The sequence below is a fragment of the Sciurus vulgaris genome (genome assembly GCF_902686455.1).
Source record: "Sciurus vulgaris genome assembly, contig: HiC_scaffold_174_arrow_ctg1, whole genome shotgun sequence".
NCBI lineage: Eukaryota > Metazoa > Chordata > Mammalia > Rodentia > Sciuridae > Sciurus > Sciurus vulgaris.
The window spans coordinates 87,060-159,148 of record NW_027632879.1 but is presented as its reverse complement, the minus strand read 5'-3'; positions in this window follow the sequence as shown (position 1 = coordinate 159,148).

Here is a 72,089-nt window from a genome sequence, read left to right as displayed (position 1 = left end):
CTCCTGTCCTGGAGATTGGCTACCCAGGATTCCACCAGGCAGTTTGCATGGTGGAATCCTGTGGCATCCTGGCCAAGGTGCCAGGGTGCCACCTTTGGGTTTGACTTATGCACAAGCATCGGTTCAAAGAACAGAGGGAAACACCAGCTTGCCCATGAAGGGTGATGATCCGGTCTTTAAGTCTTACGTAAGGAAGGAAGGTGGTCGGAAGCCTCCTTCCAGCTTTAAGAAGGAAGCAGCATCCTGCAGGGCAGATCCTTGCTCTGCGCTTCAAAATCAGGTCTGAAAGAACTGGTTCCCACTCTCACTCCCTATATTTTGGAGGAAGCATGAGCTCTTTGGAATGTGTGGTCTCTTTAACCCTCTGTTCCCTATGCACTGCCAGCAGTTGCCCAATTCCTCTTCCCGGAAGCTTCTAGGTTAAATAACTATGTCCTAATTAGTCCAGAACTTGGGAGGATTCTTTCCACCTAGGATAGGGGACTTGTATTTTCTGTACTTGTTCCCTACACCTAATTAGATCCTACTTGGCTCCATTCAATTCAAAGAGTTATTTCAAAATAATGGCAGGCATCTGCCCTGGACCCAGCTTAGTGCTTGGCTGGAGGGACAAGCAGGGCCCAGGCTCAGCCCCAGGGTGCTCTCTGTGCAGGGAAGCAGTGCCTGAACCAACTTGCAAAACCCACATTTTGGGGCCATTGCTTCTGGCTTTTTACTAACCCAGGATGGATTTCCCTGAAGTTGTTCTATATTTATAGCAATTCCTCTTTGAAAGATCGATTGGGTTTAAAATTCAGTCCCAAACTGGTCAGAGCTTGTGCTCCGATTCTCTGAATCTGTAAGTCTTCTGTCCTCCCCTGCAAATGTATGGATGTTCGGGTCATCGTCATGTCTGGTTCCTGTCCGGTCTGCATGTCCACACAGGCTCCAGCGGCCTGGGCTGTGTAAGTGGCCACCTTATCAAGGCCCGTGGCCATCTGGGTTCCCAGACTCCAAGCCGGCAGCCCAGAGTTTGCCGAGATAGGACTGAACCTCCGGTGCCAGAGCCGCGGGCGCTCTTGATGCAGAGTGCTACTTTAGTCAATCACGTTTACATCAAGTGTGACCCACGAGGCAGTGACAGGGAAGCTAATGGTTGTCATGAGCCACCAGCCCTTGCTGAGCCATCAGGCCAGAACTGGGGGTCGGGGCATTCAGAGAAGCCCTAGGTAAGTGTGCCTCATATTCCAATGTCAGTTGGTTTCACCAATAAATACTCCAGTGTGTCGTAAGCCTTGGGTCGCTTTTCGGAGTGCTGAAATAGCAGTAGACAGTTTTATTCAGTTTCACAGTTGCTTTTTTTTTTTTTTAACTGAGGTGAAATAAACATAACGAAGTTTATCCTTTTAACAGTTTGTAAGGGTAGTTCAGTGGCATTGAGACTGTCCCACTCATATATGTGTGCCAACATCACCTCTATTTTCTCAAACTGAAACTCTGTCCTATTAAACAATAATTCCTTTCTCCTTCCTCACAGCCCTGATCACCATTGTTCAATTTTCTGTCTCTATGAATATGAATACACACACACACACACACACACACACTCAAAATACATATACCCCATACCAGTGAAATAATACAGAACTTGTCACTTTGTGTTTGACTTCCTTTCACATAGCATGTCTTCAAGGTTCATTTATAAAGCACATTTCAGAATTTTATTCCTTTTAAGGGCTGAATAATATTCTACTGTGTGGATATGGCACATTTTGTTTAACCATCCATCCATGAATGGACTACAGCTGCATTTTTAAATTTTTTTCTTAGTTGTTGATGGACCTTTATTTATTTATTTATTTATTTATTTATTTTTAGGTGCTGGGGATTGAACCCAGGTCCTTGTGCTTGAGAGGCAAGCACTCTACCAACTGAGCTATATTCACAGTCCAGGACCTTTATTTTATTCATTTATTTATATGTGGTGCTGAGAATTGAACCCAGTGCCTCACACATGCCAGGCAAGCACTCTACCACTGAGCCCCAGCCCCAGCCCTACAGCTGCATTTTGAAGAGGGAATTTTGTCACCTCTTAACTCCCCATCTGTACTACCCTACTTCATTAATGACTATCTCCCATATTAGATCATGTGCTCCCTGGAGGAAGCAATAGAGTTTTTTCAGTTGACTGTGCTATCCCCAGGACTCATAGTAGGTACACAATAGATACCCAAATATTTCAGGTAGAGACCAAGAGGACTTCCTCAGAGCTGTTTTAAGCAGGAAGAGTTAAGGCCAGATGTATATCAGGGGAAAAAAGGTTGCCACTATTTGCTGACCACTTACTATGTTGCCCATGCCAACTTCTTTACAGCCTTATCTCATTTAATCCTTAGAAGAAACTCTCGTTTAACACTGTACAATGGGCCAGGTGCTGTGACTCCTGGGAATTCAAGAGGCTGAGACAGGAGGATTCCAAGTTCAAAGCCAGCCTCAGTAACTTAGTGAGGCCCTAAGTAACTTAGCAAGACCCTGTGTCTAAATAAAAAAATATAAAAAAGGGCTGGGGATGTGGTTCAGTCCTTAAGTGCCCCTGGGTTCGATATCCCGTACCACCCCAGCCCCCCAAAAGAATGTACAATGAAATCATATTTGAGGAACAGGATTAGGAGTTATCATCTAGAGCCAATACAAAAGACACTCATTGTATAATCAAAATACCGTTTTTGGGGGGTGTGGTACTGGAGATTGAATCCAGGGTCTCCCACATGCTAGGCAAGCACTCTACCACTGACTGAGATATACCTCCGCTCGCCCCCAAAAATCTGATTTAAGCACTCTCTCCAATGAGCTGCCTTCCTCGCATGCTCACCCAGGGACGTGTGGGTTTTGGGTGGGATGAAAGGGACTTAAAAACCACCTCCTCAAGTGCTCCATCTACGTTTGACCTGAAGTAAGTGCAGGGCGATGCGGTTTCAGGATGAGGAAGCGCGGCCTTGACATGGACAGGTGGAGGGGCAGAATTGGGGTCAGGGACCCAGAGGATGCCCTGAGTCCTTGCAGGCACCAAGAGGGAGGTCCAGACAGAGGCGGGCTGGGAGCAAGATCCTGAAGCCGGGATGGGGGCTACTGAGGACTTTGGGGTCAGCGGAGGCTGGGTCGGAGCTCACTCCACACTGGCCCGGCCCAACGCTTCCCGCCCGGTTACTCACCTACTCCGAGGGCTCCAGCTTTCCCTACTAAGCACGGTCCTCTCGGCGCTCCCTGTGTTGCTAGGTTACCCGCCAATCTCAGAAGGCGGGGCTCGGTGTCTGACTGACTTTTCGTTTTACCATTCAATTCCTTGTTCCTCTCTGTCAGCTCCACCTCCTGGGTTCTGACCAATCAGGATCGTCGTCTCTCTGAGGTTCCACCAATGGAAAGACCCGGGACTTCCTCGAGTTCGGGCTGAGCGAGTAAAGCGGAGAGAATGGGCGGGGAGGGAGGTGGAGCTTCTCCGTTCCGCCCCTCTCAGGGAGGCGGGCGGCGAGTCCCGCACTCGCAACTGGCGAGAACTGCGGAAGGACGTGAGACTTGCCCAATCAGAGCTCACCGGGCAGCCCGGGTGACCAATAGGCCGCGGCGGAAGGGAAACGGGGCGGGCCGGCGGGGTTGAGGGGACGGTAGGCGGTGGATCGGAGAGCTGGCGCAGCTGCTGTGGTGGCAGCGGCTCAAGTGGCGGTGGCTGTGGCGGCTGCAAGAGCTCCGGGCTCGGGGCTTTGGCGGCGGCGGACTCGACTGCGCGGTGCAGACGCCGGTGCGCAGTCCGGGTTCCTGGGGCGGCGCGTGTAAGAATCCAGGGGGTGCGAGGGCGCCCCGAGGGAGAGGGCAAGGGTCGGGGGTCAGAGGGTGCCGGAGTAGGGGTCGCGGCTAGGCACCGGGTGTGGGTGGTGGATGACGGGGTGGACTCAGGGGTCTCGGGGAAGTCGCCGCCGTGCTGCTTCCCTCCATCCCGGGCTGGCGCTTTGCACCCCTGTCGCCCCCGGCTTCCTAGGGCGACCCCCGCGTGGGGACCCCCGTGAGAGCCAGGAGCACCTCGCGCTGGCGCGGGCGCTCCTGCCTCTTCCCTTCTCAGCCCTCTTACCTCCCCACAGTCCTCAGGTGACCCCGCGGGAGACTCGTGCCCGGGGCAAGCTGCCCCAGCGGACGGCCGGTGTTGGCCAGCTCAGTGTCCCCGGGACCTTTCCCCAGGGGTGACCTTCCGGGTCCTCTGAGGAGGGAAAGTCAGAGCCTGCGGAAGGAGCAGTGGGCTAGGACTCCGGAGTCCTGAGTTCCAGCCAGTGCACTGTGTGACCTTGGGCCATTCCCTTCCCCTTTCTGGGCCTCATTTTTCTCTCTGCAAAATGATGGGTTTTGAATTCCAGTTGGGCAACTGGTTCTGGGAGTAAGCGGCAATGTTTGAGCAGAGAGGATCCCTGAATTCAAACTGCCTGAATTGAAATCTGGCTGCTGCGACTTTTCTTGCTGATTACTTAGGAGGGGCAAGTTAACCCACCTAAGACTCAGTTTCCTCATCTGTAAAGTGGGGGTGTTAGCTGAGATAGAATTTGTCAACAGCGGTACTCTCCACATTTTGAGCCACATAGTCCTTTTTATGGGTGCGTGCATGGGTGCTTAGTGGCACCCTGGCCTCTGCTTACTAGCAAGCACTCCCAATTTATGCCAACTCAAATGTCTCCAGACCTTGTTAGTGTTCCCTGGGCCCAGATCACCCCAGCTGAGAGGCACTGTGCTAAGCAACTACATGCATGTTTTAAACAGCTAAAACATAAACACCACTAGCTGTCATGATACTAATGACAAAGTTCAGAAACCTCTTCTTGAGAGGGTTAATAGTCTCCTGTCTTCAAAGTAAATCCTGGAGAGATAATTCTCAAAGCTGAGTAATGTCTACAAGGAAGTCCCTTTATATAGTCTCTACTTTTGTTTGAGAATATGCATGGTAAAAAGTTAAACCAGAGGGACTGGGGTTGTGGCTCAGTGGTAGAGTGTTTGCCTAGCACGTGTGAGGCACTGAGTTTGATCCTCAGCACCACATAAAAATAAATTAAAGGTATTGTGTTCATCTATGACATATGTAACACAATACATATATATATATATATATATATATATATATAGTTAAACCAGAGACTGAAGATGTAGCTCAGTGGTAGAACATGTGCTTAGCCCTGCACCAGAAAGAAAAAAAAATAAATGTTGAACCAAGCCAAAATGAAGCGTGATTCTTAAGACAGCCTAATATTAGGTTGGGTCTCATTCAGGATTTCCTCTTCTGCCTCCCTTGAGTGAGATTTAAAAGCACACAACCCACAGATCTGGGGAAACTTTTAAAAATCTTGTCACAGGAAGTCTTCCGGGCAGGGAGCTACAGGCTGAGCGGTCTACTTATGCTACCCTGTTTTAGAAGGATGTGCTGTTCCCCTCTGATGCACAGGGATCTTCTTGGAGTTATTTGGATGATTCATTAAAGAAAATTGCCCAGTTGCCTTTCGGTGGGCCCTTTGGAGGCCAAGTGGTTTGAACTCAGAGGCCACAGTCTGCTGCTGTTTTCAAGTTCAAAGGTCTTTAGAAGGATCTGCTGAGTCTTGGCATTTCTTTTGGCCCTCCTAAGCGGAAATGGGGATGTATAAATAGAAACTCTAACAGGCTAGTTCTGAGTGTTTTAAATCGGGAGTTGGGGATGAGCACTTCCGCTGAGTGATATGGACCTCATTTAGAAAAATATTACTCCTCCCTTTTCTTTCCTCCTCTAACACCTAACTCTTAGGAGCACAGTGTCTGTCTGAGAATGAGGTGTGCTGTTTACCACCATACTCGAGATGGTCTTGGGAGTGTGTGTGCATGCCTCAGAGGCTGCTGAATAAAGCCAAGGTGGAAGTTGTTAATTAAGAAGAAAAAAAAAAAAAAGGAAAAAAGATAAAGGCAACTGTAGATGACTCGCTGTGCTAACTTTTCACTCATCATTGTAGCCTCCTGGGAATACAGGCCTCAGGTCAGGCTGTGTGGCTCAAAGCTTGGCTTTCTAGCTGTGTGTTCTTAGACACGTTACTTAACCCCTCTGTGCCCTTCTGCAACTGGCATAATAATTGTACCTATTCTTGAGGTGATGATGAGGTTTCAGTCGGCTTTTACTTATAAATTGCTGGTAGACTCCCTAGTACACAGAATATACTCTATAAGTATTAAGTACTAATTATTTTAATGCTTTTTTTTTTCTTCAAAATCTTTACAAAACTCACACCCAGCCAAGTGTGAAGCAGGGTGGAGGTGGAACGGATCAGCCTTAATCTCACTCTCCAGATGTAATTCCCCTAACTTCTGTTTTTATTCTCGCGGCTGCTCTTCCCCACATTGTAAAGCGATTATACTTTCTCTACTAATTTTAAAATGAGATAATAGTTCATGTACCGAACGCACCTCGCCATTTACAAGAGTTACACGAGGCGGAGTTTTGCGCGCAGTCCCAGGGTCGTGCCGCCGTCCCAGAACGTGTTCGTCAGCTCTGGCTGTGTTTTAATCATCGTCTCTTCTTATCCTGCACACCCAGGAGATGCCTCTGATGGAGGAGTGTCTGAGAAGCACCTTCGGGCCAGTGGCTTTGAAAGAGCGACAGTGTAAAGCCCTGGACGCTGCCTCCTGAAGACCACCGGCGAGGAGATCATGGCCGTGAGTCTAGAGGATGACGTGCCCTCATCCTGACCTTGGACGAGGACGGTGCTGCTCCGCCAGCTCCAACTGACCGCCTGGGCCAAGAGGAGCTGCCCAGCAAACGTAAGACCGGGCTCCGGGCGGCGGGGACCCTGGCTCCTGGGTGTCAGGGTGACGGGTGATGTGAGCTTTGGTCTGCCAGGATGGGAGGTGCCCTGTCACCTGGCCCCAGGGCTGAGGCTTCCGAGGCCACACTCCCACCTTTGTCTGTGGCTGGGGGTCTGTGTGCCTCCTGGGCTGGTGGGCTTCAGCCGCCCCTGCCTGACACCTGAGCGCATGGCTTTTTGTCCCTGGGTGCTTGGCGGGGACCTTGGGCAAACCTGCTCCTTGGCCAGGTTCCCTGCCCCACTCCTTGTTAAAAAAAGAAGCAGATCTCGACACCAGCCTCCGTCTGTCCCAATCTGGAACTGTTGGCAGGAGAGTGGCCCTGACTGCTTCTCTCGGCTCCGTCTCAGTCCCCACGTTGCCAGGGCCGGGTGTGGGGGACGAACGTCGGTCACCATCCATTGATCTGAGGGTTTGGGGTTTTGCTTTGTCTTCCTCTGAACCAAAGCCTAGCGCAAAGTGAACCCCAGAGAGGTGGCGAGCTTTAAATTTTTAAAATTTTAAGTGAGTGTCTGGCAGAACGAGAGGCCTTAAAATCCTTTCTGGTCCTAGTCCCGAAGGCATCTGTTTTGTCTGCGCAGGCTGTGGGCTCCAGGGAGGCTCAAAATAACCAGCCTTTCCTGGAGGTCCTCAGACGTCAGGGCCTCCTGAGCCAGCAGAGACCGTCTGCCCTTGTTCCCACTTGCGACCAGGGTGGCACGACCTGGCTGTCCCATCTCCTTTGTCCAGAGAAGATGCAGCTGGGTGACGGGAGCTCAGCCACCACCCCTGGCAGGGAAGGAGAGCAGAGTCCTGGCCACGTGGGTGTGCAGAGTCCTGGCCCTGGGAACAGGCCTCTCTTTGCTGCAGTAAGGTCACCCCCATCTGGGGTGGCGTGGCTGGCCTCTCCAGGAGGGTCAGAACAGACCCCAGATTCCGTCAGCACCACCTGGTCCAAGAAAGCAGTGGCTCCGATTTCTGGCTTTTGGCTGTTTTCTCCCTAAGATCCACTCGCTAGGCGCAGTGTCAGCGCTGTTCTAGGAGCTGGAAGCCAGGGCTCAGGGATGTTAAGTAACTTTGCCGAGGCCCCGGAGCTGGCGAGTGGTTGAGCAGAGATGTGAACTTAGGACCGTCTGACTTGGGTTTCTTCCCTTCTCCCCCATTCCTCCTCCTCCTCCTGCTTCTTCCAATCCTTTTCTTCTTTTTTTCTTCATAAGCTTTTAATAAACGTGAGTGCAAATCTTTAGCCTTTTAAAAATCTGTACATATGTTTTTCCACCCTGGGGGTCACACCCAGGTGTAGTGGATGCTGGGCTCTTAGCATTCATAAATGTCATCTCATCAGATGATCTCAGGTGGTCATGCCGTCGTCTCTGTGTGCCCTGGAGGAGGGGACGAGGTAACTTGTGCAGGCACGCCCGGTTGGAAGCAGCCATGCCTCCTGGTCGTGGCACCGACTTGGCCTCAGTGGGGACACCATCTGGCCAGGGAGGCCGTCCCTGCACCAGGGAGTGGACTGGAAGGTGGGGGCATGCGGGGGCTGGGGCCTGCCAGTCGCCAGGCTTAGATTCTAAATGGAAGCTCGGCTGCCACTCATTAATCCCTGCAAAGCAGGGGAACTCATGGTGGGGCGTCCAGCTAATAAAAAGAGTGAAGTCAGAGAGAAAATACAAGGCATGAAAAATCACCTCAATAAGGAGATAGATTCTGAAAAGGAACCAAGGAGAAATCCTCAAAATGAAGGAATCAATAAGCCAAATTAAAATTTCAATGGAAAGCATCACCAATAGTATACACCACTTGGAAAATATATTTTCAGTCCTCAAACACAAAGCATGTAATCTTGAAAATAAAGTTACCAGGGGAGAAATGATGTGAAGAAACCATGAATGGAATATTCAGAAATATGGAATGACATTAAAAGGCCAAATTTAAGATTTATGGGGATAAATGAAGGCTCTGAAAAACAAACTTTTCGATGAAATAATATTGGAAAATTTTCCAAACCTTAAGAATGAAATAGACATTTAAGTACAGGACACATAAAGGACTACAAATATACAAAATTATAACAGACCACTCTAAGACATATTATTACTAAAATACCTAACATACAGAATAAGGATAGAAATTTAAAAGCTACAAAATGAAAATGACTGGTCAAATTTAGAGGAAAGTCAATCTGAATCTCAGCTGATTTCCCAACCCAGACCCTAAAATCTAGAGGGTCTTGGAATAACATATAACAAGTTCTGAAAGAAAATGAATGCCAACCAACAACACTATACCCAGCAAAATTAAGCTTCAGAATTGAAGATGAGATTTAAAACCTTCTACAATAGGGCTGAGGTTGTGACTCAGTGCTAGAACACTTGCCTAGCATGCATGAGGCACTGGGTTTAATCCCCAGCACAACATAAAGAAACTAAACAAAATAAAGGTATTGTGTCGATCTACAACTAAAAATATTTTTTAATTAATTAATTTATTTTGATTCATTGTACACAAATGGAGTACAACTTTTTTCCCTGGTTGTACATGAAGTAGAGTTGCACCATTTATGTAATCATACATATACATAGGGTAATGATGTTTGTATCATTCTGTTATTTTTCCTTCCCCCATCAGCTCCTCACCCCTCCTTTTCCTCTTTACAATCCATCCTTCCTCCATTCTTGCCTCCCTTCTACCTCCTGTTATGTATCATCATCCACTTATCAGAGAGATCATTCAGCCTTTGGATTTTTGGGATTGGCTTATCTCACTTAGCATGATATTCTCCAACTGCATCCATTTACCTGCAAATATCATAATTTTATTCTTATTTATGACTGAGTAATATTCCATAGTATGTATATACCACAGTTTCTTTATCCATTCATCAATTGAAGGGTATCTAGGTTGGTTCCACAATCTAGCTATTGTGTATTGAGTGCTATGAACATTGATGTGGCTACATCACTGTACTATGCTGATTAGTTCAGTTGGTAGAGTGCTTGCCTTGCAAGCACAAGGCACTGGGTTCAAACCCCTGCATCACAAAAAAATAAAAATAAAAATATTTTTTAAAAAACCTTACACAATAAATAAAAGCTAAAAGAATTCACAAACAGAAAGCTTTAACTATAAAACATACTCAATAAAACATTTCATGAAGAAGAAATGAAAAATAAAAATGAAAACCAGCAGAGAGAGGCACTACACTAGAAGAATAATCAATCAGGGGAATCAAGTTCAACTTAAATACTAGAAATAAATCAAAATGACAGGAAATAAAAATAATCTTTCAATAATAACATTGAAAGTAAATGGTCTAAACTCTTCAATCAAAAGACATAGGTTGGTTAGATGCCCTTCAATTGATGATGGATAAAGAAACTGTGGTATATATACACAATGGAATATTACACAGCCATAAATAAGAATAAAATTATGACATTTGCTGGTAAATGGATACATGAGTTGGAGAATATCATGTTAAGTGAAATAAGCCAAGTCCCCAAAACCAAAGGCTGAATATCCCTCTGATAAGTGGATAATGATACATAATAAGGTGGGATGACAGGGGGTTGAGCAAGAGAAGAATGGAGGAGCTTTGGATTGTTCAGAGGGAAATGGAGTGGGAGGGGGTGGGGAAAGGGAAGATAGTGGACTGAGACAGACATTATTACCCTATGTGCATGTATAATGACATGAATGGTGTGAATCTACATTGTGTACAACCATAGAAATGAAAAGTTGTACTCCATTTGTGCACAATGAATCAAAATGCAGTCTGTAAAAATTTTTAAATTTTTTTAGAAAAGAGAAAGGAGAATGTAGGAGAGAACAGGGAGAAAGGGAACTGAAATAGAGTAAGTTGAATTCCATGACTTTTGTCAAAATGAACAAAACAACTATGTATAACTATAATGATCCAGTTATAAAAATTCTAATCCTAATGTGAAAAAACCTAGGTCCAAAATTTGTTCTCTCAGTAATTTGTTGGGTGATTTGGAAAATCTAATGTTCTCATTTGAAAAAGAATATTTAAGCTTAGAAACTTGCATGAATAAGCTTGAAAATTTTTGAATCTGCCTTTTTTTAAATTTTGAATCTACCTAGTCAGTGGAGGAGATAGACACACAAATTGGAAGGTTCTGTAGAAAGACAGTTCTCAGCAGGATTCTGCAGAGATTGGAGAAGCCTTAAAATTAACTAAATTTTCAATTCTTAGTAAACAGTTTCTTGTCATCCATTTTCTGAAGTTTGTTTTTACTCTGACAATAAACAAATCTATTTTAGAAAAATAAAATAAAAGACATAGGTTGGGCTTGTGTTATGGCTCAATGGTAGAGCACTTGCCTACCATGTGTGAGGCACTGGCTCTAATTCTCAGCACCACATATAAATAATAAAATAAAATTAAAATTAAATAAAATATAAAATAAAATAAGCCCATCAACAACTAAAAATTTCTTTTTTAAAAAAGACATAGGTTGGCAGATTGGATTTTTTTTTTTTAAAGACTCAATAATGTGCTGTCTCCAAGAGACTCTCCTCACAAGGTCCTCAGACTAAAAGTAAAAGGAAGGGGAAAAAGTATAAAATTCACATAGATCTCCAAGAAGGGGTTACTATTCTCATATAAGATAAAGTGGACTTCAAGTCAAAATCAATGAGAAGAGACAAATATTTATGCACCAAACAATGGAGTATTTATGTACATCAAACAACCCCTTCTCAATATTAAGAATCAAATAGACTACAACACAAAAATATTGGGTGACTTTAATACACCTCTCTCATCACTAGATAGATCATCAAACCAAAAACTAAGTGAAGATGCTACAGAACGAAAAATACAATCAATAATTTGAGCTTAACAGACATAGATAAAATATTTCATCCGTCAATGACAATATACTTTCTTCTCAATAGCACATGGAACATTTTATAAAGTAAACCATATTTTAGGCCATAAAGCAACAGTTAACAAATGCAAAAACAATAAATACCTTGCATTCATAAAGCAATTAAATTAGAAATCAACAAGATAAGAAATAGAAACCACTCTTAACACCTGGAGATTAAATAGTACACTTTTGAATGATGAATGGATAGCAGAAGAAATCAGAAATGAAAACAATATTTAGAGGTAAGTGAGAATAGTAATATAACATATCAAAATCTCTGGTACACTATGAAGTTGGTTCTAAGAGGAAAGTTCATAGCTTTGAGCTCATGCCTTAAAAGAATAGAAACATATCAAATAAGCAATCTAACATTATATCTCAAGTCCCTAGAAAAAGAAGAAACCAACATCAAAATCAGTAGAAGACAGGATATAATTAAAATCAGAGCCAAAATCAAAGAAATTAAGATAAAAAAAAAACAAAAGATCAACAAAACAAAAAGCTGATTTTTTGAAAGAACAAACAAAATTGACAAACCCTTAGCCAAACTAACCAAGGAGGGGGAAAAAAACACAAGTTATTAAAATCCATGATGAAAAAGGAAATATCACCACAGACACTACTAAAATCCAGAGAATTATCAGAAACTTTTTTGAAAATTTATACTCCAATAAACTAGGAAATCTTGAAGATATCAACAAATTCCTAGAGACATACGTCCTACCCAAACTGAACCAGGAGAATACAGAAAACTTAAACAGATCAATTTCAAGCAATGAAATTGAAGAAGGCATCAAAAGCCTATGGTGGAGGTGCAGGGGGAAACCCAGGTACAAGATGAATTCTCAGCCAAATTCTACCAGACCTTTAAAGAAGAACTCATATCAATCCTCCTCAAATTATTCCATGAAATAGAAAAGAAGGGAACCCTTCCAAACTCATTCTACAAAGTCAGTATCATCCTGAAACCAAAACCAGACAAAGACACACGGAGGAAAGAAAACTTAAGACCTTGATGAGCACAGATGCAAAAATTCTCAATGAAATACTGGCAAGTCACATACACTAAGAAAATACAGTAAAAAGGTAGTGCACCAACACTGAGCTAGGGAGTTCACAAAAACAAGACATGTCACTCTGCCTTAAAGCTTTATAGTAACTGGTATTCGTGGAATCCTTGCATTATGAACTAAGAGTGGAACAGAAGAGGGAGTAATTATTCCTGCCAGGAAGAGACTGGGGAAACATTAAGCCACCATTGACACTTGAATGTAAGCTCTGTGAGGGAGGGGATTTTTAATGTTTTATGCTCACTACAGTATCTTAAAACTTGGAATACTGAACCTGAAAGGTCATGAGATTAAGTAAATATTTTAATTAAGATTTCCATATTTTGGGAATGGAAAGAAGAGCAATCATGGCCAAAAAATCCTGCATAAGATGTTATCTAATCTTATTTGGTCATCAAACAGTTTAAAATTTTTGTTAATTGTATATATTTATAAAATGCATACATATGTATAAATAGATGAATCTTTACAAACCGAATACGTTCTTGGAATTATTGCAGGATTTTCATACAGAGAGAGGACACTGGGGCATTCAGCAGGACGCAGCATTAATTAGTTCCAACACTTTTTTTTTTTTGCAGTGCTGGGGATCAAACCCAGGGCCTTGTGCTTGCAAGGCAAGCACTCTACTGACTAAGCTATCTCCCCAGCCCCTCCCTGCCCAGGGGATTTGAATCCAAAGGCTGAGCCCTGAGCACAGCAGGGCATACCTTATATGTCATGTTAGACCCCCCATGGCCCCAATTACATGCTATCTCTTTTGTCTTCCTATATGGTAACATACATTCTGGTTAGGTATTCTGTACTACAGAATTACAGCAGAGTTGTGACAGTGTTATGTATAACAGAGTTGCGGCAGTTATGGAAGAGTTATGACAGAGTTGTGACAGAGTTGTGTGTGTGGGCACAGAATGTGCCATGTCACCTTCTTTTTGTTCTGGGAGCACATAGCTACTAAGTGCCTCACATAATTTTCTCTTTGTTCTAGGAGAGCTCTTTCCAAAGCCAAACCAAGAAACAGAACTATACCCCACATGCCCTCATGCTCCTGTCTAGTCACTATTCCATTTTCCCATCAAGTGAAACCACTATCCTGGCTTCTAATAGCATATATTAGTTTCACCTGCTTTTGTATTTGTTCTTACAATCAATATTATTTATTTATTTATTATTTTTAGTTGGTGCATTATAGTGATACATAATGGTGGGATTTGTAACATATTTGTGTGTGCACATAGCACAACACTGCTTTTGTGTTTTATATAAATGAAATCATACCTTAGTATTAACTCGTGTCTGGTTCCTTTTGCTCAGAATTACGTGTGAGTCACTTACATTTTTAAATATAATTGTAGATCATTCATGCCCATTGCCGTATAGCATTCCACTGGTGGAGTATATCATGATATGCTTATCTATATTACTGTTGAGCATTTGATTAATTTCCAGTTTGGAGCTATTACAAATTGTTATTGTGAACATTCAGATACAAATTATTTAGTGAACAAATATAAGCACATGTGTTGGGTGTGTATTTATGAGTGGGATATTTATATTTTATATTTATATAATATTTTATATTTATATAATAATACTGCCAAGTAGTTTTGCAAGGTACTCATACCCATTTGCATTCCTATGACCAATATTTAACAGTTTGTTTCTCATCCTTGTTGACAGTATTTTCTGATTTTTTTAAGTCTTTTTGATAAGTGTGTAGTGTTCTCTCATTATGATTTTTCATGTGCATGTTTTCTGATGGAGTTCAAGTATTTTTTCACTTCTTTATTGGCACTTGGGTATTCCTTTTGTGTGGCATCTATTGAAATCTTTTGCCGATTTTTCTGTTCTGCTTTTTCTTGATAAAATTTAGTTTTTTAAAAATACATTTGGATATGAATCCTTTGTGAACATGTGTATTGAGAATATTTTCTCTTAATCTTTAATTGCTTCTTTGCTCTTATGAGTATTGTAATGAATAGAAAAATTTAGAACACTCCAATTAATCAAAATTTGGAAAACGCTTAAAAATTATAATGAATTGACACAACACCAGCTGTATGTAGTTCATGAGACATGTTTTGTGCTTAGTTTAAAGAAGACAGCAAAATTTGCAGTCGTACAGAGTAATTAATTGTGACTAAAATTATCACATTTTTATTTTTGTGTTAAGATGTATACACAAACATTAAATAGTGTGACAAACATATATTGAAATGACAACTCAAGATACCCAACATAAACTACCAGCAGATATTTTGTATGTGAGATGACTGCTAATACACACTCCTTAAATACTAAAGCAGAGTCACAAATTCATGTATCTATTACTCTGTAATGACATTCTTCCTATGGCACACTATTTCCTAAGGCAGACTACTAAGTCACTCAAGAACAACTATATATATTTGTTTAAAATGCTGTATAAGCATACATGGTTTAACAGGAAACTATTGCCTCTTTTTGTGGAAACTATCTGACATTTTACAGAACCTTAGTATTTTTCAGACTTCTAGCTTAAGCAAAGCACAAAATTATGGAAATGCATGGTAGTAGAACAAGTAGAACAGTAAGTAGTTGAATAGTAGTTCCATGTGGCCAGAAAGTAGGCTGTAGGGGAGGGAATAACCAAGTGGGGGCAGTGAGGAAAGGTAGGAGATGAGGCCACAGAACTAGAGAAGGGCAAGATTCTTATAGTTCTTTACTGCTAAACTGTCAGTAAAATTGAGACTAAGATAATTATCAATGTAGAATGTATTTTTAATAGATATTTAGAAATTAAAAATATTTTTCTAACCCATACAACTAAATTAGTTATATGAATAAAACAAAGGAAATATCCTTTTAGCATGAACATTTTCAGTACTGGTCAGTAATGAGAGTAGACAGTGTTTATGTTTTTGTGGACCTCAGTTCAAAAATCTCTGAGAAGAAAAAAAAATATTCTGGGTTACTGCATATTTTCAAATGGTAAATAATTAAAATTCCACAAATGTTGAGCCATTTTTATAGTGGCTGAAATTACCCTTAAGATTGGATTCATTTCCTTAAAATCATTTATTTCTTTAAAATTTTCCTGGAAATCTGTAGCAATTATTTAATATTTTGTATAGGTTATTTATTTATTAATTTATTTATATGTGGTGCTGAGGATCAAACCCAGGGCCTCACACATGCCAGGCAAGTGCTCTACCACTGAGCCTCAACCACAGCCCCACAATTATTCAATATTATTTTAAGAAATAATATTTGTTTTTGAAAGAAAATGAACTTGTGCCAGAACAGAACATATTTGAAGCAGAAAATAATGTCTTTTAATAAGCAACTATTGTCACCTCTATGCCAAGAATTGATGGCTGGGTTTTTCTGTAACAAATGTAATAATTAATTGATTAAAATTAATCAATTATAAGAGAAACTGGACTTAGGTAAAGGAAAAAAATCAAGATTTGATTAGTCATCAAATGTATGCCAGTATATTAAAAAGGAGAGAAAAAAGAATGCACTTCTGTGTCTTGGACTTGCTTGCCTAGTATTTGTAAAGTTGTTCCACACATATGTACAAGATGTTGGGAGATGCCACTGAATCCTATATACCACAATCACTTCAGAGATGCGCCTCACACTATTCAACCTTAAGAAAAATGAAAGGCTTACTGACATTTTTCTCCACAGTTCCTCAAATCCAGGTATAAACTTGTAGTAAAGTTCTGTAATAGGCCGAACTAAAAAGAATCAATAAAATAAAGATGCTAGGAGTTTTAAAAAATCATTAAATGGGGCTGGGATAGTAGCTCAGTGGTAGAGCGCTTGCCTACCATGTGTGAGGACCTGGGTTTGATTCTCAGCACCATATGTAAATAATAAAATAAAGGTCTATATCACCTAAAAATATTTTTTAAAAAATCATTAAATGGGGAAAGGTAAAATGGCTATTACTTTAATATATTTCAAAGCAAAAGAACATAAACCCATTCTGTAATTGAAAATATTTTTTACTTTGCATGTGGTCCAAATCAAAATTAAACATTATTTCATAGCAGCATTCCAGGGTGTTTAGATACCATGGAAAAAAGATACATAAGTATATTTTTAAACTAATACCAGGATCAAAGACTCATGTTTTATCCCTTAAAAAAGTTTAGACTTTTATTTTATATCTTGTTGGGTTTAACAGTGTGCCAATATCTACATTTGCATTGATGAACCATTTTCCTTTTATTTTACCTTTTTTGTCTCATTTATGTCTTCTTTATGCTAAATAGCTATTTCTATGAAGAATGTCATTGGGATTTTAATTAATTGCATTAAATCTGTATAGCATGTTTTGTAGTATGACCATTTTGACAATATTAATTATGCCTATCCAAGAGCATGGGTGATCTTTCCATCTTCTAAGGTCTTCTTTAATTTCTTTCTTTAGTATTCTGTAATTTTTATTGTAGAGGTCTTTCCTCTCTTGTTAGATTTCCAAGTATTTTATTATTTTTTTGAGGGTATTGTGAATGAAATAGTTTTCTAATTTCTTTTTCAGTGGATTCATCACAGTTGTATATGAATGCATTTGATTTATGGGTGTTTATTTTATATTCTGCTACTTTGCTGAATTCATTTATTAGTTCTAGAAGTTTTCTGGTGGAACTTTGGATTTTCTAAGTACAGAATCATGTCATCAGCAAACAGTGATAGTTTGAGTTACTCTTTTCCTATTCATATCCTTTTAATTTCTTTCTTCTGTTTTCTTAGTTGCTCTGGCTAGAGTTTCAAAGGTGATATTGAATAGAAGTGTGAAAGTGCATCCTTGTTCCAGTTTTTAGAGGGAATGCTTTCAATTTTTCTCCATTTAGAATGATGTTGGCCTTGGATTTAGTGGCTATTTCCTCTCTTCTTTGAACAGTTATTACTAACATTTATTCAACACTGACCTGAGGGAATGAGGGAGGTAAAGATAAAACAGATGAAGGCAAGAGGATTTCTGATTAAGAATTTATATTTCAGAGAAATTTCAGATGATGCTCTGACTTCTGGCCTAGGGCCATACTTTAAGAAATATTGATCTGAAATGTTTAGAACAAGGCCTGGCACATAATATACTCAATGTAAATGTTGACTATTCATGCCCTCAGTCTTAATCGTTGACTATTTAGTCTGTACCAGACATTGGGCCTAGGCACTGGTAAGATAAAAGTAAGCATAAAATTGAATTCCTCCTCTTAAGAAGATCACAGTTCACTAGAAAGAGTTTCTTCTTAAAAGAAAACACATAGCAGCATTACATGGACTTAGAAAGCAGTGTGAAGTACAAAGAGAATCCTAACTACCTTGATGAATTTATTTTACTAAGTGACTACCTGTATGACTCACTCAAACTATTTTAGGTAGATCAAATCCAATATGTGTAATCAGAAAAATGAGAGATTACACTCTATGTATGACCTATCAAAATGCGTAAATGCATTCTACTATCATGTACAATTAGAACAAATAAAATAAAAAATTAAAAAAGATGACTTATACTCAAATAATAATATTTACATTTTAAGTGGTTAATATAACTTTTCTTAGGTGATTTCTCCCTAGTAGGAAATAAATTTTTAAAGTAAAATCAAGTTTGAGTAGAGATCTTGAAGGTGTTATCCTATTGAAGAAGATGACCAATTTTGTAGTTAGGAAATTTGGTATGATGTTTGCATTGTTTTCTTTGTACTTTATATTATGCTTGAGTTCTTTAAAATAAGCATGCATATATACTTTTAGATTATTATCTAAGAGAGACTCTCATATGTAGAGCTACTTAACCTATCTCCTTACACCCATTTTGAATCCCCCATCATTCCAATTCCATTTTCCCACTACATTCTTTTGGAAATGAGTCTGATCATTTCATTCTTTTGCCTAAAAATATTCAGGGCTTTGAAAATAAAAGTAGATTTCTTCACATGACCTGTAAGGATTGAATGATCATTATCTGCATTCCTCCGAAGCATAACTCTCATTCCCATGTTCAAATAATATGAAGATCTAGAACATACAGTTTCACCTCTGCACATATTCTTTCACCTGGAAGATTCTTTCCCAGAAATTGGAGAGAATTTTAGCTACAGTTTGCCAAGCTAACACCAATTTATCCTACATTTACTCTACATTTCTCTGCTTAAGTATTTACTTCTCCCGGAGGCTTTCGGGTCAGAATCCCCCCTTGCACATCTTAGAATGTCCTCCTGTTTAGCGTGCTCCTTGCTTCTTCAAAGCCTTTCGCAAATTTGTAGTGCTGTAGCTATCTGTGCTATTTTTAGCTTAATGTTGGTCTCCCCTACTAGTCTGCATGTTTTTTGAGATCGGGGTCTATGTGTACTTTTTCATGTACGTATTGAACTGAACTATTAAAATAACGCAAGAGTTTTCACCACGTGGTTGTAAAAGTCAACTTTATGTAATAATCAACATAACCACAAGGTGTCACTAAAGTTTTAGTCCTTTGCAATGAAATTATAGCCCTGAAATTTTCTGCTTTGAGTTCTAGGTTTTTTTTTTTTTTTAATAATAGGTTTGATAACTATTTCTATATCTATATATCCTATTACTCAAGGAGGATATCTTTAAAGTAGTGTATAAGTGCAGAAGCAAGGTTTAACAGACATCCAGTTCCCCTCGCTCAGGCCAGGCCCATGCAGGACAAGCAGGCAGCTTTCTGACAACTCTGGGGCGGGGCAAGGGCGGAGGGATTCCTGCCACTGCTAGGGCTCCCAGCTGTCAAACCAACACCACCTGCCCTCACCAGAGCAAGAACAGACAGAAGGTTAGCTCACACCTTTCACTGCTTCAGGGAGCATAGAGTGTTCTATCCCAGGCCCAGCGAGGAAGATCCTGGTGACGCCATCCCCGCTTTTTCACTGCACACCTGCAGGACCAGTCTTGTGCTGGGGCACTGCCTATCACCTGTCATTGCTTCCCCCTTCAGAGTCTTGGGGGTGGCCGTCCCCCCCTCCCGGGCTCCCCCGCTCCGGACCGCTGCTCTACTCCACCCTTGGTGGCACCTGTGGGGCTCATATTGGGGCCCACACCACGGCCTGCTTTGCCAGAGAAGAGGGCCCCAGAGGAGGCACGGGCAGTATGTCCATGTATCAGAGGTGCAGGTACCGCCAGCTAAGCACCTGCACGGTGCCCCAAGAACCACCCTCTACCACCCAGCCAGAGGCTGCTCGGCCCTCCCTCTGCCCCCCACCTCCACTGGACTGTAGTCCACCTATGAAGCCATCCTGTCTGCCTCTGGGGAGGGGCGGGTGCGCTGTACCAGCCCAAAGGGTGGGATCCCTGCCATTGTCTTAGCTGCTGACCCTTAAACTCAACATCTACAGCCCTTCGCAGATGACCAGGAAACCTCACTGGGTCAGATGGTGGATCACCAGGATCTGGATCCGAAGCCCCAGGATCCAGATAGTGTCCCCAGGACCCATGCAAGTACCAGGCACACAGTTCCTGCGCCTATCCCTCCTACATCTGGTGTGAGCACACAGACTTTGCACATGTGCACGTCCCTTCCTGGCACTTCCCCGCCTCGTGCCTTGTGTTGGCGGTTTTCTGCATGCGCCCATTGTGTTCTCTACTCATACCTTCCAAAGCTGCGTCCTGGCAACAGGTCTGACACTGCCATTTCTTCCGAAGCTGGATTGGCCGCAGAAGGATCCTTTGCACTCACCTCTGGAATTTCTGAACCCCGCCTTCCCTAACCACTGCCATGGTATTTTCCAGGGCAAGATTTATCCCTCACCCTTTCCCCCAAGGGACATGCCAGAAGCATCCCGCATGAAGCCTGGTCACAGCGCCCTGCGACTTCCCTACTGGTTGATACTCTGGGCTGCCCAGCCCTGCGGGACCACTGAAAGTTTATCCTGCTGCCATCCCTCAACTGCACATAGGTGGTTGAGAAATAGTGCCTCTTAGGTGCTTGTCTCTGGTCCTGCAGACCCTTCCATCCTTTCTGGGAGACTTGGACATTACCTCCATCCTCTGCATGCCTGGTTTCCTGAAGAAGATGATGCTGTCAGCTGCACCTTTTACACTTCCCTGCAGTCCAGATCATCAAATCAGCAAACAGACACCTTGTATGGCACAGGAGCAGGAAGTCACCTCTTGCCAGCTTGTATCACCATGGCCTGCCCAAGAACTCTGCCCAGGGAAGACTGCTCAGTGCCTCTGGAGATAGTGGCCAAGGAGTACCTGAGCAAGTAGAAGACCCTGCTGATAGAGGACATCAGAGAGAGAGCCCCCATGTCTCTGGAGGAGCACAATCTGCCTTTAGGCCCCTGGTGGCCCACAGCTGCCTGCCTTCCTTTGTGCCCAGGCCTGGGGCTCTGCAGGGAAACCTCTGCATCCAGAGATTCCAACACAGAGCTGAGATCTCCCAGGCCACTTATATGAGCTCCTGACCCAAGAGAAATGTCATCAGCAGCTCCAGCTCCACTGGAGGTCTCCCAGCCCTGAAGAGGGGAGCTCCAGGGTCATCTGACTATGAGCTGCCTCTGGGATGCTCTTCATCCCCAGGGATTCCCAAGAAGAAGACCCAGTGTGAGAAGGTGGCAGAAAGCAGGGTGGAAGTCATTACCGAGGAAGAAGGACATCCATGGGGGATACCTGTAGGCCATGGAAACGAAACTTTCCTCTGCTGCCACAAGGCCAAGGGCAACCTCTGAGGCTGCCACCACCTCGAGATCTGGCCTGTTCAGTCACCACTGAGGACCCAGACTGGGAGAAGAGAAAGCTCTGCAGCACATCAACAACATTCTGATGGGTGAGACCCAGGCCACCTGGGGCAAGCCCATGTGTGGGTCCCCTCTGAATGGGAAGGGTCCTAGCCTCTGACATCAGTGGGCTTCAGCCAGACCTTGCTCCACCACCCCAGCACTGCCACTGTGGTGGCCTCCACCCCAATGTGGGTGGGCTGTGGTTTCTCCTCCCAGAGACACCCTCCCACCTCCAACCTTAGTGTTCCCTTCTCCCCCAACCTGCCAATTGCTGCTTTGGTCCTTCCTCCCAGGCCCTCTCCCAGCACATTGGCAGGCTTGGCTCCACAGCTAGTGGCTCCCTTTGGGGCCACCCTCATGAACACCATTATGCCTTCCAGCCCCTCCATCTGGGGCCTCCATCTAGCTCGGGTAGGAGATCCCTACTCTCTCACCAGGGCCCAACGCCCAATAGCTGTAGACAGCTGTAGATAGCTCCAGCTGGCCAGATCGAAGGGTGTGGCAACAGGCTCCACTGGGGAAGCATCCTGTCATCCCTGGAGCCACCATCCCATCAATCCCTAGGGTTCCTGATGGGAAGAAGCCTGGAGGCCCCAGCTTTGCCAGCTGCCATCAGTTTGGACACCTGGGACACCAGGTTCAGGTGAAGCATCATTTCTGCCCTTGAGAGCAGGCCTCACAACCTTGGGCAGCCCAAACCACTCAGCCCTTGTGACTGACAAACATAGAAACCCCACCATGGGTTCCCATGCCAGCACCCAGACATGTTTTGCTGGCAGCCAGGCTGCAAGATCCACTGGTGCATTGACTACATCTGCCTCTGCCTCTGTAGCTGTCCCCCAGAGGCCAGGGCCTGTGGCCAATGTTTATCCCAAGAACAGGCAGGCCCAGGCAACATGGGACCACCAAGGTTTATCCCCCTCCAGGCTGGCAGTGTCAGTGACCTCAATGGCAACTGGGAGGACAGACTTGTCCCCAGGTCTGACATCTTCTGTGGTGGTAGTGAGCACCTGCTCAAAAGTAGATGGACCCCCCAAAACTGCTGAGCACATGGGACAAGCTTGGGACAGAACACCAATAGTGCCCCTAGCCAGAGCACCACTATAGCACCCAAGAAACACAAAACAGAGCATACAGGGGCAAGGAAACATTGGTGGTCTTACCCTGAGTGCCATCCCCCAAAGCCTGCCCATCCAGGAACACCTAAGCTCACCTCAGGGAAACAGCACCACCCCCAGAAAGACTACCTCTAGTTGCTTGTCTGTCCCTGTGACATCAGTGGAATCTAGGAGATCAGACTTGCTCCTGGATCTCTTATCTGTCTTTGGGGATATGTGCATCTCCCCGCAAAGAGGAGGGACCCCAAGCTATAGGCAGCAACATGGGGCAAGCTTGGGACAGAACACCTCCATTGCCCCTAAGCAGAGCACCGCCATGGAGACCAAGGGATACAAAGTAAAGCGCAAACCAGGGCAAGAAACCACTGGTGTTCCTACAGTTACTGCCATCCCCCAAAGCCTGCCTAAGCAGAAACTCTTAAGCTCTCCTAAGGAAAACAGCAGCATAGCCAGAAAGTCCATCTCTATTTGCAATTCTGTCCCTGTGCCATCAGTGGGATCTGGGAGCCCAGACTTGCTCCTGGATCTCATATCTACTTTGGGGCCATGTTCATCTCCTCTCAAAGAAGAGGGAGGAACAAGAAGTGTGAGACAGCACTAAGGATACAACTTGGGCTTCAATACCTGCCACCCCACTAAAAGACCATCCCTGTAGTGACCACCTTACATGGGACAAGGAACAACTCTGTTCTTGGAGACATGGGGGCAACTCCGTTAAGTGCCCAAAGGCTCCCCCTTTCAGAAGGCCCCAAGTCCACTCAGGGAACCAATACCACCATGAGCAAGGCTGTATATATTTACACCTGTCTCCTGGCCTCTCACCCTGGCAGCTCCACCTCTCATGGGTGCACGGTGAAGAGGAACCTGGCCTTTAGGGTCCGATCCTCATCTTGCCAGGGCTCTCTTGGAACCAGGAGCACTGGGGAAGCCATCAGATCCTCCCTCCTCTAGGTCAGGACCCACTTATGTGAGGTCCAGGAGGAAAATTCTGCCCTAAGGCAACATTCACCTTCTCCCTTGCAGGACCTGTTGTGAGCCCTGTTTAGATGTATACCACGTGTCTTGCCCTGCCCTCTGTGATCCTGGGACAAATAGGAGGCTCAGAGGTACAGCATCCCATTCTCACCCACTTCCTGGACAGCTTTGCCCTCAAAGCTGGCTAAGAGGAGCCTGGGGTCTTATTTAGGCTCACTGGTTGGGGTCCTCACCACAACAGACACAGGCCCTCAGCCTGGCTCTCTCTGGTTTTCTTGTGGTTGGGAGCTCTTTGGAGCTCTTTGGAGCTCATTGGACTTTGGCCATTTGCTTGATCAGGGAAAGTGAAACTTGTCAGATTTGGGGTACCAAAGAGTAAAAAGAAGTGGAAGGTACACAGAGGAAGCAGGCTTTTGGGGAGATCTCTGCTATCCTTATTGATTGTGGTCAATGTTGAGCCCACACTATCAGGAAGCTTCTTGGCTAGAATTTCTGCTGACTACTCTCTACCTGTAGCTCTGAAGCTGTGAGCAAGAAAAAGATGACCGCCTGCTAGAATATGGCATAGATTAGGTACACACTAGACCAATAGGCACAGATCAATGAATGGCTGTTTTATAGCTCAAAATTTGGGTCAAAGTTCAGGAAAGTGTGATGGAATGCCATGTTTCAACTTTTCCCACTTTTATATAATCAAGACACTTCTCATGGTGGAAAGACATTGGGCATCAAAAGAGAGGCCTCTGCTGGATGACCAGCAGAGATGTCAAAGGGGAAAACAGAATGATACTAACTGCTTTAAACCCTGATGCTCCCCAGACCCAGACCCCAACAGTCCTCTGCTCTCCTCAGTTGGGCCTCAGCTGGCCCTGTCTCCACCCCACAGGGCCACTGGGCATCCTGGCACCTCCACTATAGAATGGTGAGTCTGGCAGTTCTGCCCTTTGAACACTTGTCAGGGCACTTAATTTAGCCAGGTCACCCACTCTAGTGGGGCAGGGCCATCTCCCTAAGACAACAGCCCATGGAAGCAACTCCATGTTCAGCCACTGGCTCTATCTCAACCTATATCCCCTCTCCTCTTCTGGTCTGCTAAACACAAAGAATCTTAACTTTCTTGACCATGACAACCGTGAGAAATGATGGAACACTTTTTGAGCAACTTTGTCTCATGCTGTCCCACTTATATCTTGAAAAGTTCTGACCAGAGTCATCTCCTCTTTAATAAATTCAGTGGGGGCTCTAATCCTTCAGTAGGCTGAGAACCCAAACACTCCCCAGTCTAGCAGAGGCTTCCCTAAATACACAAGACTGTTCCTGTTACAGGAACAGCAGGAAAGCCCCAGGAGCAGGCTGTCCTGCAGCTCCTAGTGCCACTTAGGAGACATGCACTGCAATCACCACTGTGTCCATCCCCCACAAAGCCTGGTTCCACTCCTGGGCAGGGACATCCACCTCACATTGTTCTGCATATATATGTATGTATGTTTTTTTTTTTTTTTTTTTTTTTTTGGTTCAATCCTGGTCAGGTTTTGAATCAGGGTCCCACCAGACTTGGAGCCTGAGTTTAGATAAGTTCCTTCCACTTCTGCATCATGAAATAATTTGGGGAGCAAATTTGTTCCTTCTAGAATCTGGTCAAATTCAGGACTGACTCCATTGGGACCTGTACTTTTCTTTGTCATGAGAATTGGTCCTGCTGCAATCTCCTTATTTGTTACTCATATTTTGTGAATGTTTATGTCTTCTTGATTCAGTTTGGGTTCCTAAATTTGTGTTTCTCCTAGATTTTCCAACATACTGGCATGTAGTCATTCAAAATACTCCCTAATGATCCTTTGAGTTTGCTCGGTATCTGTCATAAGATCTCCTTTTGCAAGTCTCTATTGATTTGGGTCTAATCTCCCTTTCTTTTGTTGATTTAGCTCAAGTTTTGCCACCTTTGTTTTATGGTTTCAAAGAACTACTCTTTTTTTCTCTTGAACTTGGTGGTGCTCCTCTCCTTTCTATTTCTTTTCTTTTTGTCCTGATCTTGATTATTTCTTTCCTTCTACTGATTTTGGATTTGGTTCATTTTTGTTTTTCATCATTAGGCAGTTTACTTGAGGTATCTCTCCTTTATCTTCTATGTACAGGTTCCTGCAAACCCTCCTCTTCACAGTGCTGTTTCTGGATTCCACAGGTTCTGGTATGTTGTGTTTCCATAGTCTTCTGATTTTAGGAATTTTTCACTTGTTTGGTGGTGTGTTTCATAATCTTAAAGTGTGCGTGAGGTTTATGTTGGTTCTCCTGCTCTTTATTTCTACTTTCATTTCATTGTGATTGGAAAGGATACAAGAAATTATTTCAAAAAATTTTTTGCATTTCTAAACATTTGTTCTATGGCCTAATGCATGATCTACCTTGGGGAATGTTCCTTGTGCTAATGAGTAGAATGTGTACCCCCAGCTGTTTCATGGCATATTCTATAGACATCTGTTAAGTCCACATGACTTATAAAGAAACTTAATGCCGACATTCCCTTGTCAATAATCCATCTGGAAGATCTGCCTTGTGGTGTATGTGGGGGCACTGAAGTCACCCACTTTCTTCTTTTTATTGTGCTGGGGTCTATGGCTTCCTTTGGTCTAGTAGTGTTTGATAAAATTGGGTGCTCCAAATTGGGTGCATTTATATATATAGGAGACATTTGTGATATCTTCTTGATGTGTTTCCCTTGATGTACATAGATTGACCCTGTTTGTCTCTTCTGTCTAGCTTTGGCGTCAAGTGCGCAAGTGTTTTTTTTTTTTTTTTTTTTTTTTGGTCAGATATAAGCATAGTGACTTCTTCCTGCCGTCAGACTCCATTTGCTTGAAATATTATTTTCCATCTTTCCATTTTCAGTGTTGCTCACCTTTGCAGGGGAGAGGACTTTCTTTTGGGCAATATATTTTTGGGTCTTTTTAAAAAATCCACTCCTTTCCTCTGTTATCACTCTCTCTCTCTTTTTTTTTTTTTTTTTTTTTTTTTTTGGTGGTGCTGGGGATCGAACCCAGGGCCTTGTGCATGCAAGGCAAGCACTCTACCAACTGAGCTATCTCCTGAGCCCTTCCTCTGTATCTTTGAACTGAATAATGAAGACCATCTGTACTCAGGGTTACTCTGAAATGTGTGGCATTTTCTTGTCTTTCTGTCGACTTCTTTTGGTTGTTTTGAGCATTCCATGTTCAGTTCTTGGTTTATCCAACTCAGATGTTTCAGGGTGTTCTAAATTGATAATATGTGACCCTCTCTTATTTCTCAATTGTGCACCCCTCTCCTAGTGACACTCATTCCTTCTGTGCTCTCACAATTGTGTTCATTTTTCTTCCTTTTCTGGGTGTAGGATTCCCTTAAGTATCTTTGTCCAGCTGGTTTAGTGGCCATGAATTCTGTTAGGTTATTCTTTTTTTAAAATTTATTTTTATTGTAAACAAATGGGATACATGTTGTTTCTGTTTGTACATGGAGTAACAGCATACCATTTGTGTAATCATACATTCACATAGGGTAATGAGGTTTGATTCATTCTGTTATTTTTTCCTTCCCCCACCCCTCCCACCTCTCTTTTCCCTCTATACAGTCCCTCCTTCCTCCATTCTTCCCCCCTCCCTCCCCCCATTATGTGTCATCATCCGCTTATCAATGAGATCATTCATCTTTTGGATTTTTGAGATTGGCTTATCTCACTTAGCATGATATTCTCCAATTTCATCCATTTGCCTGCAAATGCCATAATTTTATCATTCTTTATGGCTGATATATCTGTTAGGTTATTCTCATCTTGACAGAAGGGTCTGTGCATTGTGCTCTGTACTTCCTTCTATAATGGGAAGAGAGACACTACCAGCAGTGGGGCTTTCCTTGGGCTCTGTTGCCATTGGCAGTGTTCCATGAAATCAGTGTCCACACTGGCTCTTCTCATTCTGGTGGGGGACCTGGAGCTATAATCCTGTGTTTAGATACAGGTGCAACTCCAGTCAGGACACAGGGAGATACAGGCAAGAGGGTCCCAGCATCCCCTCTGTGACACTCACCTTTGGTCTTATTGGCCATGTGTGACCTTACAGTGTGAGGGGGCAATGCATGCTGAGGACCCTTGTAGGAGGAGTGCCCATAAACACTTCTAACATTGTGGCTGTGTGGCGAGTGTTCAAGAGTGGGACTTGAGGCCCTCCTCGCTGTGCCCACTCCGGGATGTGTTGTCAGCTGGAGAATAATATTCCCCACATTCTTTAAGTTGAAATCTGCACCAAGTGAGCAGGACCAGTTCCTGATGCGGCAACCTGCAATTCCTCTCTGCTGGCCCAGGAGCAGAGCCCAGGGTCAGGTGTGCACCCAATGTGAGCAAAGGGCTGCACTCACTCCCAGCATGACAGAGAAAGCAGAGGGGAAATGCAAAACTTCAGATAAAGAACTGGTGTAAAAAATAACAGAATGAATCAAACAACATTGCCCTATGTAAATTTATGATTTTTAATGAAAAAAAAAAAAACAAGAAAAACACATTGACAACACCATCTAGAATAGAAACCATAGGGGAAAATAACTTGGAGGGGAATATAAGGTTAACACCTGAGAGAATGAATAGAAACTTTAAAAGGAGCCAAGGTAGCAGGAGAAGAAAGTGGGGAAAGGAGGAGAAAGGAGAGAAGCTACACAAAATTCAACAATTAAAGGAGAGAGGAGGTGAGAAGGAATTGGAGAAATAATTCAGAGCATGAAAAAAGCCAGAAGGGAGCAGGCTCTGGCCAGTTGTGTGGCAGGACACAGATGCCTCTGAAATTGGAGAAAGGATGGAGTCTGTGCTTTTGAGGCTGTGATGATCAGACTAGTTTCCAAGCACTGTGCAACTTGCCAGTCTCCCTCTCTGTACCACTGTAGAACTCCGAGGGAGTTTATGATACAGCCTCCCTCCAGGGTGGAACTGAATTTGAAATGCCACTCACTGAGCCACTGCAGCAGTATTCCCATGAGGTTCCAGAGACCAAAAATTGAGGGGTATTTGGCTTCTAGAGCAGTAAGATTGGACAACAGGTCCCCTCTTGAGATGGCTCCCAGTTAGAGCACCAGGGGAATCTGCAATGAAGGACAGAGAGCAACTCCAGAGCAAGTTCAGCATGCACATCCCATGTCTGCCATGTTTTCAGAAGACACTGTTGCAGGGTGCTGAATCCTGTTCCTGTGCTACTACTCCCTGGGACTCTCCCTCTTCTGCTTAAACCATAGTCATGAAGGCCCTGCCCTAGTCCTGCTGTGTGCCCTGTGATTAGTACTGGGAACTCACTTTCACAATCCGTCCCAATACCCAGGGATCCTCAAGTCCGTGTCTGTCCTCTGTTGAACTCTAGCATTCTCTCATGGTCACAAAGCTCAGTTGCTGTTTGGATTCTATTTCTAGATTATAGCAAGTTCTGCGAGCCTCTAATCCACAATCCTGCACCTTTCATCTAAATTTCTTCAATCCGCATTTTCCCCTGAATATTTGGGAGCTGATGTTAAGTGAGTTCAAGACTGGGATTTCCAGGTATTGGGAACTTCCAGTCACTGCAAGGTGAATTCCCACAGAGTTGTTTTATTAGAGAAACCTGGGGTCTTTTCAGCATAGCTCTCATTATGGGCCAGGTATGTTTACCGAATTTTCCAGACCACTCCTCAGAGGACTGGGATTGCTTATGGCAATAAAAGGTGACCAAAAGATGCGAATTCTGTGCCCAAAAGAGCCTGAAAAGGAAAGAACTGCCAAAAATGGTGGGGCCAAATTTGAGGGCCATTTTGAAGATTGTCAGTGAACCTCACCTAAATGCCCCGAGATTGGTAGAAAATTTAAATATTATGAACTTCCAGCAACATTTTCTCCAGTTGGCTTGAGGCATAGCCTCATGATGGAAAGGGGCTCAGAAGTACCTTGAGGGTGACTGATGGCAGATAACGTCCCCAGGTAGAGTATAGCTGACTGCATTCGGGTAATTCTGTTTCTGCCTTTGTCTCCAAGGTAATTCACCTTCTGAGTAAATCATAAAGAGTTCTTTGGAGACTGTGAGCTGCCTGGAGATCTCAATAAACATGGAAGACAGAAAAGATGAGCCACACCCTGAAATGGAGGTAGGGAAAGAGCTGACATAGGCAGACAAGAGACTTGGGCCCCACCAAGGTCAGATTTTTCCTAACAGAAAGACCACAGAGAAATAGAATAGAAATACTAAAGATGCAAGGCTCAGCTTAAAACAAACAGAGTGAGATATCTGTGATCCAGAGACCAGACCTCTCTAAAAAGGGACAAACTGCAACACAGTTGACCTTAACCTGACTGGAAAAAGTGGCACATGAAGAGGACAGCATCACAGAATGCCTTACCTGGGATTGGGCTAGGGGCTGATTTCCTTAACTGCTTATATCCATAAAAACCCCAAGATGACAGCCACTCACTGGCAACCCAATTTTGGGACCCTATCCATGAAGGAGCTTTGCTTTCTTTCTATTACTTTCATAAATTCTGATACTTTGCCATCACCCTTCCACTATTTGTATCTGTGAAATCCACCCATTGAATTCATAAGACAAAGCAACCCCTCAACTCTATGGTGTGTGTTGCAAAAGTACTCTAGATCAAATATGTCAGGAAACTAAATGGACATGGGAAATGATATTACCTACTGCCCAGCTCAGCATCATGGTAGACCCCAGAATTGGGCTGCAATTGAGTCCTTATGAGATTACACATGGGAGACCTTTTTAGGCCACACTAAAAGGATGCATTCTCCACGTTGAAAACATGAAGAGAGCACCCAATATTCTGTACAACAACTGAGACAAATTTTAAACTCCATGCAAGTGTTTCCTTCCTCCAGGACAATATCCTACCCTCAGAACCCTCCACATAGTTTCCAGTCAGGAGACAGTCCTGCTTTAGGTATGGAAAAACCAGGGATTAGAAGAGAAACTCATGGAAAAGTGGACAGGCCCTCATGATATACTTCTAACTGCTTGGACATTTCTAAACCTCATTTGCCACATCTGTGGAGGAAGGACACCACCAGAAGGGACTCCCCTGCTTATCCTGGGACCCACAATTACCTGGTTAGCTGACTACCCCTCTACAGAACCTCACATATCCCTTCAGGAGACAAGTCCCAGATGGGACATCTCAACCGGTTATGTGTTCAACTGATGTTCCTTTTGACCTTCTCTATCCCTCACTAAATCAGATCAGATTCACTTCCACCCAGTTATGGATTGGTCTCAGTTCTGAGTTCCAGCATCAGGTTGATGACTGGGACTGTGGAGGGCTCCCTCTGCTGGCCACTGACCAACTGACTTGGAAAGTTCAGGCAGCCGATCTAAGTGCATGGCAGCAGTTTTCTAATTAGCTCCAACTCAGAGGGAAAGCATTCTGCCATGCCCAACAGAAAATACCTCCTTCCCATTCTAACCAGGAGAGTTCTGAGATGTTCAAAATCAAGGCTGAGAAGAGAAAACATGTCTGTTCTAGAAAGAAAAGTGTTCCACCACCACTCCAGACAAAGGCTGTGATGGAGTCATATGGCTCCTGGCACGAGAAGCTGAATGGATGAGAGAGTCACCTAATGTACTGATGCACTACATTACTTTTGTGGGACTCCCCAGGGAATAGATTGAGCTCCCCAAAAGATGTTGAATACAACCATGACACCAAAGGAGACCATGTGTTTTGGCCTATAGATCCATTCTTGAAAAATGAAGCATCTCCTGTGCTGGACTATTCAAATGTTTCTTGACCTGTAGGGATGGTGGTCCCAGATCTAGTGCACCCACTGGAAGTGTAGAGGGAAGACTTACACTAGCTGTTGGAGCTGCCACCTGTCACCCACCTCCTTGGCCTGGAGGGGGTTGCATCACCTGTCACATCCACCAGAGGACCCAACTGCACATGTTTTGCCCTTTCTGAGCTGGCCCCTTCTTTGTTATCTTTTTGGCTATTTGAGTCTTGGGCCAATCACCGACATGAACATGTCACCCACAGAGTGCATTCCTGGCATACATGTGGAACAGGAAGAACAAGGATAGAAAACTCACTTTTGAACCCAGGAAAACGCTAATTCAAGGACGTAACATTTTTGAGGGATGGGTGGCACTCTGCTTTGATGAAATAGGAGGGTCCCTGAGTATATCTTTCCTCTTTCAGGTATAGGATGGTGGTAGCTTATTTTCTATTAAGAAGCAAACTTAATCAGATTTTAGTTCTAAAGAACTATTCAAATGCTTTCAATTTGTGACCAGTGCACATGATCATCATGCTCATCCTCACCACCCTCCAAGGGAAGACCAAGTGGAAAATGCCTACAGCTCTCCGCACCAACAGTGGATAGAGCTCAAAGGGCCAACCATGCTACTGAAATTGGGTCACTGGAAATTCACACCATCAGCGTAACTGAGCATGGGGCTCTGCTGGGGACTATGGTCATAGGGGAAAGCTGACACTATCATTGGCATGTGGTGGGATGTGCAGTGTGGTTCCCACTGCATAACTAAATGTTCCCAAGGGAAGACTCAATTGCCTGGAACTCCTCACACTTCCATGCATTTACCTCCAGTTACCATGCCAGCTTTTCAGGATGAAGATCAGAGAAAGCTTCCCTCATATTTCCAGTAGGGATAGAGGACACTGAGGCATTGGCCTCTGTGTCCACCTGGCTCCATAATTCTTTTTATGAAAAGAACATCTGCCCTCAGGAGACACTATTTGAGTAGAACCTAAGCAACCATGGTTCCGACAGAGTCTCTCTGGCCTTGGGGAAGGGAAGGCCCCAAATCTAGTCCCCTCTGGTCTCTTACTAGGGACAAGGGAAACTTCTACCTCCAGCTCCCTCTGCACTTTCAGTCACACCTGAGGAGGAGGAATGAGGACTTCAGGAAGTCACAGCCCAGGGTATCAGGCTCACTCTTCGACTGGTCTCAGGATGAAAGAAGGCTTCCCTCCCTCCACACCTCACCCTGTGTCTCTAGGACCTCCATGCACTAACAGCAGGTTTCAGCAGAAGGAACTGCAAGTCTCAGACCTTATGAAGAAGAAATTCTTATGAAAATCCAAGTCACAAGTCCTTCAAAACCAAATATACCACATTATCATACCACAACTCTGAGTCAAAAAAAATATAAAAAGTAACTCTATAGGCCTAGAGTTAGTCAGTTCCTTTTCCCCAGTACATCATGTCCACATCAGGACTAAGGTGAAAGTGCACCAAAAAAAAAAAAAAAAAAAAAAAAAAAAAACAAAAAAAAAACAGAGTATTGTTTGAAGAGACAGAGTCAGCACCAGAACCATGCTAAGATACACAGTGAGAAGAGGCTTACCCAACTGAGAAAGAGAGACAACTATGTTTAGATAGGGGATATGTGATATGAACAGAGAGAACATGCAGTGTGAAAAGCTCCAGCAAACCTGAGAACCAGGTTCTAATGGGGCAGAGATATTGTAATGGTAAGACCAGGCCTTTAAAATCACTATGACCAATATGTAACTGGATCTAAGTAAAAGGCAGACAGCATGCAAGAATTGATGAGGGATGCAGAGAGGATAGTGGGAACTCTAGTAAGAACACAGACATGAAAGTCCGATGTTAAAAACATACTAACATGAAAGGGCATTCCATGCATGGGCTCTTACATAGACTGGGCATTGGCCAGGAAAGAATGTGAGACCAAGGATTCAAAAGAACCATTTGACATGAACTCAACAAACTCTGAGAAAATACAGAGAGGCAATACAGAAACCTGCCAGAGACGGTGAACTAAGGGATTCCACTAAGTGTCCAAAAACCTACAGGAATTCTATAGCTGAAAATTACAGAGAACAAGCTCCCAAACATACAGAACCTCATAGCTGAATTGATCACCCAGAGGAAAGAATCAATAAGCTCAAAACAGTTCACTTAAAACACCAAAGAGAGGAGAAACAAATGGAAGGAAGAAAAACAGAGTAGGAGATTTGGGAAAGTAACACGAAATGCTGTGTCTTAAGATAAATAGGTTCTCTCATCAGCAAACATTAAAACAACACTGAGACTACCAGAGTATAAAAACAGTAGTGAATAAACTGGCCTTGTCAATGTGGAAATCAAAGTAGAAAATCTTGATGAGAATTGGAACCCTAAGCTTGTTATCTTATCAAAATCATTGACCCAAAACCTGCGTGCTAAATAATTTCTACAACGCAGTGCTCTTAACTCTTCAGGGAACTGCTTGTGTCCATCAGAAAGATGCTGCATCCTTAATGCCTGATTGCCTCGGTTCCTTCAAGGGCTGTAAGTGAATCAAAGAAAAAATTACCCCCCAAACATAAGCTCAGTCTTAAAATTCCTAAAGCCACTGGTGAAGAGTAAGAACAGCCTCATAGACCCACCTGTTCTAACCACGGCTGGAAAGCATCCTGCCAAAAGTGGAAACAGACTACAGCAAGTTTTAGAAGAGTGGTAACTTGGTGTACAAGGGTGTGTAAGCTGGCTTTCTAAATACCTGCCCTTGCTCCCCAGTCACAGCAAAATATGCTAAGATGTTAACTCTACAGCTCTTTTTAAAATTTCATGAGGAAAAATTAAAACCTTCATAATTGCCACTGAATGAGAGAGGGGAATGCAGTGCCAAGGAGCAGCTCTTTGTTGGGTCCTCACCTTGAGGTTTTCCACCTCTCATTTAGCTTGACTTCCATCCCTTCTATTGGGGGGACACTTAATTTACAGGGAGCCACATAGCCTGCCCTAGAAAGATGCCACTTGGTAAAGACAAGTGCTGGTGTTCCTTTTAGAGCCACCTCAGACTTCATCACACCAATACCTTGTGGCCATCATTTCATTTTAAAGGGTAGGTTGATTGACACCCAACATAACAGCAGTTCAATGTGAATTCTGACACCTATCAGTTTTAATAGCTATTCCATTCCCAGGGTTGTGGTTAGGATCAAAATGAGAATTCTTATAAATCCTTTTTTTTCCCCATATTTTTGCTGGTGCCTTATAGTTGTACATAATGGTGGGATTTGTTGCTACATATTTATACATGTATGCAATATAAAAATATAATTTGGCCAATATCACTCCACAGCACCCAACCCCTCCCACCTCTTGATCCCCTTTCTCTCCGGATCTTTCTTTGATTTCCATGCGATCCACCCCGCTTTCTTTTCCTTTCTGTTCTCTATCTTCTGCATTTGAGAGAAAACATACATCCCAGATTTGTGCATGTAAGTCCTTCAGGGATGTTGATATGTACATTCTTCCTTGATGTGTCCTTATCTGGTTTTGGTATATGTGCAATAATGGCTTCCTAAATTTGGAATGTATTCCATCCCTTTGTATGTCATGGAGTAATTTAAAAAGTTTAGGTCATAGTTCTTTTTTTTTTTTTGTTAGAACTCAGATGGGAGTTCATTCAGTCCTGGGTATTTCTTTGGTGGAAGTCCTCTCATTACAATTATTGGTCTACTTAGGTATTCTTTTTCCTCTTGATTCAGTTTTGGCAGATCATATTTATCTAGAAATGTACCCATTTCTTCTAGGTTTTCCAATGTATTGGAGTACAAGTTTTCAAAGTAGTCCCTAATGGTCTGCTGGATTTCTGTGATGTCTATGGTGGTTTGTCCTTTTTCATCTCTAATTTTATGAACATGGCTTTTCTGTTTTTCTCATGGTTATTTTGCATAGGGACATATCAATCTTCTTTATCTTTACCAAGAAACAACTCTATTTCTTGGTCCTTTGTATTATTGTTTCTTATTCTCAGGTTTATTAATTTTGGCTCTGATCTTAATTATTTCCTTCCTTCAATGTTTGCTCCTCCATGATAGCCTGACTTTTAAACCATTTCCCATATACACTGTGTATGATGTGGGCTTCCTCAGAAGACGCAGAGGACTCTCATGGCTAAGCTACTGCACCATTGCTCCATCATGAGTTCATGCCAGGACAGCATGGATCAGATGATGGAATTCTCAGATCCTGTGGAAGGCATTGGTTTCCAGGAAAATTTGCCCAACTCTTTCCAAGCTTAGATGATGGTACCTTCATGGTGAATGGTCCAACCATAGTGGGAAGCTCTGAATTCTGGACCTGGCAGTCCCTGGCCCCACCCATGCCCTGCTTCCTGTGGCTGCAGAGCTGAAACTCATCAAGTCTTTTATCTTGGAGGAAAATTTCCAGGATATTAAGGAAGGACCAGCACAAGTCAGCTTCCCAGACTCCATGCTTGGCACAGAAATGAAAAACCCTTCCTAGAGGAAGGCCTAGGCACCCTACTTTTTCTAAAGTATCCCAATTGAGTTAGGGGTGCAGCTAAGCAAGATCCATCACATGAGTCTGGGGTCAGAATTTGAGGTGCTGCTTGCTTGCTGTATGCACCTGAAAAAACCCTTTCTGGGTTCTCTTCATCTATGATATAAGGACTATGGGGGAAGATGGGTTCAGTATAGTCCTGCAGCCAAAGCCCAGAGTCCTTTGCACAGTGCCCAGAATATAGGAGGTCCTCAATCTATGGTAATTTTATTATTATTACTATTATTATCATTATTATTTGTGTGAGCTTTTTGTAGCTGTGACCAAAATACTTGACACAAACGACTTAGAGGAGGACAGATTTGTTTTGTCTGATGATTTCAGAAGATTCACTTCATGGTTGGCCAACAGCAAGGCATAAGCATGGTGGAAGGGTGAGGTGAAGCCAAGCTGCTCAACTCAAGGCAGCCAGGAAGCAGAGAAACAGGAAGGGGCCAGGGACAAGTCAGCCTTCTAGGGCAGGCACTGAGTGACCTACTTCCTCCAACTAGGTCCATCTCCCAGTAGTCCATCCAGTTATCAATGGATTAATCCATCAAGTGGGTTAACCAACTGATGAGGTCAAAGTCCTCATGATCTGATTACTGCCTAAGAGCCCCACCTCTGAACCTTGCTGCATTGGGGACCATGCTTTCAACATATGAGCTCTGGGGACATTGCAGATAAAAACTATAACATCATTTATTTTTTGCTATCAAGCAAGCATCTCCCATTCTTGTCTCCTGTGGACTCAGCACATTGTCTCTGGAGACAGTGGGGGATCTGCTCTACGAGCAGGATAGGCATGTGTCACTAGTTTACCTGAGTGGTAGCACACCAACCTGTCCTTGCCAGGTGAATGTTCCCACGGGTCCCCCTTTCTGTTCAGAGGACACTGCTGGAGCCATGGCTGTGACCCCCATGTGTAAGGTGGGCTCAGGTGGGCTAGGGGGAGGACAGTCCTGGCCACTCCCACTGCATGCTCACCCACACCCTCTGGCTTGTCCCCTAGGGGTGGAGACCTGGCAGAAGGCAGAAGCTGCTGCACACTGTGAAGGAGGAGGTAGATGCTAGGCATTCCTTGGGGAGGGCACTGCCATTAGGTGGGGGGCAGCGGCTACTGGAGGGGTGCTCTCTGGCTGTGGGTGCCACCACATTAGAGGTGGGCTCACCTGGGATGGGCATTTACCTCTGGGGGGCTGGAGGTGTGGTGAGTGAATTTGGGGGTTCTAGGGCTAGAGGTGCGGGGGTAACTGTTGCCTTAAGCATAGGTAGGGACAGATGTGGAGTGAGGATCCTCCAGGTGGAGGGCATACCTTGGGGTGTCTGGTTCAGACCCCATTTTGTGGAGGAAGGGGTGTGTGGATCTCCATGAAGGTGTCCTAAGGAGAGACAAGCTCCTGGAGACAAGCAGGCCTCTTGCGGGGGGAAGGTTGAATGGGGCTGCCAAAGGTAGCCCAAGCTTATACAAAGGGGGAAGTTCAGTTTGGGAACATAAAGACTCCCTCCTCTTCCACATTCCCAGTCCTTGGATCCACCTCCAGGAGCAAGGAGGTCCCTCCCTGAGGGTCCCAGGTTAGGATTTGTGGACTTCTCCTTTGATAGGCAGGGTCCCCTTGCCCCCACACCCCCTTACCGGATGGATAACAGATGGACCTCACCTGCCTGCTGTCCCTTCACTGTCCCTTGGGGCAACCTAGAGGTTATTCCAGACTCTGAATTCATAGCTAGCCACCTCCCAGGTCCCTGTAGAAGTGGTGAGCATTTGTAGTGGTGGGGTCTAAGGATGACATTCACATGCCTGGGCTGTGAGGGTGTGGGTGCACACATGGCTGTGTGTGTGTGAGGACTTGTGGCTGGAGCATGCATGTATGAGAGTGTATGTGCATCTGTCTGGCGATGTCCAAGTGTATCTCTAGGCACTGTATGTGACTCTGTGTGAACTGTTTTTGTAAGGCCGTATTTGTGTGATGCATGAGTATGTGTGAATGAACAAGGCTCTGACTGTGTGTGTGTGTGTGTGTGTGTGTGTGTGTGTGTGTGTGTGGTGTGTGAATTGCCCTCCTTTCACCTCCGACCCCCCACCACTCAGCCTGGCACTCCATTGCAGCCATGTTTGCATTTTCTCAGTTGTCAGTCCAAGATCTTGCATGGCTGTAGGCCTTGTGGGCCAGACTGGTTTTTGTGTGTGCAGGGGTATGTGTTTGTGCCTGTGTGTGCATGTTAGGGGTGGAGCTTGTGGTGGCCACATTGAGCACCACTGAGGAACCCCTCCCTATGAGGAGGCAGACAGCCCTCTTGGGCAGCCTGGAGGTTGAGACCTGTTGCTGACCCTTGCTCAGGACATGGGGGTAAGTGTGTGTTTGGGTCTGTATCTGTGTGTGCTTTGTCCCCTTTTGTTTTAAGAGTCAGCTCCAGGGCTGCTTGCACATTCTAGCATTTTCCAATAAGGGAATGTGCAAGATATCTGGGATTCCTCAGAAAGGCCGAGAGCTTTGCTGCTCAGCCCTGGTTTGTAAGGAAATAGCAGGTTGGTCCAATTGAGGAGGGCAGCCACAGACAGGAGAGTGTCAGCAAGGCCCCTGGGAGGGCTCTGGCTTAGGTCCTGGTCCCAGCTCTGCCACAGACTCCCTCAGAATGCTGCCCAAGTCCCTTGCCTTCTCTAGGACTGTGTGTTCAACATTTAGGTACTTTTAGGTATTTCTGTAGATACAGCAGGAAATCAAACAGGCTCAACCCCTGTCCTCCTGAAGCTGACATTCTTACCTGAAGAGAAAGACCTTGGCAGGTTCTCAAGAATAATTACAGGAGGCACTTGGCACCATAAAAGCACCAAAAAGGGGGATGAGGTGTTGCTTAGTAGTAGAAAATTTGCCTGGGGAACTTCAGGCAGGCCCTGGGAACACAGCTTGGGGTTAGGTACGTGCAAAGGAAGGAGATGAGGAAGGAGGGTCCATGCATCCTAGTGTGTGCAGGACTGTGGGAACCAGGCTGCAGCATTTGAACTCACCTCAACAGGTAGCAGGGAGCTATAGAAGATGTAAGAGCAAGGGAGGGTTTGCTTAGAGCTGTCCTTCAGGATGTCTCAGTTGATAGTAAGAATGGACTTTGGGTGGAATGGGGTGGACTTTGTCTGCTGGATAATAAAAGAAAACTTTCTTTTTTGCCCCTCCCTCCCTTTCTTCCTTCATTCCACAAACATTTATTGAGCATCATCTATGTTCCAGACCATGTTCCAGATGATGCAGATTGAGCACTTTCTCACATGCTTTCATTGAGCATACAATCCTGTCTAGGGACATGTAGATAAATAATTATATCAAAGGTGACAAGTGCGATGGGAGGGAAATAAGTGTTGGAGAGAGAAGGAAAGTGCTTGTCAGAGGTGGTGGTCAGGGATGGCCTGTCTGACGAGATGACATTTGAGAACAGAGCTGAAGGGACGATGTAGACATCTGCAGGAAGGGTGTTCCTGGAAGAAGGATCAGCATGTGCAAAGTCCTTGAGTTGAGACTAGCAAGGAGGTTGATGAAAGCAGAGCAGAGTGAATGAGAGTGACGATGAGGTCAGATAAAGAACAGGTCTGTCATGCAGAACCTCATGGCTGCTGAAGCCTTCGGCTCTCACTCTTGGTAATATGGGAGCCCTAGGGGAGTTTTGAGCAGGGAGGAACATGGAAGTATTGGGGATGAGTGGGGAGGAAGCAAGGAAATCAGGTCATCAGGCAAGAGAGGAAACTTCTGCCTGTTTTTTGCAGAATTTTGACTCTGGGCTGGGAATCCCAGGCCCCAGCCTCCACGCCCCACTGTGCATAGCAGATGCTGCAGAATACTGTCCATTGAATGGGTGCAGAACTTCCAAGGACATTTTTCAGCCCCCCGAGTCATGTAGGATTGACTCAGATGAGCCAGTGTGCGTCCTGTTGTGGACTCACGGGGGCAGAAATTCTCCTGAATAGCGCAGTCCCATCCACCTGATGGATTTTGAGCCTCTTTCAGGGCTCTGGCAGCACAGTCCTGGGAGCTCTGGATAGCAATGGGCATCTGCGGCAGACCAGAGCAGCCTGGATCTCAGTGAGGATGGCGTCAGGAGGGGCCTGGATCTCCTGCTTCCTCGTGTCTCCTGTGTCATCCAGCTGGGTGTCCCTGCAGTAGCCCCATGGGGTGCTGCAGGAGCTGGTGGGGACATTTTGTCATGGGTTAGCAGGTAAGAAAGAGCACTTATGTCATCCCCCTGGGCTTGCAATTGCTAAGGCCGCAGAATCTGATGGAACCTGAATTGGCCTGAATCCAGTTTTCAGGTGTCTGTCCCTAAAAACCCGTGTGACTCCTAGCAGGCCCCTGCTCATGGCCCCTTCTTCTTGCTTTCTAAGCAGAGGAGGTTCTAGAGCCGCAGAAGTCTGAGTGCCTCAGCTCATCTGGCCAGTGCCACCCTCTGTGACCAGGCCCTGTATTTAAGACATAATAAATTAATAAAACTCAGTAGCCGATAAGACTCTTGGAGTCTTGTTCCCCCCCAGGAAAACCAGGGATAGCTAAAAACATCCTAAGGGAATAAAGGCTTAAAAACAAACAAAAGAGATCCCCCCCAAAAAACTGCCATTAGATACCAAACCTGTTCTGTGGACAATCTCTTTACTATCCCCATGCCCCGTGCAGTGAATGAAACACCTTTTCTTGTGGATTAGGAAACTGGGCACAGAGATGGCAGGTAACATTCCCAAGGCCCCAGAGATGGTGAATGGCTTACCCAGGGGTCTGGCTGCAAACCTGCTCTGCAGCTGAAACCAAACAGCCCATGGATGGTTGTGACCTATGCTGGGACTGTGGAGTGGGACAAGGGCCAGAATTTGGAATCACACTGTCCCGGGTGCAGACTGTGGTCCTGCCCATTCAGCAGCACGTGAACCTCTGGGATGATAGTCTCTTTGTCCCCACACAGGGTGCTGCTGAGCTGTCACAGTGGGGCGACCTGTATGCTGGAATGTGTGCTTGGCTCACTCCCTGGGGAGCAAGGTGGACTCAGTTGCAGGGGCCACGTTGCTGCCTTCTAGTCACAGACGACCTTGCAGATGTTCTCAGAGCAGGAGTTGCTCCCCCTGGGTTGCTAACCCTGGGCTAGGAGTGCTGCAGCCCCCAGTGCTGTGCTATAGAATGAATGGAAGGGGTGTCTTATTTGGTGGGAGCCTCCTGACCTTCTCTAGAGTTGCCCTGAGCCTCTGGGCAAGGGGATTCAGAGTTCTAAATGCAGATGGGGCCACCGTGTGTTTCTTTTTGACTTATGAGAAGATGACATATCAGTATTTCTATGTTTCTTTGTGCCCGATGTTGCAGGAGCTCAGATCTTAAGTGTTCTTAGGGATGCAACAGTTGCTTCTATGTGAAGACCCCATTGAAAAATCATAGCTGAGGCCCCAGGAATTGGACACTCAATGATTCTTGAGTCTGTGAAAGCATTTTCCTGTAGTTATTCTTCAGTAAATTATGCTAATTAGGTTAGACTTATAGGAACTCCCATTTGTCAAACCTCAATCCTAAGTGCTTTGCCTTGTCTCATTACCTTCCTATAGTAGAGGTACAGGTAGCAACTCCTCTTTATTAACAAGGAAATTGAAGCTCAGAGTTTTAAGGAACTAAACCATGGCCGCACACTGTGAAGCAGCAGAGCAGGTCCATCTTCCATAGTTTCAAGGTGGATAAACTGTAATAAAATTAACTAGAACAATCAATAAATAAACAAACAAACATAATTTTAAAGGGGAAAGAAAGGCTGAAAAATGGATTTCTTGGTTCAGGTGTTTGAGAATTTTGTGGTGATTCCAGATTCAGGTACAGGTCTATCCAGGGGCTGCAGTGATGTCATCAGGACACTTCCGCTCTCCATCATCCTCACTGCCTTCCCCTGCTCATTCCCTCTCTGTGGGGAGGTGGCATGTTGCTCAGCAGCTTTAGGGGAACAATCTGCTGACACAGCATTTCAGGAAAAGGCAGAGCTTTCCCTGCCTAATGATTGTTGTGAAAGTCATGGGTTTCACTCTGGCTGGACCAGCCTGGGTCGCTTCTCCTTTGCACCCATCACAGTGGGATGGATTGCTCTGAATGGTTAAGTCTGGAGGGGAGGAGTCACCCTGTGAGAGAAAGGAAGGGTCACCAAAGAGAGTCAAGGTGAAATGGCGAGACAGGCATATGGAAGCAAAGCAGGCAAGCCACAGATGTCCCCACTGAAGGGTGAGGGTAGCTGCCTTTGGAGCGCAGCCTCTGGCTGTAGAAATGGCACTCTCACCCCTGTGCCTGTCTGTGGTCCTCAGTGCTGCCTGCAGGCTCACTGTGTGCCAGGTGTCCACTGGCTCAGGGTGTGCAGACACTCTACATGCTGTGTGGAAAGAGCACCTTCAGCTTTCCTGGGTACTTCCAAGGGTCCACAGTACAGTACCAAAATCTGGCTCAGATTTCCTGTGTCTGAATAAGTGGAGGCATCTGTAACAAAGAACAATCAACTGGGTGGCCTTTTAACAGCAGAAACTTATTTCTCACAGATATGGAGTCTGGCAGGCCAAGATCAGGGAGCCAGGGTCTGGTGAGGGCCTTCCCCAGGTTGCAGACTGCCAGCTTCTTGTACCCTCACCCTGTTATTTTTTCACAGCTGCCCAGCCTTCCTTCCCAGTGCTGGTGGAGCTGGGGAGACCACAGTGAGCACCACAAAAGGCCCCTGCCCTCCTGCAGCCCACAGTCTATATAAAAGGATCGAGAGAGAAAAAGAGATGAAGAAATAGGATGACTTCAGAAGTGGTTGAGAAAACAGCAAAGGGGAGAGAGAGGAGTAGGGTGAGCCTGGGGTCGGACAGGGTGGGAATCTCAGAGGAGGCGGTGTCATGGGACCTGATAACTTATTCATGAAAATGAACTGCTGGGCCAAGACCGGGGAATGGCCAAGCAAAGGCGCTAAGGTAGGAAGCTGCTGGCAGCCTTTGGGGGAAAGCAAGGGGACAGGGAGTGAGGAATTAGAGAGGTAGGGACAGGTCGAGGACAGACAGGGAGATGTGGGTCCTCCAGCCTCTGAGTCTTCCCTGATGACCTCCTGGGATGTGGCAGGGAGGGCTTCTGAACTGCTGCCATCAGACCCCTTCTCTGCAAAGGCCCCAAAGCCCCTTAGCAAGACATTCTGCACTGAGCAGGTGGACAGGCTGGTTTGGAAGGAGGTGCTGGGTCTGTTTACCCAGAGCTCTGGCTGCCTGCCCACCACCTCCCCCAGTGCAGAGTAAGCAAAGCACACTTCTTCCTCTTTTTCTTTTTCAGTTGATGACTTTTTAGAGCAGTTTTTAGTTCACAGCAAAATTGAGGGGCAGGTGCAGAGGTTTCCTGAATGACCCCTTCCCTGCACATGCACAGCCTCTGCCACCATCAGTGCCCACCGCAGAGGCACATTTGTTACAATTCAGGAACACACATCACTGTCACCTACAGTCTGTGTGTACCACCGTGGCCTGCTAGGCCTTTCCTTTTGGCCAGATATCAGTTGGTTAGTATTTTTGTTAGGGAATGACCAGGAGGAGGGAGAGTGAGTGTATCGTAAATGGATTATTAGTTATTGTAAAGGGCTGGGGGTTATAGTTTGAATTAATCTATCAGTTTTCTTAAGTAATATTGACCTGAGCTATTAATTTACTCATGTTGTCCTTAAACCCTCCCCCATGCCACTGTGGATCACTGAGGGTTTTCTATGGTCCAAGTTCAGCTACAACCCTTTTCTTGCTTACTAAGACTGTGATAAGTCTTTCTGTAATGACACCTCCCAGGACTGCAGGTCTTGACAGGTAACTAAAGCTTTTGTCAGTAGGGCTTTCAAATATGAAACTATAAATTTGTTATCAAGTGATTTGTTTTGTCTAGGAATCATTCTCTTCCAAATATTTCCAAAGAGGTCAGAATGGAAGAGGATCTAATCACTTGCCATCCTTACCCTCTTCAGGTATTCCAGCTCCTCAATACTTTTTTTTTCCTCAATACTTTTCAGCGTTTCCTCCTCTTTGTAGAATCACGCAGTAGAATGTGTTTGGGAAAGTTGCAGGCTTAAAGTTGAAGCACAAGTACAATTAATGTTTTCATCAGGAAGCTGGGGTAGGAGTCCTCAGTGGGTACGAGTCCTCAGTCCCCAGTGTATAATAGGTAACCCTGGGAATGGCACAGCTCTCAATAACTGATAGGTATCAGTATTCACATGAAACAGCTGATGTGGTGTGTTCATCAGACTATGCTTTAAGAAAGTCATGAAAGCCGAAGGAGCACCTGAACTTGTCTTTGAGAGGTAGTAGGTTTCTGGGGCAGGCTCTGTGGCTGTATGTAAATTAAGTGGCCTGGTACACGTGGGTAGAATGGTAGTCAACCTCAATGTGAACTGTAAAGACCCACAGGTGATGCTAAGAGAGAGCTGCTCCTCGACACTGCATTCCCTCCATCTCTTGTGTTTAGCATTAGAAAGATTTTATGTTTCCTTGTGGAAATGAGTTTATAGGTGGTGAATTAATATCTTAATTGTTTCAGATGTGACTGAGGAGCAACTGGGAGTGTTTTAAAATCTGAATCCTGTGTATCATTGTCACAACTCTTAATAAACTTTTTCATGGTCTGTTTCTGGTTTTGTTGGGATGTTTTTTAGCTATGTTGTGTAGAATTGGGTGGAGGAGGCATTTTCCTTCTTCCAAATGGTTTTGTGGAAATTTGTGTTTGGGCTTCTTAATTTAAGACATTTCATTCATGTTTGTTTAAATTCACATTCGAAGGGACTAAATCAACTGGTCATTAAGGACGTGCATCTTTCTGATGAATATAAGCAATTCAAGGAAGAATAATGATGGTATCTTTTAGATATGCTGTAGGACTTTTTTGAGTCAATAAGTAATATGCTTAGAGTTTCATAAGTATTTAGTTATTACATTAGTTTCTACATTTTCATTTTCTAGTCTAATTTTTTTCTAGTCTAATTTTATCTTGCTTTAGTATTTGTTGATGAGAGGACCTATTTATTTTGAAAGACATCATTTAGTGCTACTTTTCAACATTTATAGCTCTGTAAATCCAGACGCTTGGGTGAAGCTGCTGTGGTATAAGGAAAGTCTTTTCTATTAGATCCTCTGTCACGAAGGCAAAATCAGCACATATGAAATCTGCTGTCTGTTGGAAGCAACAGGCAAAAGTCCAGAAGCTGCAAGTGCATTTAGGTCATTGGGAAGTTGAATTCTTATAATTTCTTAACTTTGCTTAACCAATCTTCTCTCCTTTAGTTCTTTCTTATGGTATTTTTTCAGTCCTTTTCTGTTTTTTTATTTATAATGCATTTCTTATAAATAAACATAAATGAAACTTCTTTTTAAACCTAGTTTTATAGTTTGCTTTTTAAAAATTTTTTCTAATTTTTGCGTGAAAAAATTGACATGTCTACTGCCTGACAGTAGAATGCATTTATACATTTTGATAGATCAAACATAGAGTGTAATCTCTCATTTTTCTGATTATACATATTGCAGGATCACATTGGTCATGCAGTCATTACATGTACATGAGGTAGTAATAATGCTTAGGGTATTTTGAAACTGATGAATCTACTGGTATTTTCAAGAGAGCATAAACAAATAAAATTTATTTTTTCTTTCTTATTCAGTATCAGTTAAAAGAACTTAGCATCATCTGCCTCTCATCTTTGGTGGGAAGGTAATGAGCAGACACAGCTCTGTGTGCATGCGGAAGATGGCTCTGAGTCTCCTGGGATGGTAAGTTAATTCTTAAAGTTCCTTAGGAGAAGGGGAAGACATTGGCTTCTTGTTTTCCATTCAAACATGAGCACATGGCATTGAGTGAACATGCATTATGTTAGTAAGTGTCCTGGTAGGGAGTAGTCTCCTATTCCCTTTCTAGTCCTCAAAACTGAATTGTCTATCCTTCTCTCTGCTCAGTAATCTTAGCTATTGAATCAGTATTGCCTCCTGAGATGCTTCTTTGTTCATCCTACTGGGGCCTTGTTTCCAAATTTCAGTTGGAAGAATAGGAGGAAACTGTCTTAAACTGTGCACAAAACAAAAAGAAGTGGCTTTCTGCCATGCTGAAAGAAGCAAGGTAGTCTTTCCCAAAATACAAGGAGAAAGAGAAGTCCACACACGTGTTTATGACTATGTAATTGGACTAACTCTTGGCCACTTTACAGCATCCTTGCTTCTTGGTATATTTTGTCATCAGTGAATTTTATAACCCAAGTATTTTCTCCTATGTGAAGCACTTAGAAATGGAAGCACAGAAGTGCCAGCCCCTTGCCATTTCTTGGGATCCCCAGGTCTCTGCTTGTTGCCACACCAACTTTTCCAACAAATCTCTGGGATCCCAGCAGTGCCCTGTGCTATGGGGCCAGACGGAAATCAGACTTTCCATGACTCAAACTTGGAAGTGATATCCCGTGACCCTTGCTGATTTGTTTCATAGAAACCAGATGCTGATGTAATCCACTTAGAGAGGAGGGAGCTGCGGGCGTTGGGCACCAGGATGCTGTGGTGTTTGGGATCCCTTGTAGTGTACCCACATCATGCAATGGGAAGAGACATTGGGACAATTCTAAATCTCACAAGAGTCATTGGCCAGTCTATGGTGAAGGGAAGGCTAGCTCTGAAAATTAGTCACTACAGCCTTACAGTGGTGCAGAGTGGGAACCATGGCTGAGAGAAGAGTTGATAGTCCCTCTCTCTATGGGGCTCAGATCATGGTAGAGTTGCATGTCATCCTTTGTCCATCACCTTCCATCTGCATGTTTGTACGTTGCAGGCACATGACTCTAGCATTAGGGTTTCTCAGGGAGTTCATATATGTATGGGCACATTCCTCTGATGACAACCTCAAAAGCAGATGCTAGAATGATCTCTCTGGGGAACATGTTGGGAAGCCATGGTCACCATAACCAGGAGGTGATGGATCTCTGAACCAAACTGGGTCTCCCTAGACCAGGGGAGCTGGCTATTCCTGGGCTTGTCTGGGCACCTGATCCAGGGTGTGTTGGTGTAACTGTGTCCACTCGTGCATATGTCATTAGAAGAAGGGAACATCCTGCATCCCAGTGGGCCATTGTAACAAACATCCTGTATGAGAAAGGGACTCAGATAAGGAGTCCCCAGGAAAGTGACCTCACTTCCTTGACAGTGGAACACACAGAACTTGGAACCCTCGTAGCTAGGCACCCACAGTCCACATACAGTCTCAGTCTGCTCTCTGATGTTGATACAGCAAGCCCACAGCCATGACTTCTTGTGTTCTACCAATCTGTGGATACTCAGGACTCAGAAAAACCCTGAGTAAGGGCCTTTCTGGAGTGAGGAGGTGTTGGCCCAGAACTAGGTCCCAATGACTCTGGCAATTTTTCCCAAGGAGACCAGAGGTGAGACAGGACAGATCGCTGCAGGTGGTGATAGTCTTAATCCACCTCTCAGCTTCCCCATTTTAAAGCCCTAGACTCTCACCAGGTTTGTGTGTGTGTGTGTGTGTGTGTGTGTGTGTGTCTCTCATATCCCCTGAGACTATGGAGGGGAAATCTTTTGTTTTCACTTTAGTGTATGGCAGTGAGTCATTTTACAGTTGGCTACTGTTTCCATGTTGAAAAGTCCCTCTTTGATCCCTAACCTAGGGAGAAGATGACCAAGATTCATCAGTGGATGCGTCCTGTCTAGTGGAAACCTTCACAACACTCATTCTACAGGAGCTCAAGAATGGCCTGGTGCCTGCCCTGTAGAAGGAGAACACCTCCTATGTCCGTGAATTTCTGCATCCTTAACCAAAATTTGCCCACTAGCCAGATGGTGTTCGATCTGCTGTGTGAAATGTGTGTATCACCCCCAAGCCTGGCACATGGCCAACCCCTGGTTGGTGTTCAGAATGCTGGGCATCACTCTGTATGTCAGTCAGCTCTGTGGAAAGTAGGGTTTTCAGAGGAGAGCCCTGCCTGGGTGCTTAGAAAACCAAGTAGGATGAGCCCTAGGACTGTTTTCCTCAGGCTGGGTCCTGTGGAGCAGACTGCCAAGGGCTCTGACCTTCCCCTGTGGGCCTGTCCCCATCCTGTGAGGAACTCTCTGCCTTAGGCCTCACTAATCTGAGACCGCAGAAAATCAGCTTACACATTTGGGAAGGAGTCTGTGGATTGCATCTGAGAGGGTTCCTGTCCTGCAAGTAGCCAGAACAGAGCCCTGGGTGGACTGCGGGATTCCTGGTCCTGAGGTAGCTAAGCAGGAGGTAGTTGGGTTGATTCATGGCTCAAATGTATTTGATGCACTTACCATTGACAGGCACTTGGCCTACCATTTAGGAAGCAGCAGGGCAGATAAACCTCCCAGCCCTTCTGAGCTTCCATGATTATCAGGAAGTTAGTTAAGTCCACTGGGCATCTAGCAGATGAGGGGCACAGGAGCACAGGATGTCAGAGGTGGCAGCCTCCTGGCCTTCTGTAGGTATGCAAACCTCCAGCCAGATGTTGAGGAGTACCTTCAAGGAAAGAAATGAGTGGTCATTGGGTCAAGAGAGAGGGCCCCTGTCTCAAGAGAGATCAGTTAGGGAGCTGTTGTAGAGGATGGCTGGGTGAACCCCTGATTTCCAGGAGAACACTGAGGTAATCTTGGGTTTACTCTGTAGAAGGAACATAGCAAGCTATGGTGGTCTTCTTGGTACCCAAGGATCACTGGAGTGGTTAGGGCCTCAGAGCCAGGCCCTGTGAGGATCTCTCTCCAGCACAGCCAATTCCAGCCAGGATTGAATAACATTTTCTGCATAGAGACTGGGCAGCAAATGTGGGGAATCCCCTAACCACACATGTGCCTCACAGTTTTGACTCCTTTGCTCTGCTACATGTGACCTGCTTGGCCACTCGTTAGGAAGCCCACCATGCAGGGGGCCTTGGGAGGTTCCAGTTAAAGGAGATGTCCAGCCACTCATGGATCCCTGTCCACTCCAAACTCCACAGCACCCTCTGCTCCATCATTGAAATGTGGCTACACCTCAATCCAGAAGATTTTTTGAGGTCCTGGGACCTGGACAACCTGAAGATTCTCAGCACCTTCCTGTTGCTTACCATGCCTGAATCAGAGGTGACCCTCCATGTCCAGAGACTCCTTACACAGCTGGAGAACTGAGATCCCAGTGAGTCTCAGCCCTCTGATGACAGGGCCTGGGGTGATGACTGAGGTGTGTGCAGAGGAATCTGCTGGTGCCAGTGGGATCTGGCATTTGGTCCCAAGCCTGACATCCTGCAGCTGGTGGACCCTAGTCTGGGAAGACATCCTGTTGAGGGGAGAGGGGCCAGGCTGTTCTCAGAAGCAGGATTCTAGTGTGAATTGGGAAAGGCCCAGGGAAAGGCAGTCCTGTTGGGGTGTTTCTCCTGCAGCTCTAGCACCACCTCAAGTGATAGAACAGCCTCCAGCAGCAGTGGCCCAGGTCACCTGCTCACACTTCAGACAGCATATCACCAAAGTCCCCGTGATGGAGGAAGGATAGCCCTCAAACCTGGAGGATGGCCCAACTCCAGCACCACCCACACAGGGAGAGACTGAGCCACCAGGGGCCACTGTGACCCTTCAGGAAGAAGAGGCAGCTCAGCTGCCACTAAGCAACCCAGGGGACATTATCTTTCATTCGGTATAGGTTGTGATCCAAGCTGCCATCCCACCCTCTCAAACAAAACCACTTTTCCTGGCAGCAACATAAATTTCAGGCATCAAAACACCAGAGGCAGAAGATCAAGAAACTATCAGGCCAGCAGCCCTGTGCTTCTCCTGGGACATTTTCCTGCTGCTCTAGTCCTAAAGTTCTCTATGGCACCTCCCGCCTCCTGAGCATTACCCAGTGCCAGATCCCCCACCACACCTAACCTTCCTCTTGCCTCTGAAATTCTTTAATTTTTTTTTGTGGTTATTCTTCTCATTGTTTAGGGTGGCACTGCAGTATTTTTAGTAACAAAATACTCAATCCTTTCACCACCAGCACCATGTAGCTGAAGATGGATCCCCTGTAGAGCACATGGATCCTGCGGGGGAAGACACACACAGGTCATCCTGGACGAGGTGAGATAGAAACCCTTTGGTATGGGGCAGAGGTGACTGCCTAAAGGGCAGTGAGAATTTCAGGCCTTCATATCTCTTTTGTGATCTGTGACATTAACTATGTTAATTGTCATGTGGCACAAACTCTGTCCACATCAGACAGCAAACTTAGTATGTGTGTTCTCTTTGCTCCACAGACCATGTCTTGCCATCCTCTTATTCCCTAAGACACAATATTGAAGTTTGACCAGTTGATAACTCAGTAATGGCCTGTACTGTTTGAATCAAGGGAAGAATCTCCTGTTTTGCACGCTACATGACAAGCTGTGCCTCTTGCACCAGTCAGTCCACTGAGGATGCAAAGGGAGTGTTCCTGAAGGAAATTCAAGTGCTGCTCCAGGGCATATGTGAGTGATAAGAAAGTCAAACAGTCTTATGGCTGATATGGAAAACGTTTTCATCATCTGGAGAAAAGATGAAACAAGGCACATTCCCTTAAGCCAAAGCCAAATCCAGATAAGACCCTAACTCAGATTGTTCTAATGCCTAGAGAATTGAGAAAGCTCCAGAAGGAATTTGAAGGTTCAGAGTTTGGTTCAAAGGCAAGAGGCCATCTCCATAAAATGAAGGTGAAGCAGCAAGTGCTGAGGAGAAGCTACGCTCTGGCTCAGCTGTTAGATGAAGACGTGCTGTGTTTCAGGTACTAGGAGTCCCCCAAAAGCTCATGGGTGAGACAGTGCGAGAAGGGGTAGAGGTGAAATGATTCAGTTATGAGAGCCTTAATGAATAGGTGCCATGCTTGGAAGGGGACACCCTCAAGACTCTCCAAGCCTGGAGGTGTAGGTGGCACCTGTGGAGGCATCCAGTGGCTGTGAAAGTCTGGTTGCAGGGTCTGAAGTGCACAGTGGCCATCCTCAGCTCCACAGTGGTTCTCCATTGGAGGTGTCCAGGAACCATGGGTGGTGCCAGGATCCAGCAGCAGGGGCATCCATCTGCAGGGAAGGCACTGATCAGCGAGCCTCGGTGTCCAAAGGCAGTATGGGGAGCCCAGTTGTGTCTGTGTCTGCATAGAGACTCAGCATCAGGCTGCAAGGATGACCACAGGAAGCTGCAGAGGGCAGTGCAGCCTTGGCATTGGGCATCATGGAGGCATCGGTGTCCAGAGTCCAGTTATGGCAGTGGTGGCAAAGGCAAGTGAGGAGTCTGGAGGGGACAGTGGCAGGTGAGGTGTCCAGTTGCAAGCATCCTCATCCTTTGGTGGTGGCCGGAATCCAGTTATAGTGCAGCGGCGGTGGCAGGGGCATGTGGCCATGTGGGGACTCCAGTGGCTGCAGCATGGAGCTCTGGCAGCAGTGGAGGTGACAGCTTGGGGCAGTGGGCCTCAGAGTCAGAGAGCGACTGGAGGCTCACTGGCCTCTGTGGTGGCTGCTCTAGGCCATGGTCTTGCTCCTGGCAGAGCCCGTGTGCTCGGGAGGCAGGACGCAGGAGGCAGCGCTACCCAGACAGCCTCTGAGGACTTTATGCTGCCCATGCAGGCTGCACCTCACACTGGCCTTGAGCCCACTGGGCAGCTGTTTGCCCATCCCCCGGGTTCGCCCTGCTCTTCCCTGGGTTGCGGCCTCTGCAGGGGGAGTAGGCCAGCTGCCAGCTGGGGCAGCCCCCGCCCTTTTTTATGTTTGAACAGTCTTTTTGAAAATTATTTTACAGATTGTATTTCGATTCATTGTATACAAATAGGGTACAATTTTTCATTTCTCTGGTTGTACACGATGTAGAGTCACACCATTCATGTACATTTACGTAGGGTAATGATGTTTGTCTCATTCCAACATCTTTCCTTCCCCCATCCGCTCACCTCCCCTCATTTCCCTCTACACATGGAATATTACTCCATTCTTCCCTTACCTCCTTCAGGCTCCCCCCTCATGTATTGCATTCACTTATCAGAGAAAAATTTGACCTCTGATTTTTTTGGGGTTGGCTATTTCACTTAGCATGATATTCTCCAGTCCATTCATTTACCTGCAAATGCCATAGTTTTATTCTTTATGGCTGAGTAATATTCCATTGTGTATATGTACCACATTTTCTTTATCTATTCATCTACTGAAGGGTATCTAGATTGGTTCCAGAATCTAGCAATTGTGAATTGAGCTGCTATACACATTGATGTGGCTGCTATACACATTGATGTGGCTGCATCACTGTAGTATGCTGATTTGAAGTTCTTTGTATATAAACCAAGGAGTGGATAACTGGGTCAAATGGTGGTTCCATTCCAGAATTTGTCAGGAATCTCCATAATGCTTTCCAAAGTGCTTGCACCAATCTGCAGTCCCACCAGTCATGTATGAGTGTACTTTTCTCCCCACATCCTTGTCAATACTTATGTGTGCATGTATTCTTGACAATTGCAATTCTGACTAGAATAAGATGAAATCTTAGTATAGATTTCTCTAATTACTAGAGATGCTGAATATTTTTTCATATATTTGTTGATCACTTGCCTACCTTCTGTAAAGTGTCTGTTCAGTTTCTTAGCCCATTTATTTATTTTTAGCATATACAAAATTTCTCACATTTTTTAATTCTTTTTTTTTAAATTTATTTTTATTGTAAACTAATGGGATACATCTTGTTTCTCTGCTTGTACATGAAGTAGAGGCATACCATTTGTGTAATCATACATTTATATAGGGTAATAGTTTTTGACTCATTCAGTTATTTTTTCCTTCCCCCCACCCCTCCTACCCCTCTTTTCCATCTACATAGTCCCTCCTACCTCCATTCTTGCCCCACTCCCACCCTCCATTATGTATCATCATCCGCTTATCAGCGAGATCATTCGTCCTTTGGTTTTTTGACATTGGCTTATCTCACTTAGCATGATATTCTCCAATTTTATCCATTTGCCTGCAAATGCCATAATTTTGTTATTCTTTATGGCTGAATAATATTCCATTGCATATATATGGAATATTACATATATATCACATATATATCATATATAAATCATATGTACATCACATATATATCATATATATATATCACAGTTTCTTTATCCATTCATCAATTGAGGGGCATCTAGGTTGGCTCCACAATCTGCCTATTGTGAATTGAGCAGCTATGAACATTGATGTGGCTGTATCTCTGTAGTATGCTGATTTTAAGTCCTTTGGGTATAGGCCGAGGAGTGGGATAGCTGGGTCAAATGGTAGGTCCATTCCAAGTTTTCTAAGGAATCTCCACACTGTTTTCCAGAGGGGCTGCACTAATTTGCAGTCCCACCAGCAATGTATGAGTGTACCTTTTCCCCCACATCCTCGCCAACACCTATTGTTGCTTGTGTTCTTGATAATCGCCATTCTAATTGGAGTGAGATGAAATCTTAGGGTAGTTTTCATTTGCAGTTCTCTTATAACTAAAGATGTTGAACATTTTTTCATACATCTGTTGATTGCTTGTACATCTTCTTCAGTGAAGTGTCTGTTCATTTCCTTAGCCCATTTGTTGATTGGGTTATTTGTATTCTTAGTGTAGAGATTTTTGGGTTCTTTATATATTCTGGAAATTAGTGCTCTATCTGAAGTATGAGAGGCAAAGATATTCTCCCACTCTGTAGGCTCTCTCTTCACATTGCTGATAGTTTCCTTTGCTGAGAGAAAGCTATTTAGTTTGAATCTATCCCAGTTATTGATTCTTGCTTTTATTTCTTGTGCTATGGGAGTCCTGTTAAGGAAGTCTGATCCTAAGCCAACAAGGTGAAGATTTGGACCTAATTTTTCTTCTATAAGATGCAGGGTCTGGTCTGATTTCAAGGTCCTTGATCCATTGTGAGTTGAGTTTTGTGCAGGGTGAGAGATAGGGGTTTAGTTTCATTCTGTTGCACATGGATTTCCAGTTTTCCCAGCACCATTTGTTGAAGAGGCGATCTTTTCTCCATTTCATATTTCTCGCACCTTTGTCTAGTATGAGATAATTGTATTTATTTGGGTTTGTGTCCATGTCCTCTATTCTGTACCCTTGATCTACCTGTCTATTTTGGTGCCAATACCATGCTGTTTTTGTTTCTATTGCTTTGTAGTATAGTTGAAGTTCTGGTATTGCTATACCCCCTGTTTCATTCTTTCTGCTAAGGATTGCTTTATCTATTCTGGGTTATTCTTCCAGATGAATTTCATGATTGCTTGCTCTATTTCTGTGAGGTATGTCATTGGGATTTTAACTGGAGTTGCATTGAATCTGTATAGCACTTTTGGTAGTATGGCCATTTTGACAATATTAATTCTGCCTATCGAAGAACATGGGAGACCTTTCCATCTTCTAAGGTCTTCCTTAATTTCTTTCTTCAGTGTTTTGTAGTTTTCATTGTAGAGATCTTTTACCTCTTTGGTTGGATTGATACCCAAGTATTTTTTTTTTTTGAGGCTATTGCAAATGGAGTTGTTTTCCTCATTTCCCTTTCAGCTGTTTCATCACTTGCATATAAAAATGCTGTAGATTTATGCATGTTGATTTTATAGCCTACAATTTTGCTGAATTCACTGATGAGGTCTAGAAGTTTTCTGGAGGAGGTTTTTGGATCCTCTAAATATAGAATCATGTCATCCGCAAATAGTGACAGCTTAAGTTCTTCTTTTCCTATTCGTATCACTTTAATTTCTTTAGTCTGCCTAATTGCTCTGGCTAGAGTTTTGAGGACGATGTTGAATAGAAGTGGTGAAAGAGAACATCCCTGTCTTGTTCCCATTTTTAAAGGGAATGGTTTCAGTATTTCTCCATTAAGAATGATGTTGGCCATGGGCTTAGCATAAATACCCTCTACAATGTTCAGGTATGTTCATACTATCCCTATTTTTTCTAGTGTTTTCAGCATGACGGGGTGTTGCATATTGTCAAATTATTTTTCTGTGTTAATTGAAATAACCAAATGATTTTTATCCTTAATTCCATTGACATGATGGATTATGTTTATTGATTTACGGATGTTAAACCATCCTTGCATTCCAGGAATGAACCCCACTTGATCGTGGTTCACAATTTTCTTAATATGTTTTTGGATATGGTTTCCCAATATTTTGTTAAGGATCTTAGCATCTATATTCATCAAGGATATTGGTCTATAATTTTCTTTCCTTGATGTGTCTTTTCCTGGTTTGGGTATGAGGGTGATATTAGTTTCATAGAATGAGTTCAGTATGGTACCCTCCTTTTCTATTTCCTGGAATACTTTGAGAAGTATTGGAGTGAGTTCTTCTTTGAAGGTCTTGTAGAACTCAGCTGAGAATCCGTCTGGACCTGGGCTTTTCTTGGATGGTAGATTTTTAATGGCTTCTTTTATTTCACTGCTTGATATTGATCTGTTTAAATCGTGTATGTCCTCCTGGTTCAGTTTGGGAGGAGCATATGTCTCTAGAACTTTGTCAATGTCTTCGGTACTTTCTATTTTGTTGGAATACAGATTTTCAAAGTAGCTTCCATTATGTTCTGTATCTCAGTGGTGTCTGTTGTGATATTTCCTTTTGCATCATGTATTTTAGTAATTTGAGTCTTCTCTCTCCTTCTCTTTGTTAGTGTGGCTAAGGGTTTATCTATTTTGTTTACTTTCTCATAGAACCAACCTTTTGTTATGTCAATTTTTTGAAGTTTCTTTTGTTTCAATTTCATTGATTTCAGCTCTGATTTTAATTATTTCCTGTATTCTACTACTTTTGCTGTTATTCTGTTCTTCTTTTTCTAGAGCTTTGAGCTATAATGTTAGGTCATTTAATAGTTGACTCTTCATTCTTTTCTGGAATGCGCTCCATGCAATGAATTTTCCTCCTAGTACCACTTTCATAGTGTCCCAGAGATTTTGATATGTTGTATCATCATTCTCATTGAACTCTAAGAATTTTTTAATCTCCTCCCTGATGTTTTTTGTTATCCATGTTTCATTCAATAGCATATTATTTTGTCTCCAATTGTTGGAGTAATTTCCTTTTTTTACTTTGTCATTGATTTCTACTCTCAGTCCATTATGATCTGATAGAACACAAGGCAGTATCTCAATTTTTTTGCATTTCCTAAGGGCTGCTTTGCGGCATAACATATGGCCTATTTTCAAGAAGGTTCCATGTGCTGCTGAGAAGAAAGTGTATCCGCTCCTTGATGGATGGAATATTCTATATATGTCTATTAAGTCTAGGTTATTGGTTGTGTTATTGAGTTCTATGGTTTCCTTGGTTGGACTTTGTTTGGAACATCTATCTAGTGGTGACAGCAGTGCGTTAAAGTCGTCCAGAATTATTGTGTTGTGGTCTGTGTGATTCTTGAAATTGAGAAGGATTTGTTTGATGTACAGGGATGCACCATTGTTTGGGCCATATATATTTACTATCGTTATGTCTTCCTCATTTATGGTTCCCTTAAGCAGTATGAAATGTCCTTCTTTATCCCTTCTGACTAACTTTGGCTTGAAGTCCACTTTATCTGATATAAGGATGGAAACCCCCACTTTTTTACTGGGTCCATGTGCGTGGTAGGATTTTTCCCATCCTTTCACCTTTAGTCTGTGGATGTCTTTTTCTATGAGATGAGTCTCTTGCAGGCAGCATATTGTTGGGTCTTTCTTTTTAATCCATTTTGCCAGTCTATGTCTTTTGATTGAGGAGTTTAGGCCATTAACGTTCAGGGTTATTATTGAGATATGATTTGTATTTCCAGTCATTTGACTTATTTTTGGTTTTTAAGTTGGCTTGGTTTCTCCTTTGAGTGGTTTTTCTCTAAGGTAGTTCCTCCCTTTGCTGACCTCCATTGTTGTTTTTCATTTCCTCCTCATGGAATATTTTGTTGGGAACATTCTACAATGCAGGCTTTCTATTTGTAAATTCTTTTAACTTTTGTTTATCATGGAAGGATTTTATTTCACCTTCAAATCTGAAGGTTACTTTTGCTGGGTATAGGATTCTTGGTTGGCAACCATGTTCTTTCAGAGCTTGAAATATGTTGGTCCAGGCATTTCTAGTTTTTAGAGTCTGGGTTGAGAAGTCTGCTGCTATCCGTATTGGTCTCCCCCTATATGTAATCTGATGTTTTTCTCTTGCGGCCTTCAAAATCCTATCTTTATTTTGAATGTTAGGCATTCTCATTATAATGTGCCTTGGTGTGGATCTGTTGTGATTCTGTGCATTTGGTGTTCTGTAAACCTCTTGTGTTTGAATTTCCATTTCATTCTTCAGGTTTGGGAAATTTTCTGATATTATTTCATTGAATAGGTTTTTCATTCCTTTGGTTTGTATCTCTGTGCCTTCCTCGATCCCAATAATTCTTAAATTTGGTCTTTTCATGATGTCCCATAGTTCTTGTAGATTCTGTTCATGATTTCTTACCATCTTCTCTGTTTGGGCGACTTTATTTTCAAGATTAAATATTTTGTCTTCATTGTCTGAGGTTCTGTCTTCCAAGTGGTCTAGTCTTTTGGTGATGCTTTCTATTGAGGTTTTTTTTTTTTTTTTTTTTTTTGGAGAATCTTTATCTCTTTGTTGAAATGATCTTTTGCTTCCTGCAGGTACTCTTTCAGCTTATTGGTATTATCATACATTGCTTGCATTTGCTCTCTTATCTCATCCTTTGCTTCACGAATCATCTTAATCATGTATAATCTGAAGTTCTTTTCTGACATTTCTTCTAACATACTGTCATTGGATTCTATTACTATAGAATATAGATTTGTTTGGATCATTTTCTTCCCTTGTTTTTTCATGTTCTCCATGTATCTTCCCCTCTAGCAGTGCAGATCTGGGGTATTGCAGATTTCCCCCTATAGGCTTATAGTGGCCCTATAGGTGTCCAAAACCCTTTGTTTAAGGGGAGATCAATATTAGCAGTACCCAAATCAGACACTGTGCAATCCTAGACCAAATAGCCCCTATGGGGACAATAACATCATGTAAATAAGGGAGAAAGTGACTCTGAGGGAACAGGTAGACAGAAGGAAAAGAAAGCAAGAATGTAAAGAAATAAGAACAATTTTTTTTAAAAAAGGAGAAAAAAGAAAATCTATTCTATAATAGTCATATACTAATGAAACCTCCCAATATTCAGTAGCCTGATATGAGAGGTACCTGACAATGAGCTTCAAGCCTCCAGCAGGCATCTCAGGATGGGATTTGCCCCACCCGAAGATTGGAGCTCCGGCTTCCAGTATTATCCAAGATGGCTGCTCTGGCTTCGAAATGTGTCAGCAAATGGGGAGCTGCAGCTCAGTGGTGGATGTGGTCAGCTGGAGGTCCTGGAGACAGAATGCAGTTGGTCCGACTGTGGTCCTGGAGGTCGGGTGTGTTTGGTGTGGTTGTGGGATCCAGGAGGCCGGGTGCAATCAGTTGGTCTGGGTTCCCAGTGATAGGGCACAGTCAGTTGGTCTGGGGGTCCTGGTGGCAGGGAGCAGTCAGTTGATGTGAGGGCCCCAGAGGCATTGGGTGATCGGTTGGGTTGAGGGATCCTGGAGACGGGACTCAGTCAGTCTGGCCAGGGGTCCTTCAGGGCCAGGCTGTTGTCTCAAAATGGTGGCAGCCACGTGTAATCAAACCTGCAGGTACTGTAACAGTGAACTTTCAGGCAGCAGCAGGCAGCTGGTTCTCCACTGGCAGTCTGCAGTCAATCTGCTGGCAGCTGTCGGATGATCGGGAGGTGAACCTCGAGCATTGGGTGATGGATAGGGGCAAGGCAGGCGATGGACAGGCGATAGGCAGGCAAATGGTGGATGACAAACGCCTGACAGTGAACAATCTGATCTCAAAAAAGGCATCAATATGCTGGCAGATTGCAGGTGATCACAGCAGACAAATGGGGTAAAGAGCAGGGAATCGATAAGCAGCAAAAACTGCCTCACCGAGAAACAGATATCCTCTGCTTGAATCCGGTGTTGTGCAGCGACAAGGAACGCAGCCTCCCTCTAGACCGCCATCTTGGATCCCTGTCATTGGGGTTTTAACTGGAATTGCATTGAATCTGTATAGCAATTTTGGTTGTATTTTTGACAATATTAGTTCTGTGTATCCAAGAACATGGGAGATCTTTCCATCACCTTCTAAGGTTTTCTTTAATTTCTTTCTTTAGTGTTCTGTAGTTCTCATTGTAGAGGTCTTTCACATTTTTTGTTAGATTGATTCCCAAGTATTGTATTTTTTTCGAGGCTATTGTGAATGGGGTAGTTTTCCTAAATTCTTTCTGAGGATTCATCACTTATGAATAAAAATGCATTAGATTTATGAGCATTGGTTTTATACCCTGCTACTTTACATTAATTCACTTCTGAGTTCTAAAAGTTTTCTAGTGGGATTTCCAGGATCCTCTAAATATATAATCATGTCACCAGCAAATAGGGATAGTTTGAGTTCTTCTTTTCCAATTTGTATCCCTTTAATTGCTTTGAATTTCATTCATGTTATAGCATGAATCAGTACTTCATTTCTTTTTAGAGCTGAGTAATACTCCATTGTGTGCATATACTCTATTTGTCTATCCATTTATCAGTTGATGGACATTCGGATTTTTTCAACTTTTTGATAATTACAATTACTTTTGAAAATATTCATGTACAAATTTTTGCATGGACACATCTTTATCAGTTCTTTTGGACATGTATGCAAATGTGGGATTTCTGGGTCACGAGAGCTGGGTTAGTTACTACACCATTTTACATTCCTAACAGCAAAGTGTGAGCACTTTAATTTCTCTTCAATTTTTGGCAATAATTGTTATTTTTCCTTTTTTTTGTGGTGCTGGGGATTGAACTCAGGGCCTTGTGTTTGCGAGGCAAGCACTCTACCAACTGAGCTATCTCCCTAGTCCTATTTTTCATTTTTTAGTATAGCAATTCTAAAGGAAGTTGTGTCATCTATTGAAGTGGTATCTTTCTGTAGTTATAATTTGCATTTCCCTAATGATTAGTGAGCATCTTTTCATGTGCTTATTGATCATTTGTATCTCTCCTTTAGAGAAATGTCTATTGAAATTCTTTTCCCACGTTTTAGTAGTTTATGTTTATTGAATTGAACGGGTACTTTATATATTCTGGATAACAGACACTTACCAGAAATATGATTAGACATTTTTTCTCTGTTTCTGTGTGTTGTCTTTTCACTATCTGAATGGAGGAGTCCTTTGGTGCCCACCCCCCCAAAAAAAACTGGTTCACTTTTGATGAAGTCCAAGTTTCTTTTTTTTTGTCACATGTATTTTAAATGTCATAACTAAGAAACTTAAAGAAAATGTGGTAAAAATGAGAAAAATTGATGAGTCTTAGTAGAAGATAAACATATTCTTACAGTTTTTCTGTAAATCTGCTCCTTGTACAGTCTAATATTTGGGAATGGTATTGATGTCTCCATCATGGGATTTGAAGGAGCTCAGTTAGGACACTTGGAGTAGTTTTCTAGGTAGTTCAAGGCTGACTGAAGACTTGCTGCTGCTGTCCAGTTGGGTGACCCACGGGCAGGTTGCTCACCCTCCCTCATCCCTTCTTTATTCATCTGCAGTTGTGGACAGCACTGACTGCCTGGTATGGCAGGGGCTGAGGGTCAAGGGGTGAAGATGGGATAAGATGCCCATGGCAGCTGAGCCTGGGACAGACACTCTTTGAGCCAAGAGATGATGGATGTGTTATGCAAGTAGATGTCTGAGATGGTCCCTCAACATCCATATGTCCTGAGTACAAGGGGTCTACCATGTGTGAAGTTACTTTCTGTCACTCTGGGGTCCCCACCCAGAACCTCCTCCTGAGAGATGCCTGGCATGCTGCAATAGCTGACCGAGGCAGGTTATCCTTGTCCATGTGCACTAGCTGTCCTTCCTGATGTCCTGATTCCCACCCCTATAGCCAAGGCGGTGTGAAGGGGCACTGTTAAGTGATTAGTTAAACTTTCTGTGGACTTTCCCTCTTTCTCCCTAGCCCCCCACCCAGACTTCCTGGCTGATATCTGTAATTGCATCTGGAATCTTTAATTACTGGAATCCCACCATCTCTTGTCAATTTCCCACCCTCCCCATCCCTCCTGCTGATGGAAGACAGGAAGGGAAAGATGGATGGTCTCAGTGACTGTGGCCCCAGCACCACACAGAATATGCACACGGCACCCACACCCACCCACATACCACTTACATCCCACCCCATCACCCCCTTGTCTCCTTAATCCTCTCCTCTCTGCTTGGTCATCTTTCTCTGTCATTGTGCCTTTGGATGTCTCTGACCATCTTCCTCTCTTGTTCTTTTACATTTTATATCTCTGTCCATCTGTTCACACTCTTTCTCTGCCTTTTTCTCTTTAAAGGCAGTTTTTTCCCCCAATTTCTTCACTTGTTCAAGACAGCTTTCCCTCCATAACATATCAGGATTTGGGGCTGACTCACCAGGGTGCAGACATGAAGTTGAGATACATGGGAAGATATGTGCCTTTCCTAAAGTTCTCTGGACATCAGTGTCCTCCTCTCTACAATAGGCATATCACTAGGACCATGGAAGTTCATTGGAAGAGACACAGGCATAGTCCAGCTCTCCATAAAACCTCTGGTGTCTACACTTGTGTCTACAAACCCCACCCCTGCCTTTCTCCAGTCTCACCTCCTTTGACCCTGTTTTTTACATGGGCTTCTGGATGATGTTATCCTCAGCACAAGAAGTGAACCCAGCTCCAGGACTTTGTCCTTGTCTATCTTTCCCTACAGTGTGGGCTTCACTTTGTGACTTGCTCTTGAAGGACAAAATGTAGCAGAAAAGTGCCGTGTGTTACCTCTGAGAGGAAGCAGGCTGCCAGGCCTTAAGGATGCCCAAGCAGCATTCCAGAGGTTGAACCAAGGTCTCCTGCCAACAGCCAGCATGCACTCGCCAGCAGGTGTGTTTGTGAGCCCCCTGGGAGGCAGACCCATTAGTCCCACAACATTGGTTGCCATTGTGACTGCCACCTCACAGGAGATCCTCAGCCAGAGCAACACTGTTGGATTCTCAGCCCCCCATGAATGGTGCTACCATGTTTTAAATACTCCACTGAGAGCCATTAGGATGTCTTAGATAAATGGCTGGTTCCAGGGTTAAAAAAAGGAAAATCCAAGATGACCCTGGAATGTTCTATGCTGAAGTAGGTAAACAAGGCCCTCTATCCTTTTGCTCTGATGACGTGTTATGTTTTTGCTTACTGCTTTGTGTGTTTCTCTCTCCCACTAGGTTTAAAGTTCCACTCCAGCAGTGGTGGTGCCTGTGTCCCCAGGGCCCAAAACATGGTGTTCATGAGTTTGCTCTGGCAGGAGTGCATGGAGGTCAGCAACTCCAGGCTCAGCCTAGGAAACCTCCGCCTGAAGATCCCGTCTCCCTGGAGAAAGCAGGTAGGCTTGCCCCGCTCCTTTTCTGTCTTTCTGTATTTCAGTTCTTGCACTTTCTATATTTCTGCTTGGTTTTATTCCCAGCAGCCTGACAATGCATGTATTTGTGTGGTTAAGAAGCACCTGGGGGAGGAAGAATGCTCTGTGTTTTCTTCTCTAACAAGCACTGTTCAAAAAATAGCCTCCCTCCCCAGAAGGGACAAAAATAGCCCAACAATAGGGCCCTGCCAGAGGTGGAGGGTGAATGCTATGTGGCTGCAGCTGAGGAAGCTCTGCTCCTTTAAACTAGGTGTCCCATGTGCTTGGTCACTTGTGGTGAACCCCTACTTGCCCACTTATTCATTTCTCCACCCTTCACCCAGCTATCTGTTTATTAATTCTCTATTTGTTTATTAATTCTCTATTTACTAATCTATTACTATGTACATTATTAGATTATCTAATAACTTTATGATTATTATTTAATGCATTCATCCACCCACTCACCCATCCATTCATCCATACATTTTTATTCTTTCCTCTTTTTCTATTTTCTTCTTTACATTGATTCTTCCCTCCCTACTTCTACCCTCCCATCTATGGATATTTTCATCCATTTACCCATCAACTCTTCCTTCCATCCACTTTTCTGTCAATCTGTGCATTCATAACCCACACATTCTACTGTGCATCCAACATCTGATCATCGTTCCATTCAGTTAACCATCTGCATTCTGCAATTGCCCATCTACATATTTTTTCTCTCATCCAAACATCCAAATGTCCTTTTGTTAATTAACCCATATACTTTCTCAATCATATCTATTTTCCTCCATTAATGCAGAAATTGATTCCCTCAATCTTCGATATAATTTAAGCCCCCCATATTTACAAGTGATTTTTTATTCTGCCCAGATGCTGTGCCAGACTCTGGGATGAAAAGGGGAAGAAGATGAACCTGGTCTCTATTCCCAAGCAGTCAACCTAGATAACTTCAGGGATTCTGGTGAGGAGCTGGCGACAGGACTCCCAAGGTGAGGACGATAGCCCTACTTTCTCTCAGTCTGATGTGATGGGCCCTTGCAGGAGACGCTGATGCTGAATCATGACTCTGCTGATCATTTCACCACTTGGATCCTTGACTTACTGATTCTGAATTTCCTCTCCTGGGAAACAGGGGCATGGTTGGTGATCCACTTGTTAGGAACCCATGTGAATGTGTTTTCTTGTAGACCTAAAGTGTGCTGCACCTGCGTAGGTGAAAGTTTGTACGTGTGTGCAGGGCTTCTTTTGTGTTTTCTATCACCCAGTCATCACGCCACCTGGAACCCAAGTATCCATCAGAGTCATCTCCATTTTTTTTTAAAATTTCAAACAATTTATATAGACAGAAATTACTTCTATACTAATTTTTACTCACTTGCATCCTTTTTTTCATGATTTTTTTATTGTAAATGAATGGGATACATATTATTTCTCTGTTTGTACATGGCGTAAAGGCATACCGTTTGTGTAATCATAAATTTACATAGGGTATTGTTGTTTGATTCATTCTGTTATTTTTTCCCTTCCCCCTCACCCTTCCCACCCCTTTTCCCTCTATACAGACCTTCCTACCTCCATTCTTGCTCCCCTCCCTAACCCTAAAACTCTAACCCTAACACTAACCCCTCCCTCCCACCATTATGTGTCCTCATCTACTTATTAGTGATATCATTCGACCTTTGGTTTTTTGAGATTGGCTTATCTCACCAAGCATGATATTCTCCAATTCCATCCATTTGCCTGCAAATGCCATAATTTTATCATTCTTTATGGCTGAGTAATATTCCATTGTATATATATACCACAGGTTCTTTATCCATTCATCAATTGAAGGACATCTAGGTTGGTTCCACCATCTGGCTATTGTGAATTGAGCAGCTATGAACATTGATGTGACTGTATCTCTGTAGTATGCTGATTTTAAGTCCTTTGGGTATAGGCCAAGGAGTGGAATAGCTGGGTCAAACGGTGGTTCCATTCCAAGTTTTCTAAGGAATCTCCACACTGCTTTCCAGAGTGGCTGCACTAATTTGCAGCCCCACCAGCAATGTATGAGTGTACCTTTCTCCCCACATCCTCACCAACACCTGTTGTTGCTTGTAATCTTGATAATCGCCATTCTAATTAGGGTGAGATGGAATCTTAGGGTGGTTTTGATTTGCATTTCTCTTATTACTAGAGATGTTGAACATTTTTCCATATGTTTGTTGATTGCTTGTAGATCTTCTTCTGTGAAGTATCTATTCATTTCCTTAGCGCATTTATTGATTGGATTATTTGCATTCTTGGTGTGGAGTTTTTTGAGTTCTTTATAGATTCTGGAGATTAGTGCTCTATCTGAAGTATGATTAGCAAAGATATTCTCCCACTCTGTAGGCTCTTTCTTTGCATTGCTGATAGTTTCCTTTGCTGAGAGAAAGCTTTTTAGTTTGAATCTATCCCAGTTATTAATTCTTGCTTTTATTTCTTGTGCTATGGGAGTCCTGTTGAGGAAGTCTGGTCCTAAGCCGACATGTTGAAGATCTGGACCTACTTTTTCTTCTATAATTTGCAGGGTCTCTGGTCTGATTCCAAGCTCCTTAATCCATTTTGAGGTTAGTTTCATGCATGGTGAGAGATATGGGTTTAGTTTCATTCTGTAGCATATGGATTTCCAATTCTCCCAGCACCATTTGTTGAAGAGGCTATCTTTTCTCCATTGCATATTTTTGGCACCTTTGTCTAGTATGAGAAAATTGTATTTATTTGGGTTTGTGTCCGTGTCCTCTATTCTGTACCATTGACCTTTCTATTTTGGTACCAATACCATGCCGGTTTTGTTACTATTGCTTTGTAATAGAGTTGAAGATCTGGTATTGTAATACCCCCTGCTTCACTCTTTCTACTGAGGATTGTTTTAGCTATTCTGGGTTTCTTATTCTTCCAGATCAATTTCATAATTGCTTGCTCTATTTCTGTAAGGTACACCATTGGCATTTTAATTGGAATTGCATTGAATCTGTATAGCACTTTACATAGTATGGCCATTTTGACAATATTAATTCTTCCTATCCAAGAACACGGGAGATGTTTCCATCTTCTAAGATTTTCTTTAATTTCTTTCTTTAGTGTACTGTAGTTCTCATTGTAGAGGTCTTTCACCTCTTTTGTGAGATTGATTCCCAAGTATTTTATTTTTTTTGAGGCTATTGTGAATGTGGTAGTTTTCCTGATAGTTCTCTCCAAAGATTCATCACTTATGTATAAAAATGCATTAGATTTATGTGCATTGCTCTTATATCCCACTACTTTATTGAATTCACTTATGAGTTCTAAAAGTTTTCTGGTGGAATTTCCTGGTTCCTCTAAGTACATAATCATATCATCAGCAAATAGGGATAGTTTGAGTTCTTCTTTTCCTATTCATATTCCTTTCATTTCTTTGTCTGTCTAATTGCTCTGGCTAGAGTTTCAAGGACGATATTGAATAGAAGTGGTGAAAGAGGGCATCCCTGCCTTGTTCCAGTTTTTAGGGGGAATGCTTTCAGTTCTTCACTATTTAGAATGATATTAGCCCTGGTCTTAGAATAAATGACCTTTATAATGTTAAGGAATGTTCCCACTATCCCTATTTTTTCTAGTGTTTCGAGCATGAAGTGGTGCTGTATTTTATCAAATGCTTTTTCTGCATCTATTGAAATAATCATGTGATTCTTCACTTTAAGTCTATTGATATGGTGAATTACATTTATTGATTTCCTGATGTTAAACCAAATTTGCATCCCTGGGATGAAACCCACTTGATCATGGTGCACTATTTTTTTAATATGTTTTTGTATGTGATTTGCTAAAATTTTGTTGAGAATTTTTGAGTCGATGTTCATTAAGGATATTGGACTGAAAGTTTCTTTCTTCGATGTGTCTCTGTCTGGTTTAGGTATCAGGGTGATATTGGCTTCATAGAGTGAGTTTGGGAGGGTTCCCTCCTCTTCTATTTCTGGAATACTTTGAGAAGATCGGAATGAGCTCTTCTTTAAAGGTTTTGTAGAACTCAGCTGAGAACCCATCTGGTCCCAGACTTTTCTTTGTTGGTAGGCTTTTGATGACCTCTTCTATTTCATTACTTGAAATTGGTCTATTTAAATTGTATATATCCTCCTCGTTTAGTTTAGGCAATTCATATGTCTCTAGAAACCTGTTGATGTCTTCATAATTTTCTATTTTGTTGGAGGATAGATTTTCAAAATAGCCTCTAATTATCTTTTGTATTTCAATCGTGTCTATTGTGATATTTCCTTGTTCATTCCGAATTTTAGTGATTTGGTTTTCTCTCGTCTTCTCTTTGTTAGTGTGGCTAAAGGTTTATCAATTTTGTTTATTTTTTTGAAGAACCAACTATTTATTTTGTCAATTTTTCAGGTATTTCTTTTGTTTCAATTTTGTTGATTTCAGTTCAGAGTTTAACTATTTCCTGTCTTCTACTACTTTTGGTGTTGGTCTGTTCTTCTTTTTCTAGGGCTTTGAGCTGTAGTGTTAGGTCGTTTATTTGTTGAGTTTTACTACTTTTATTAAATGCGCTCCATGAAATAAATTTCCCTCTAAGTACTGCTTTCATAATGTCCCAGAGATTTTGATATGATGTTTCTTTGTTCTCATTTACCTCTAAGAATTTTTTAATTTCCTTCCTAATATCTTCTGTTATCCTTTCATCATATAATAGCGTATTGTTTAATCTCCAGGTGTTGGAATAGGTTCTGTTTTTTTACTCGTTCATTTATTTCTAACTTCAATCCATTATGATCTGATAGAATACAAGGTAGTGTCTCTATCTTCTTGTATTTGCTAACATTAGCTTTGTGGCATAATATATGGTCTATTTTAGAGAAGGATCCATGTGCTGCTGAGAAGAAAGTTTATTCGCTCTTAGTTGGATGGTATATTCTATAAATGTCCATTAAGTCTAAATTATTGATTGTGTTATTGAGATCTATGGTTTCTTTGTTCAATTTTTTTCTGGAAGATCTGTCCAGTGGTGAGAGAGGCGTGTTAAAATCACCTAGTATTATTGTGTTATGGTCTATTTGGTTTCTGAAATTGAGAAGGATTTGTTTGACATACATGAATGAGCCACTGTTTGGGGCATAGATGTTTATGATTGTTATATCTTGCTGATTTATGCTTCCCTTAAGCAGTATGAAATGTTCTTCTTTATCCCTTGACTAACTTTGGCTTGAAGTCCACATTATCTGAAATGAGAATGGATACTCCAGCCTTTTTGCTGAGTCCATGTGCATGGTATGTTTTTCCCCGTCCTTTCACCCTTAGTCTATGAGTATATTTTTCTATGAGGTGAGTCTCTTGCAGGCAACATATTGTTGGATCGGAACTGGACCTGGACCACGGTGCTTCAGGATATAATCATGATCAAACACAATGGAATGAAGATTCCCTGGAGTGTTTGTCAGACTTGAAACCAGAGCAAAGTGTTCTGGATTCTATGGATTCTTTGGCTTTGTCTAATATCACAGGGGCTTCAGTGGATGGAGAAAGTAAGTCTAGGCCATCACTACTCTACAAAACTTTGAGGAGATGGAGGCAGAAGACTGTGAGAAGATGAGCAATATGGGAACTCTGAACTCTTCCATGCTACATAGGAGTGCAGAGTCCTTAAAAAGTCTGAGTTCAGAGTTGTGTCCAGAAAAAATCATGCCTGAAGAGAAGCCAGTACATCTGCCAGTGCTGAGAAGATCCAAGTCTCAATCCAGACCACAGCAGGTCAAGTTTTCAGATGATGTCATTGACAATGGAAGCTATGACAACATTGAAATCCGGCAGCCTCCAATGAGTGAGAGGACTCGGAGGCACGCCTACCATTTTGAAGAGAGGGGATCCAGATCCCACCACCATCGCCGCAGGAGAAGTAGAAAATCTCACTCTGACAATGCCCTGAATCTTGTCACAGAAAGAAAATATTCACCCAAAGATAGACTGCGGCTTTACACCCCTGATAACTATGAGAAATTTATACAGAATAAAAGTGCCCGGGAGATACAAGCATACATCCAAAATGCTGATCTCTATGGACAGTATGCCCATGCCACATCTGATTATGCCCTGCAGAACCCAGGAATGAACAGGTTTCTGGGACTCTATGGTGAAGATGGTGATTCCTGGTGTTCTTCCTCCTCTTCCTCCTCTGACTCAGAAGAAGAAGGGTATTTTCTTGGAAAACCAATCCTTCAACCGCAGCCACAGAGATTCACCTACTACACAGATGACCTTTCTAGTCCAATTTCTGCACTTCCTACCCCTCAGTTTGGTCAGAGGACCACTAAATCCAAGAAGAAAAAGGGACACAAGGGCAAATACTGTATCATTTCTTAACTGAGTAGCTGTGGAGATCAGTTGTTTAAAACTTAGCCATTAACCCTTGGAATCTTTTTTCTTCCATAGGAAAGTTGCTCAAATAGTTAAAAGTGCTTTCTATGCCCATGTACATGAGAACCCTACTGCTGTTCACAGTGCCAGATTAACAGTTGAAAGGTGTGATTTCTTCAGTTTACCCTCCTTGGATGGTGCCAGGTGAACGTGACATGTGACATCTGGTGCCTGTGATAGGTGCATTACAGTTTCAAATAACTGCTTTGATCTCCAATCCACAAGAGAATACTCAAACTCTCCTGAGGTGATTGGATTGGGGTGTGCATTTTAGAAGATGGAGAACTCCAGCCACCTTGTAAAGCAATAGTTTGTCTTTATGTGTGTCAGGTTGGCTCAGGTCCTGACCGGTCTGTCTTGTTGTGAGGCATGCACTTGTCACAGTGACCTAGCTAATACTGTGCATCCTATTGTGTGAGGCCAACTTGTTCCCTTTCAGCCCTTATTAGCCAGGTACACATTGTATTGTATTAGCTCCAGCTACAGATTAAAAAAGAAAATTGCTATTTATAATGTAGTATTTCATAGACATAGGTGTATTCCTAATTTAATGGTGCAAATATTAATATATATACAGTACAGTTCAGATTTTAAAGCTGATATTTTTATATCCCGGAATTGCAAGATGTTTGTTACACTGCAGTGCTAGATTTGTTAGGGAACCAGAAATAGCATTTATGGATAAAATGATTGCTTGTATTTTAGTCAGGGTTTATAAGTTTTAGATGGTTAAATTTATATTGCCTAGTAATGGAAAGTTTAATCTTTTTGATTTTTCAATATTAAAAAGGCTCTGTATGCATGGTGGGGCTATGTAAATAGTCTTTAAAACTATGGCCCTATTAATCTTACAAGTGTTATTTATGGGTCAAGCAATGTAAACTGTATAAACATATAAACAAACAAAAAACCTACACATACCCCTGGAATATATGGTAAAAACAAGTAAATGCTGTCTGGGTGAATGTTTTTCCCTGAGGGTGAGGTAGGGTGCCTTTCCCATTCTTGACCAGGTGATGATTATCTCATGAGAAGAGTCCAGAACTACAAAGATCGCTTTTCCTGGCAGAGGTCTTTGTAGATTTGTTATTTGAAGAGAAGTGACTCCTTTTTATCCTTCCCCTCCAGCTACCTTATTGGCCTTTAAAAGTGATTTTGAAAACTGGGACTTTTAGTTGTTTTCTTTTAAAATCTTTTAGAGGATGCTGTGACACTGAATACTTCAAGTTCATATGAGGTTCTAGTTCAAGGGAATATTATGTTGGATTTGAACTGAGTGAATATTTTGATATGTGCCATTCTTACATATACATCTCAGTCTAATTAAAGGTCCTGGTGGCATCTGGGGCCTTTTAGGGAGGTATTTAATAAATGCTTAATAAATAACAAACTACCGTTCAGAAAAAAAAAAAAAAGAAAAGAAAAGAAAAGCAAAGCAGAGGCCTGAGGCAAGGGTTCCCTGCGGACCTCCTGGGATGGAAACAAGTGAGTCTGCTCCCTGACTCTGATCTGTTAAACATCAAGCTTCACAGAGTCAGTGATTGCCTCCACCTGAATACTGTGACATCAAGCCCTGAGCAACTATGTCCCACTGGGTCAGCTAACCCTCCCAGAGACTGCACCCTCACGGCACTTCCCCAAATATCTGCAGAGGTGGAGCTTCTGTGATAAACCAAGAGAACCTGACTACAAAGGCAGGGAGCCCTGGGCTCAAACCTGAGTGCCGTCACATACTTACAGGTTTTGCCCCACAGAGCCTCAGTTTCCCCACCTGCAGTATGGGTGTGATAACATCTCCTAATATAGATCACTGTGAGAACTTAACAGATGAACTATATAAAGCATTGGGCATTTGGTAATTGTCACTTCCTTTTTCCTAGGATAACAATAATAAAACAAGAAAACAATGACCAAGAGATCATGATTCCTGCAACCTTAAAATAGCCAAGAACCCAGAATAAATAAAAACCTCCAAAACGTTGAAATGTAGCTGTGAGTATCTGAAAAGAATTTGGATAGAGTGGATATTGACGGTTTTCCCAGTAAGGTGAACAGGGAGGAGACAGTGAATCAGAAGACCTGGGTGTCTGCTCCCTCTGCCACCTGTACCACATGGCCTGGTCCAATTGCTCTTTATCTCTGCCTTGGGTGTGTCTTTCCCTGATGAGGTTTGTTGGAAGAGACCCTGAAAAGACCTTGCAAACTGCAGAAATTTTCAGGACTGGAGAGCTCAGTGTCAATTCCACTGTCCAAGCAGTGAGAACTTGGTGGGAGACTTTGCAGGGAGGAGAGGGACCTGCATGGAGGAAGGAAGAGAGGAGGAGCCCAGGTTCTACAGCCATAGGCCAAAGTCCTTCCCAACCTGCCTTCTACCTCACCGCCTGCCATCTTCCTCTAACTCCAGGATCGCCCCTCCCAACCAGGCCTTGCACAAGCAGTCCCTGCAAACCTGTGGTTGGTGTCTGCTCTGTCCTTGCTACCTTCTGAGACCCTTTGCTGCCTACCCCTCAGAGCCCTACTAAGTACCTCCTCCTCCATCAAGAGGAGGGGTGAAAATGCCCATCTTTCCTCTCCTTAGTCCTCCCTTTCCCAAGGACCCATGGCGTCTGTTCTTCATGTACCTCTGTTGCCCCTTTGGGCAGCAAGGACTTTGAGATGAAGTAATGTTATATCTGTCTGGTCCCCTGATGCCCAGAATTAGGCACACGGGTACCCAGCAAATGCCACCCCACCCACACAGCACCCTGAACTGCTTACCCCCATCCCAGGAGAGGCTGTGTATTATTAGTTTTGTTTTTATTTCATTCCCGGTTTTAAGGCAAGGTTGAATCTGTTGAACATGGGACTGATTCTCAGAGGTACTTCTGCCCCTCGAAGATGTGATCTGTCCTCTAGGGTGAGGTGGGCATCGGGTCAGCAGACCCCCGAGGCAGGACTTGCCATCTCCTGATAGGAGGAAGACTCTGCCCTGCTTCCCCAGCTATGGGGGCCCCAAGGGCTCTGCTAGCCAGGCCCTTGAAGGGGAAGTCAGACCCTCAAAGCTTCAGGTCACTAGAGATGCCCCCACACCCCCAGCAGCTCACCAAGGGACAGGAGCAGTTCATGTGGGCTCCCTAGATGCGTGGCTCTTGGGAAGGAAGAACAGCCCCATTTTCTCATTTAACCCTAACAGCAACCCATGAGGCCTGGCCGGTTAGGGGGCTCTGAGAGCTGGAGGCCCATCCCAGCCCAGCAGGAAGGCCACGGGGCCTCCTGGCAGGTCCCCACTGACTGACGTCTTGTGCACGGCTCCTCTGGCTTCTCTGCTCTTCG